This window comes from Lissotriton vulgaris, chromosome 11, assembly GCF_964263255.1.
Source record: "Lissotriton vulgaris chromosome 11, aLisVul1.2, whole genome shotgun sequence".
NCBI lineage: Eukaryota > Metazoa > Chordata > Amphibia > Caudata > Salamandridae > Lissotriton > Lissotriton vulgaris.
In genome coordinates, this window is record NC_141699.1 from 688,990,312 (window position 1) to 689,062,400 (window position 72,089).

A 72,089-nucleotide genomic window follows, 5' to 3' on the forward strand; every position below is an offset into this window, starting at 1 on the left:
TCCTTGTGGTATGCCGCAGATTACCTTCTTGGGTTCGAGCAAATGGTGGGAGAAAAATTCTTTGGCTTCTTCCGGTGGGGTATGAAGCAATCCATTTGAGGGTGTCTCCCTGGATTCTGGTTTGATGCAGTCTGTCGATCAAGATGTGGTGGGAGACAGTGTCAAAGGTGGCTGATAAGTCCAGGAGGATGAGGACTGCTGTTTCGCAGAAGTCCAGAAGGGCCCTGATGTCATCAGTGGCTGTGATCAAGGCTGTCTTGGTGTTGTGGTTGACACGAAGTCCAGATTTAGAGAGGTCCAGGAGGTTGTACTGTTTCAGGTGTTCAGGGAGTTGCTGGTTGATTGTCTTTCTGGGAATCTTTGCCAGAAAGGGAGCAGAGAAATTGGTCAATAGTTCTTTGGATATGCTGAGTCGGCCTCACTTCAGTGTATTTCCAGTCCTCTGGTAAGAAGGCTGTGGTGATGGAGGCGTTTAAGACTTTCTTGAGCTCGTCTCCAATCTCCAATCGTCTTGCTTGGGGTGACAAATGCAAAAAGCACTATTGATGGACAGAATGCAGAACAATGTCATACATTCACCCCAGTAGAGAGATCTGGGCCTAAATCCATCATTTTTTGCTCACCATGCCATTCCAGTTTGAACCCAGCCATATGGAAATCAGTCTTGACCTTGCGCCCAATGGGAACAGTCCAGCCTGAACTGCCAGGCCAGGTCCTCCCTTGGCTGGATTGTTCCCATGAGGCACAGGGTCTAGGCTGATTTGCATATGGCCATGTCTGAACTGGGGTGGTGTGGAGTGCAAAAAAACGATGGATTTAGGCCCAGATCCCTGTACTGGGGTGAATGAATGACATTGTTCTGCATTCTGTCCATCAACTGTTGTTATTGCATTTGTCACTCCGAGTGGGACGGGTATGCTCAGACGTGAGTTCTGTGCTCTCCACACCACTGGAGTCAAGCTACCCTGACTGATGATGGCTGCTAGCCAGAAATCAGTCCTAGGATGCTTGATTCCGGTCCAGGGAAGACATGGCTTGGCAGTTCGGGCTGGACTGTTCCCATGAGGCACAGTCTCAAGGCTGTTTTGCATATGGCCATGTCTGAACTGGGGTGGTGTGGAGTGCAAAATAAATGATGGATTTAGGCCCAGGTCTTTGTACTGGTGTGAATGTATGACATTGTTCTGCATTCTGTCCATCGACTGTTGTTTTTGCATTTGTCACCCCGAGTGGGACGGGTATGCTCAGACATGAGTCCCTTGCTCTCCACACCACTGGAGTCAAGCTTTCCTGGCTGATCACAGCTGATAGCCAGAAACAGGTCCTAGGATGCTTGATTCTGGTCCATGGACGACATGGCTTGGTAGTTTGGGCTGGACTGTTCCCATGAGGCACAGGGTCAAGGCTTATTTGCATATGGCCATGTCTGAACTGGGGTGGTGTGGAGTGCAAAAAAACGATGGATTTAGGCCAGATCCCTGCACTGGGGTGAATGTATGATATTGTTCTGCATTCTGTCCACCAACTGTTGTTTTTGCATTTGTCACCCAGAGTGGGACGGGTATGCCGGGCTCTCCACACCACTGGAGTCAAGCAATCCTGGCTGATGACGGCTGAGAGCCAGAAACCGGTCCTAGGATACTTGATTCCGGTGCAGGGAAGACATGGCTTTGTAGTTAGGGTTGGACTGTGCCCTTGAGGCACAGGGTCAAGGCTGATTTGCATATGGCCATGTCTGACCTGGGGTGGTGTGGAGTGCAGATAAACAATGAATTTAAGCCCCGATGTCTCTACTGGGGTGAATTTATGACATTGTTCTGCATTCTGTCCATCAACTGTTGTTTTTGCACAAGTCAACACAACCCCCTTCCAGCCTAAAGGCAGTGTAGACTAAAAAATACCATTATAAGCATTCCTGCTTGTGGCAATAGAACATGGACCCTGGCCCACAACTGCAGGGGCATATTCCAGTTCTATGTCAATCTGAACCTATTTGAGTCCCTCTGTCCATACTCTCAGGTCCCACTAAGCCAACCCATGGGGAACCCTTCTCCTCACCTGTGGACACCATCTGTGCAGCGCCTAACCTTAGCTTGTTCACAGGTGTTTCCCAACAGACAGACAGTACCCACATGGCCAACACAGTGGTGCGGCCCAGTCCACCCCCACGGTGTGACTCCTGTCTCCCTCCAGGAGCCACTCTGTCCACCAGGACAGCAAGCCACAGTGGCCACTGACAGTTGTCAGTGATGAGACCTAGGCCTTATGCCTCTCAGGGCTCCCAAACCTCTGAGGTGTCAGGGAGTGGGATCAGTAGATCCAGGTGCCGTTCATGCTTTTTCCACTCTCCCTCCTGTCAGGTCAGGTATGACATCCTGACACTGACCTACCAGTTCTAGGCCTGTACCCGATGGCTGGACAGGAGACTGGGGTGGACTTTCCCACACACAATAACCTTTCTCAGGGCTGTGCACCATTCCATCTGGAGCGGTACCCCCTTCCAGAATCGTCAGGGCACCTGTGGCAGGTGTCCTGCCTAATTCGCCCACCAGTTCAGGGGTTTTATCCTGAAACTGGGATCCCAGCCTAGTGAGGAAACGCATTTTTCAAGCAACAGCCATTTTTACAGGACTTCATTGATTTTTGCCTTGCCATCTCGTGGCAAAGACTTCCACGGGACCCACGGGGTCGTTTTCCCTTGATGCATGAAAGAAATTCCACCACCACGATAAAAACACATTTCTTGCAGGCCTGCATTTCTGCCCAGGAACTATCGCCCACCCAACCCCCGTTCTCTGCAGTCCATCAAAGAGCAATATGGCCCTCACCCCGAGTAAATGATCCATTTCCCTTCTCCTGCTCCCAGCCTGACAAACATCCCTGACACCATGATCAGGTTATCTGGACAATGGACTGATTGCCGCATTTTCATCCAGAACAATCAGAGAATGGCTCGTAAAGACGGGGCTTTTGATCAAGGTGACTGGACAAAGAAACATGAGGAAACCAGGCCCCGATCAAAGCAGAACCAACATTTGACTGTGCTTTACCTTGATCAGGTCACTTGCTACAAACACCACCTGGATCCGGCTAATCAACAACAGACACTGCCCTGATTGAACAATGGTTTGGCAGCCAGAAGGCTGGAGTATGAAATGTATAAAAGGCTTGTTAGCTATGGATTTAAGTAGCAGCCTCCTTTGCACTGTCGCTTGACTCGCTTTGGACTCTGTTGCTATTGCAATAAATCTGGGTTCCTCCTGCAGACGAAGGCTCCTGTGTCTCCTTTTTATTTGAGTATGCAAAGTATGGAAGACTAGGATGGTCCCCCGTCGCCGAGACTCAGTGAGTGGGTTAATCCGGTTCTTCAAATGGAGCCCGAATAGGGACTCCACGAGTTCGGTGGTCAGGCCCGGTGGATGTGAGAAGGAGCACGGAGAGACTCCGATGGAGGCGCCCTACCCGAAGGATTCTTGTATTCCGGTAGACTGAACGACTCACCCGCTGCTCCTCGTAACCTGGTCTGGGGCACTTGACCACTCTCTTGCTGGAGTCCCCTAGCAAATAATTTCTGGAGCAGGACACAGCCCTACGTCTGCAGAAGAGAACTACCCCTGTAAGGTAAGGGTGGACTGATCATCCACCAAGTCTGTCTGTTCTGGTATTGACTTTCGCAAAAGCCAAGCTAGCGAGGTAAAATTTAAACACCCGCTGGTGTCTGGTCTGTATGGTTCTGTATGTATATTGACTTTTGCCAAAAGCAAGCAAGCAAGATGATTTTTTTTTAAAAACCCGCTAGTGTCTGCTCTGTATGGTCTTGTATGAATATAGGAAAGAATCATCAAGCGAGGTGAGTTTTAAAGAAACCCGCTGGTGTCTGATATCTGTTCTTAAGCATGCCGGTCAGTAGTAAGTTCAAGAAATTATGTTGTTGCATGTGTACACAGGACTCCCAGCTGGAGGCGGCGTGTCCGCTCCCTCCAGAAGAGACCCCTAGCCATACGATGTATGTTAAACATAGCCCTTCTGCCATAATGTTTTCCTCTCTTTGGGTAAAATACACTAGACGTAGTTACTCCGAATTACAGTGGCCACTTTTTGGCTCCTTTAATTCCCAAGTTCTCACCAACTTAGAAGAACAATTAATGAAGAGAAAAACACGCCCATCTATGTTTGAATCGGTCCGATTTTGGAGAAAAGAGATAGAACAGAGACCTAGAAACGAGAAAGCTCAAGAAAGAAAACAGGAACGTATGTCTATGGCCGACCACGCCAGAGAGAATTTGCTAAATCAGATGATAAAATCAGCAGAAATAGCTGAAAGAGAGAATGGGGCACCGGTATAGAAATGTTATCCAGCCCGTGAGGAAAAAGAGAAAGGCCACATAGAAGAAGGAGAAGAAGGTGATTCTTTACTTGATACTATGCTAGAAAGTCCTCCTGCGTATGCCCCGATGTACCCTGCCCTGACGCCCAGCACCCCGCATGTTCCCCCGCCACCGCCCACTCCTGCTCCCACTGCCCTCCTCCTGGTTTTCCTGTAGCATCCACCATCGCAGCTTTTCCTATGGCCCCAACCACGCCCATCAACCCTGTCCTCATCGAGGGAATGACAGCCAGTTCCCATTCACCCAACCCATGCAACTTGACCCCTATCTGCCCCTCTTCTACTTACCCGTGGTCTACAGTTAAACAGGATTTGTATAAATCGCTGAATTCCCCACGTCTGGCCTCCCTATGCTCTGCAGTCAGCTTCTCGTCCCTTCGAGAAGATGACCTACAGAGGCAGCAATGCGAGTTTTGGATGAATAACGGAAAAATATATACCTTCAAAGAAATATGGTCCACCCTTTCCCAGTGGACGATTATGGAAGAGACCACATGGGCTGAATATATGTGCACTTTAGTCATGCAAAGATTTGAGAAAGCGCTTAAACCAGTACCCACTGGATTAATGAACCTTAGGTTACAAATAAAAAGAGGCGATGTTCAGGGAGAGGAGCTGTTTAGCGCCATGTCTGCTATAGTTACTTACCGTGATATGACAGCCTTCCTCAACACCCCTCTGGACATGGCTATGTCAGCGAGGGAAGCAGCCCCTGTCTTTGTAAATGCCCTTACTGATGCCCAAAATAATGGCCGAGGTGCTGTAGAAGCACATTGGAGCAGGCTCTGGATTCATGTTCCTAGGAGGAGATCAGAAGTCATGCAGTTAAAGAGACAGTTACCAGATCCCTGAAAAAACCCGGCTGCCTTTTACCGAGAATTAGTCATAGTCATAGTCATAGTCAAGTTTATTTCTTTGATTAATTAAAATCTTACAAAAATACATTAAAAAAATATATATATATATCAACGGCAATAAAAGCTTAAAACCCCATGCACATAATTATTCTAGTATTATATAATTTAAAAAAGAGAAACCTAAATAATGTTTTCCTTAATGTTTTTGCCAATCACAGATAAAAATTTAACAAATGCAGAATTCATTAGTACATCATTCGGGTTTAGACATGCCATTAACGCTTGTCTGCATGTTCTTACTCCACGAGCATTAAATAATCTCTTAAGGATAACTTTCCTTTCCTCCTCTATTGCAGGGCACAGATATAGCAGATGTAAAATGTCTTCTTGTCCACTTTTACACAACCTACATGTCGTATTGTCCTCAATAGACTTCCATAGTGGCCGATGACAGGAACCAGGCCAAACGCCAAAACGTACTCTTATAAAAGTTTGTTTGCTTTACTGTGACCAAGGAATTTCTAAGTAATTTTGGATTTGTTTTTTTTTATATCCATTTATAATGGGCCATGCTTGCCTTCTTTTCACCAATAATTCTTTGTCCTTTATCAATGAAAGACAGGTAGTCAATTTATTAATTGTTCTTTTAAAACTTTCCTAGGTAATTGTGTTTTCCCAAATTGGCATTATTCCAAATTCTTCTTTTGCTTCATTTAAATATGCCCAAGCTTGTAGTTTCCGGTTGTCTTTTACTTCTTGCCATAATGTTCGAGATAGTTGATTGTCAAGGTCATTTTTTATACGATACCAGACTTTCAAAATTTAACCTTTTCGGGCATATTGCTGATTGTTTATCCAAAACTCAAATCTCACCTGTGCTTGCGAAGCATTACCCGGTAGTTGGAATAATATCTTGTAGGTTTTTGCCACTGTGTTGTTACCGAGAATTAGGTCAGATTATATCTGCAGGCACGCTCGTTCTAGAAGATATAGATTTTCTTTTTGGAACGGTGGTCCCTACTGAGATTTGGGACAAAATGAGGCACACTGACCATGAAGTAGCATTGGGGGTAAATGGGCTGACTTAGAGGCCATGGAAGAAGCCAGGGTAGGAGGGAAAAACCAGGAACTGCTATCCTGACATTACCCGGCAAAATCATGACGTTTATGAAAACGCTTTTGCCGGAAACTGTCATTAACTGGGATAAGATAAACGCCTGTAGGCAGTGAAAAGATGAAAATGTAGCTGATTTTTTTACCCGCTTTGAGACAGAATACAAGGGAAATAGTGGTTTGGATCTCCGGACCCCAGGTTCTGGCCCTGTGTTTGTCGATAAATTCGTCCGCATCCTGCTTCCCGAGGTCTCAGCCTGGCTTAAGAAAGTTGAGAGCATGTGGTCTGCCCAAACTATGACTGGTATCTTGGCTATGGCACAATATCACGAGACTAGAGAAAACGAGGATAAAGACAAGGAAAATAAGAAGGTTAAGGATCTTAAGACTAAGGCCCTCCTGCAACAGGCTTACCCTCCCGAGGTCCCGATGCACGCAGAAATTTTGGTCCACAACCCCAACCCCCTCCAAGGGCCCGCCAGTCTACTCCGTTCAATCCTCCACATACGGGAGCCCTCCAAAATGATCAGTGTGCCTATTGTAGGGGATGTGGCCATTGGATAGATGAGTGTCCTATATTGGCTTAAAACATTCAAACAGGAAGGATTCGGCCTCGCGCTCCCAGGGAGGGGAGGCCGACTAGGGACAATGGATAGGCCCTTCGACAGGATAAAGAACGTAGGCCTAGGGACGACACTCCCGTCCGGCCACGCCCGGCCAACAGGTTTGATGGATGCGAAGCAACACGCACGTATTTTAATGAAGATTATGAAGAAATTGATGAGACAGGATCCTACCAAGCATAGGACAGCCAGGAAAGGGGGTATTACCAGAGTGCAAATTCCAGTGGATCAGAGGGGCCCATATGTTCAAATGTCAGTTGTAGGGAAAGATAAGAATTTTCTTTTGGATACTGGGGCCACCAGGTCTTCTATTGCACGTCTGTCAGTTCCGCAGGCACCCCTTTCTGGCAATATGAATGTCTCCGTGGGTTTTTCAGGAACACCGGTCTATGAACCCCTCCCTCTCGATATTGGCCCTGCACATGTTGATGCTCCCTTGGTCCTTACTCCAGTTTGCAGTGAAAACTTGTTTGACATGGACCTACTAAAAGCCCTGTATGCGACCATATCATGTAGTCCCCAAGATGTATCCCTAACAATCTCTCCTACTGGAGCTTCCAACATGTATCTGTCCGGTCCCCTCCCACTAGAGTTGCAGTCTTTACCTCCCTCCCTCTGGGCATCATCAGACACTGATGTAGGGTGTCTCAACATACCCTCATGTGGTACACATCCAGCCAGGTGCAATTCTCCCCCGCCTCTGACAGTATCGACTGCCCGCAGAAGGAGAAATGGCCCTTTTAACAATAATATCCGAGTTAATGAATAAGGGCGTGGTGGAAGAGACACGTGGCAATATCTGTAACAGTCCCATCATTCCTGTCCTTAAAAAGACCGATGGAGACACTTTTTCCCCTAAAATATACAGATTTGTGATTGACCTGAGAGCCCTTAACAAAATAACAATATCCCAATATCCTGTTGTCCCCGACGTCACTGCCCTCTTGACGATGGTTCCTTCTGATGCCACACACTTCTCTGTCATTGACCTGAAGAATGCCTTCTTCAGCATACCCATACATCCTGACAGCAGACAATTTATTGGTTTCTCCATTGGTGGGCGGAGTGTCAGATTCTGCAGCGCCCCTCAAGGATTTACCGAGAGCCCCAGTATCTACAGCCAAGCCCTAAAAAGCCAACTAGATTCCTTGGAACTTCCTGTAATTCAGCACTATTGCAGTATGTAGACGACCTCCTCATTGCTGCAAATTCTGCCCCAACATGTAAAGAAGCTACTCTGTGTCTGTTACGCCACCTTGCCCTCCACAACCACAAAGTCTCTTTAAAAAAGGTTCAGTTTTGTCAAGAGAAGGTGACCTATTTAGGTCATCTCCTCTCGAAGGAGGGAAGGCAGCTCACCGCTGATTGTGTAGCCATTATCAATGCTATGACGGCCCCACGAACACAAAAGCAGGTACGAGCTTTCATAGGCGTAACCTCATACTGCAGACAGTGGATTTCTAAATTTTCAGCCATGGTCAAACCCCTTCTTGCCCACACCACCAAGGATGTATCAGACAGTTCCTTTCCATGGACTACAGAGCATGGGCAGGCCTTCGAAGATTTGAAGAGGGCCTTGTGTACTGCTCCAGTACTGCTCCAGTCCTCGGTACCCCTGACTATAGCAAACATTTTTTTCTTTTTGTACATGAGACAGATGGCTGTGCATGTGCAGTCCTGACCCAGATGTTTGGAGGGCACCAACGGCCATGTGCCTATTTTTCAGCCACCTTGGATCCTGTTGTGAGGGCTCTCCCAGGATGCCTACGGGCGACAGCTGCAGCCGCCCTCATGGTCTGTCAGAGTGCGGGAATCGTCATGAACTCCCCTCTGACTCTGATGGTCCCCCATTCTGTAGACACCCTCCTTAACTACACCAAGACACAGTACCTCACTAGCGTACAACTTACAGGGTATGAACTAACACTCTTTGCCAGCCACATTAACATCAAAAGATGCACTGCACTAAACCCCACCACATTACTCCAACTGGACACTCCAGATGCCCGCTTAAACCCACAAGACTGCATATTAAGGACAGAGGACGAGACAAAGGGATGGGTTGACTTACAGAATACCCTGATAGAGGACCCAGAAGGTACACTATATGTGGACGGATCATGTCTCAGAAGGCCAGATGGTAACACCTCAGCTGCCTATGCACTCACAAAATTAGAAAAGGTAGTCGAAACAGCTCAGATTCCACAGTGCTCTGCCCAAGCAGCAGAACTTGCGGCCCTCACTAGAGCCTGTGAGTTAAGCAAGGGTATAACAGTAAATATCTACACCGACAGTCAGTATGCCTTCGGGGTGGTCCACAACTTCAGGAGGTTATGGAAAGAAAGGAATTTCCTTACTTCCCATGGAACCAAGATCCAACATGGCCCCCTAATACACCGACTGTAGACTCTCTGTCACTCCCTGTTCTGACCGACTTCTTCCGCCCTCCTTTGAGGGAGGATGATTGGATATGACTCTAGTCTATTATCATTCTAGTGTAGGGATTAGAACTACAGACAGGGCCTATTCATAAGGCACAGTAATGCACTTTCGTACCCTTTTCCTTAGATCAGGGCTTATAAACTTATGTTAGGGGATAGATTCATTAGTATTAGTGATAATCCGTCCTTTTGCAAGAGTGTTAGTATACCTTCTGTGGAGTTATGCTTATTTCGGGCCTTGTAGGCCTCAAACGGGAGAGACTCCATCTTGCTTTCTGCCCCGGCAGCTTGAGATGCTTCTAGGTCAAGTGTAATGTTTTAGTTTCGAAGTGTTGTTCGCTTGGAGAGAACCGGCTCAGGCTGGCCCTTATCGACAGACTGTATTTTTCTCCATTCCGAAGACACAACATCAGGCCGGCCGGCTGGGAACGTGTCCTTGGTACTGGGAGGTACAAGAATTTGGTGGGTGGCAGGTTACTGGCCGTAACTTTCCATGAAAGGACAAGCTTCCATATTAGCAAAAGCGTGAGGCTGTGAGTCAGTCAGTCTGTAGGCGGCAGCTAGCCATTAGCATCAATGCCATTAATTATTTCCAGGCAGACAGTCGCCATTTTGAAGTCCGAGAAAGATCATGAAGCTGATACTCTCTGAGAAAGATTGAGGAGGAAAGAGAAGTAGTGCAGAACGACCAGAGACAGAAAGAGACAGCAGCTAATAAAAGGAAGGTTCCAGTGACTTGGAGGAAAGCAGAGAAGACAGAGCATAGCGGTGCAGACGTGTACTCGTGACTGCTGAGGTGTGATTCTAAGACGAGCCAAGGCACAGACGAGAAGGGAACCTAGATGACTGCCGAACCCCGACTTCGAGTCCATAAGGTGACGTCTGTCCATAACCTATAGTGTGCACATTTTAACCTTTCACTTTTCTTTGCAGGATATATGTTATAGTATAGTATTGTGTTTTTATGATCATTGTAATAAAATACCCCAGTTCTTAGTGAACCAACATGTGCCTCGTATTCTTGTTCAATCAGGGTAACCTGGTCTTCTAGTCAGGCATTGTTTTCATGAACGGATGTAATTCCCGGTCAGGTAAGAGGTGACTGAGCAATGAGGGAGAGAGGGACCCCTTGATGTGGAGAATAGATGGTACATGCTTTAATTTGGCAAGTTATGGTAATTCCTGTTATTGTAGTATCATATCCCGAGTAGCCAATGAGAGATTCCTTCCAAAGGTATTCATAGGAGAGTGATCGTCGTTGGTAAGCGACGTTAATGAGAACACCAGGTGGGAGACTGGTGCATAGATCCGCCGGATTGCGGATCGGGCTGGGATTGAGAGAACACTAGGGGGGACACTTGTGCTTAGGTCTGCCGGATTGTGGACCGGACTGTGAGGAAGAGAGCACTAGGGCTGCAGACTAGTGTGTAGGCGTCAGGATTGCGACTTGCCGAGTGAGCACTGATTGTGGTCAGTGTGTAATGGTAACTAATCAGAACTGCCCTAGGGTAGACTAGTCTGGGCCTAAGTTGACGTGAGACTAACTGGTATGAGTGGGATATTGTAGAAAACCTATGCATGTATATTGCTAGTTCCCCATCGTTAGGTACAAGATATATATGTATATACCTATTGTAAATATGTTCTAAGGAGGGAGGTGGTTACGTTCCGACTGGGTTGGAGGTGCTCTGAGGAGCTGATCCCATCTGGTCCAAGAATCCGGTCGTTACATCTGGCGTCACGAACTGCTTACGAAGCCTGTGTGCGCTGTATTGTTTTAATCTTGTTGGTTTGCGCTCGGCTCGTACGTATTTTCTTTTGTATATTCTTTGTTGATAATTGTGTATATATTTTTTGTGTGTCAAAATGTTTTCGCGAAAATCGAAATCTACTTTTAAATTGCCTGTTGAAATTCCCGGCTGGGAATCAACGCCTTACGAGGCCTTGGCCCGTGAGTGGGCCGATTCTACTGGTTTGAGTGAGAATTGGACTTCTTATTTGGAGCAGGCGGAGCCGGCTGATGTGGTTTCGTGCTTGCAGAAGGCACCAGTAGTGAAGGGTGATGAGCTTCCTATTTTAGGACGCAGAGGTTGGATTGTTTTGACTGCATACAGAATTCTTCATGAGAAATTTGTGAAATTACAACAACGATTTGTGGATATGGAAGAGAAGTTTGTTGAGGTGCAAAATGCGCATACTCTTTTGCGATGTCAAAATAAATTGCTTGCCGACAAACTTGAGACTTATCAGACTATAGCCGAAAGAGCTGCTGTTCGCATTGCGAAATATAAGTATAGACACCGTCGTGGTCGTGTTTGTAAACGGAAAGTGCGTCTAGTCGTGGCGAAAGCCGGACTGGATTGGAACCCTGATGAATGGGATGGTAATATCTGGGATTCGAATGATTCTGGCTCCTCGGCTGAGGAGTCTGACAGGCGTGAGTCTTCTCGCTCCGGACGTGGTTGTAAATCTACTTCTTGTGATAAAAATGATGATTCTAGCGGCCGTGGTCGCTCTTCCCATTCTGATGACGTATCTCGTCCTAATTGTTCTGCTAAATCTATGGATCGGGCTTCTTCGGATGCTCGTCCGGAGGTTTCTGCGCATCCGGTTTTTCGACGCAAATTACAACAGGCTCCTGGTAACCCAAATGGTATTGCTTTGGATAGCTTGGAAGACTTTACTCAACAGGACGTTAGTGACATTTTGCAACGATTTCGACAACGACCTGGTGAGGCCTTATTTACTTGGATGGTGCGCCTTTATGAATTGGGCGCTGCAGGTATCATGTTAGATACAGGAGATGCCTTGAAATTTTGCTCTTTGAGTTCCGATTCTACTGTACAAGATCATTTTCGAAATTTTAATGGTGCTGGCCAGATTAGTCTGCTCCAGCTAGCGACTGATGGCTGTAACCATAAATATCCTACTGAATCTGACTGGCCTGTCAATGACAAGCCGTGGTACACTTTGCGCGATGCAGCGCAACGATTGAAAGAGGAGGTGATGAAAACTGCGATTTTTCTCAGTACTGCTGACAGGTTGTTGGATGGCTTATTGACATCTTCTGTGCGGAATCGCATTATCCGTTCTTCCCCTGTTGCTTATAAGCAGGTTATGATGACTTAGTTGATCAATCAAACTGGCAATGCTTTATCTATGGTGCTTGAATCTGTCCGTCACCTTGGTGAGTTGGGTGACTGGTTTAAACCTGAGAGACAGTCCAGACTGGAGGGTCGTACTGCTGGAGATTATAAGTTCTCTAGACGTGATATGTTTCTTGCGCTGTTGGATGATGGTGTGAAAAAGGAGGACATTGATGGTGAACCTAATAATCGCTTATGGGAGATGTTTCGCAAGCGTGGTTTGGATCGTAAGGAGGGTGCCCGTCGTGTGCGTAAGAATGATTGTGATCGTGGTTGTTCTGATGACAGTGGTTACGACAAGCGTCGTGTTGATTCTGATCGTCGTGGTGATCGGCGATATGAACGTGATGTGTCCCCTCGTCATGAGAAGGAGAGGGGGTGAAAGGGGGAAAGAGAAAGGGGGAGAGATGATCGTGGCTATAACAGATATAGAGATGAAAGCGATCAGTCCCCTGAGTTGAGGAGAAGGGAGGATCGACACAGGCTTTCCGATCGTAATTCACAGTACTATGCAGATGACAAGATTCCATTTCGTAATGGTGATGGATATGAACAAGATGTTTTGATACCCAAAAAACATGAGAGCATTTATCCTGATTTGTCTTGGTTGACAGAACGCAGTAAGAATGACTAGGAAATAGGTCAAGCTCCAGTACGCAGGTGGGCTCACAGAGACAATAGACCCTATGTAGATATTGAAATTTTTTGGAAACATCGTAATATCCAAAGGGCCCGAGCATTGGTAGATACAGGAGCGGAGGCCACTCTTATTCATGGTAAATCAAAGAAATTTAAAGGCCAATTTTTCACAATTACTGGTTTAGGTGGAAAGGAAACTCCCGCAGTGCAAACTACACTTGAAATGAGAATAGGTAGAATTCCCCGAAAAGAATATTCTGTATTAGTTGTACCGCTCTTGGAGTACACAATTGGAATTGAAATTTTAAAAGGAATGACTTTGCATTTAGATGACGGCTGTTATCAATTTGGAACTAAACATTACATATCGTCCAGACCCGTACGGGTTGGTCGTTTACGAATGGCCCCCATAAAAATCCCTCAAGCTACAAAAGTTGTTTCTCAGAAGCAATATCGTATTCCAGGTGGCCATGAAGAGATTAGTGCCACTATTCATGATTTGGTTGATGCAGAAGTTATAACTCCGGTTACTTCTGCTTGAAATAATCCCGTTTGGCCCGTGCGCAAGAGTGATAATTCTTGGCGCATGACTGTTGATTATCGAGAGCTGAACAAACATACACCCCCTTTGACTGTTGCGGTACCAGACATTATTACTTTAATTGAAAGAATCCAAAAGCATCCAGGTACATGGTATGCGTCCATTGATATTGCTAATGCTTTCTTTTCAATTCCGATTGCCCCCGAGTGTCAGGAACAATTCCGTTTTACATGGAATGGACGTCAAATGATGTTTAGAAGTCTTCCCCAAGGCTATGTACACAGTCCTACGATCTGTCACCGGCTGGTGGCGGAACATTTGTCCAAAGTATCTGTACACCCGCAAATCCAGGTATGTCATTATATTGACGACATTTTGATTCAAGGTGAGACACAAGATCAAGTTCAGACCCAATTAGATCAAATCCTTTAGTGCTTACGTGAAAAAGGTTGGGAAATTAATCCTGATAAGCTACAAGCTCCATCCCAAAATGTAAAGTTTTTAGGTATCAACTGGCATGAAGGTCACAGAGAGGTGATCCCGCAGCTTAAACAAAAAGTTTTAGATTTTGCAGTCCCAAGGAATCGGAAGGAAGCCCAGAGCTTCATTGGCTTGTTTGGCTTTTGGCGTCAGCATATTCCACATTTGAGTCAGATACTGGCTCCTTTATATCGAGTCACTCGCAAAAAGAATGTGTTTGAATGGGGTGAACCACAACAGAATGCGTTTAATTTGGCAAAAGAAGCAATTCAGTATGCTTTGGATCTGTGGCCTGTGTGCGAGGGTGATGTGGACTTGAATGTGTCCGTGCAAGGTCTTTATGCAAATTGGAGTCTGTGGCAGAAACAAGGCAGACAAAAAGTACCATTAGGTTTTTGGACTAAAAAGTTACCTGAGGCTGGTGAGCGTTATACACCTTTTGAGAAACAGTTGCTTGCATGCTATTGGGCTCTGGTGGATACCAAGCAATTGACTTTAGGTCATGATGTGATTTTGAGACCTGAAATTCCTATTATGCAGTGTGTTTTGAGTTCACCGAAAACTCATCAAATTGGACATGCTCAAGAGGCGAGTGTGATTAAGTGGAAATGGTACATTCAGGACAGGGCACGTGTGGGTCCGAAAGGTGTGGCAGCATTACATGAGCAAGTGGCGCTGGCGCCATCGAATGAGTCTGGGAGTGATTGCTCCGTACCTGTGGTACAGGAATCTCCTGTCAAGTGGGGTAAGCCATTTGATGATTTGTCCGCGGAGGACAGAAAACATGTGTGGTTTACGGATGGTTCAGCGAGGTTCATTGGAGAGAAACGGCATTGGAAGGCAGTGTCCTATAATCCGAGCACACAAAAGCTGCTGAGTACAACTGGTGAAGGAAAGAGTAGTCAATTTGCTGAATTATATGCAGTTTACCAAGTTTTGAAACAAGAATTACCTGGCACATGTCATATTTTCACTGATTCCTGGTCCACGGCTAATGGACTGGCGGTTTGGTTACCAACTTGGCATTCTCATAATTGGGAATTGCATTCAAAAGAACTGTGGGGAAAAGAATTATGGCAAGAAATTTGAGAAATGCTCCCACAGAGTACTGTGACAATCTTTCATGTGGATGCTCATACCCCGATAGACTCCCTTGACAAATTCTTTCATAACATTGCAGATGAGAAATCTAAAATTGCTGAGGCAGTGGTGGACATGCAAGATTCTGATTTGGCGGGATTGGCGAAATGGGCCCACCAGAAAGCAGGACATTTTGGAGAGAGAGCCACTAGCAGGTTGGCCGCCGATCGAGGAATTTATATTCCTTTAAATTACATTAAAGATACTATACCGTCTGTCAACATTCCAGACAACGAAAAGTACCACAAATTGTTAAAGGTCATTAACATCGAGGAAAATTGCCCGCTCAAATTTGGCAGATTGATTATATTGGTCCGCTCCCTATGAGCAAAAATTGTCAATATGTTTGTACAATTGTCAACACCTACAGTGGCCTTTTAGTGGCCTTTCCCTGCAAACAAGCTACCCAAGTGAATACCATTAAAACATTGGAATTAATTATATTGTATTATGGCGTTCCATTTCAAATTCAATCAGACAATGTATCCCACTTTCGTGGAAGATTGGTACAGGAATTTTGTGCAGAAAACAATATTGAATGGGTGTTTCATATTCCATATTATCCACAGGCATCAGGCCTTATTGAAAGAATGAATGGTTTGCTTAAAGAACAATTACGAAAATTATCTGACAATAAGTATAAAAATTGGAGAGATTATTTGTTTCAAGCATTATTAATTCTGAACAATCGTCCCTTTTTAAATGCTGAATCTCCTTTAATGCGTTTGCTTCCCCCAAATGTTGATGCGAAACCCAACACCATTGGTAATACTGTTATGTACTGGGAAATTTCCCCCGGAGCCCTGGCTCCATGCAGAGCAACCCCAGGTTCCGCAGGCTTGGACCTGCATGCCATAAATGATACTGTGCTTAAAAGTAAAGATCGAATCATTATTGAAACAGGCGTTGGTGTCTGTATACCAGCTGGAAATTTTGGACTGATTGCCCCTAGATCGGGCCTTGCCTTAAAAGGTGTTCAAGTACTCGGAGGAGTGATTGACAGTGATTATCAGGGAGAGATTAAGGTCCTCCTGCTGAACAGCAGTGAGGTTGATTTATCAATTCAAAAGACTGACCGAGTTGCCCAATTGCTAATTATGCCTGTTTTCAGTGGTGAGATTCAGAAAGGCACTGCCCCAATGTTGCTAACTGTGCGAGGTCAGAAAGGCTTTGGCTCTACGGAAAATCCTGGAGCGAGAATATGGGTGCAATCGCCTAAAAATCCCCCTGAACAAGCTGAAGTCATTGCAACCGGTCATGACAATACCATAACATATTGGTAATGAGACCAGGGAAAGATAGCTGGGAAGCTGTCCCGGCTGACAAATGTTACCTATGATAATGAATAATGCCTGTATTTGATTTTCTTTCAGATCATTCTCTGGACTGCTGCTGCAGGATGTGCCGGCATTGGACTCCTTTTGGTCTGCTACGTCGGGAGAGGAGGAAACCCACAGACTTTGGTTGATTCGAGAACCCAAGTACCGCGTTCCTTCGCTGCGTGGGATTCATCATCGAACTTTTGGACTACTCTGGCCAAACGAGTTACTAATTCTCTGCATTTTTGCCTGACACCTATGCGTTCAGTAACTGATATTCTAGCGACCTGTTTGGTTGCTGTCCCTGCCTCAACAGAGACTCTGAAGCATATTTTTCATATATCAAATGCTCGACCCAATGTAATTCTTGGCGATTTTGCCACTCACAAGTATTGCCCTTTATGTACTATTCTTTCAGATTCCATTCCCCCAATTAATTCTCAGATCACTACCTATAATATCACGCAGGGCGACTTGTGCTTTTTCTTGACTTGTGATCCTAATGCAATTACTGAATGTGTAAAACTGAAACTTAAAGCAGCCACCTCTTTTTCGACTCATGAACGAACTTTGTGTTCACGAAGACCCCCAAAATCATGTGCTTCTGTTAAAAATAATATGACCTGTAAGAGTATAGTAGTTGCCCCTAGCCATTACCGTACAATGTTGTTACCTTCTGGTTGGTTATTTTCTTGTGGCAATACCTCTTGGCCCTATATTCCCGCAAATATTTCCGGAGGCCCGTGTGACATCACTAGACTGAGTTTATTAATGTTTTCCTCACATCCCAATACCTATTCCCGTATAGTTCGTGATGCTATGATGTTACATGAGGACTGTGATTCTTCCCTACATCTTTATTCTAAATCGGAATACCTTAGTTTAGCTATTTCCATTATTGGTGTCCCAGCATTGGCTGTTTATAACGCCAAATCAATTGGGAAAATGGCCTGTTGGATGGTCAAATCAATTAATCAAACGTCAACAATTCTATCGGATATGTTATTAGATGCCCAGGGTGAACGCCGTGCTATTTTACAAAATCGTGCGGCCATTGATTACCTTTTGCTGAAACATGGACATGATTGCTATGATTTTGAAGGTCTTTGTTGATTTAATCTCTCTGACCATACTAAGTCTATTCAAGCTCATATTGACAAACTTCATGACTTGACTGAGGAGGTTATAAAACACATTGATCAGGGTTGGTTTGACTGGCTCTTCAATTGGTTACCTGACTTACATTCCCTACGACACATATTAGGGGGTATTATGATTTCTATTAGTGTTTTAGTAGCTATTTGCTGCTTTATTCAGTGCATTCCTTCCCTACTCCAATACTGTAGATTCGGCAAGAGGAATAGATCAGTTAGTTTTGTTTCCTATTATTCTTCCACAGATGTTAGTTCCATATAGCGAATGATTAATAGACTAAAGTCAAGGGTGAAGTGTTCTGACCGACTTTTTCGGCCCTCCTTTGAGGGAGGATGATTGGATATGACTCTAGTCTATTATCATTCTAGTGTAGGGATTAGAACTACAGACAGGGTCTATTCATAAGGCACAGTAATGCACTTTCGTACCCTTTTCCTTAGATCAGGGCTTATAAACTTATGTTAGGGTATAGATTCATTAGTATTAGTGACAATCCGTCCTTTTGCAAGAGTGTTAGTATACCTTCTATGGAGTTATGCTTATTTCGGGCCTTGTAGGCCTCAAACGGGAGAGACTCCATCTTGCTTTCTGCCCCAGCTGCTTGAGATGCTTCTAGATCAAGTGTAATGTTTTAGTTTCGAAGTGTTGTTCGCTTGGAGAGAACCGGCTCAGGCTGGCCCTTATCGAAAGACTGTATTTTTCTCCACTCCAAAGACACAACATCAGGCCGGCCAGCTGGGAACGTGTCCTTGGTACGGGGAGGTACAAGAATTTGGTGGGCGGCAGGTTACTGGCCGTAACTTTCCATGAAAGGACAAGCTTCCATATTAGCGAAAGCGTGAGGCTGTGAGTCAGTCAGTCTGTAGGCGGCAGCTAGCCGTTAGCATCAATGCCATTAATTATTTCCAGGCAGACAGTCGCCATTTTGAAGTCCGAGAAAGATCATGAAGCTGATACTCTCTGAGAAAGATTGAGGAGGAAAGAGAAGTAGTGCAGAACGACCAGAGAGAGACCGCAGCTAATAAAAGGAAGGTTCCAGTGACTTGGAGGAAAGCAGACAAGACAGAGCATAGCGGTGCAGACATGTACTCGTGACTGCTGAGGTGTGATTCTAAGACGAGCCAAGGCACAGACGAGAAGGGAACCTAGATGACTGCCGAACCCTGACTTCGTGTCCATAAGGTGACGTCTGTCCATAACCTATAGTGTGCACATTTTAACCTTTCACTTTTCTTTGCAGGATATATGTTATAGTATAGTATTGTGTTTTTATGATCATTGTAATAAAATACCCCAGTTCTTAGTGAACCAACATGTGCCTCGTATTCTTGTTCAATCAGGGTAACCTGGTCTTCTAGTCAGGCATTGTTTTCATGAACGGATGTCATTCCCGGTCAGGTAAGAGGTGACTGAGCAATGAGGGAGAGAGGGACCCCTTGATGTGGAGAATAGATGGTACATGCTTTAATTTGGCAAGTTATGGTAATTCCTGTTATTTTAGTATAATATCCTGAGTAGCCAATGAGATATTCCTTCCAAAGGTATTCATAGGAGAGTGATCATCGTTGGTAAGCGGCGTTAAATGAGAACACCAGGTGGGAGACTGGTGCATAGATCCGCCGGATTGCGGATCGGGCTGTGAGTGAGAGAACACTAGAGGGGACACTAGTGCTTAGGTCTGCCGGATTGTGGACCGGACTGTGAGGAAGAGAGCACTAGGGCTGCAGACTAGTGTGTAGGCACGCAGGATTGTGACTTGCCAAGTGAGCGCTGATTGTGGTCAGTGTGTAATTGTAACTAATCAGAACTGCCCTAGGGTAGACTAGTCTGGGCCTAAGTTGCCGTGAGACTAACTGGTATGAGTGGGATATTGTAGAAAACCTATGCATGTATATTGCTAGTTCCCCATCCTTAGGTACAAGATATATATGTATATACCTATTGCAAATACGTTCTAAGGAGGGAGGTGGTTACGTTCCGACTGGGTTGGAGGTGCTCTGAGGAGCTGATCCCATCTGGTCCAAGAATCCGGTCGTTACACTCCCCAAAAAGGTGGCCATTATGAAATGTCTAGACCATAAAAAGGTGACAGACGATATCGGGAAAGACAATGCTCTAGCTGATCAGACGGCCAGACAAACAGCGCTAAGGAAGAGGGAAGGAATGTATGTAGGAGGTCCCGCTAGGTGGGTGACAGAAGGGGGCATGGTCGAAAATGTAGCACAAAGTGTGCTTGACATTCAGTCCCATACTACTCCTGAAGAACTAAGAGTGTGGGAAGATCACTTAGCAAAGGAGGGAAGTGATGGTTGCTGGGTCCGTACAACCACGGAGAGACAATGAATGTTGCCTCACAGTCACGTGCTAGCAGTAGTTACAATGGCACATGGTCCCGCCCACATTAGCGCGAAGGGAATTTGCAAACTGTTTGAACCTACATGGTACAACTCCAAAATAGCAGCATATGCTGAAAAGCTGGTTAAAACATGTATGGTCTGCCTAATGTACAACACCGGAAAAGGCACTGTTACTCCTAAGGGAGGATTCTCTCCTCCTACCTTCCCGTTTGAAGTCCTTCAATGGACTACATCCAGATGGACAGGTGCATTAACTTAAAATATGTCCTGGTGGTGGTCTGTGCATTCAGTCGATGGGTGGAAGCCTACCCCGTCAAAGACTGCACTGCTATCACTACTGCCAAAGTACTACTCATGGAGTATTTCTCACGCTTTGGTTTGCCCCGCTTGGTCTGGAGCGACAACGGGACACACTTTACTGCTTAAATCATGGACCATGTCTGTACTTCATTAGGCATAAAACAAAAATTTCACGCCACCTACCACCCCCAGTCAGCAGGCCTAGTGGAGGTCTACTATGGCATCCTAAAAACTAAAATGCCCAAAATAGTAGCTGAGACCGGTATCACTTGGGTTGATGCTCTGCCCTTGGCCCTACTGTCCACTAGTACAACGGCCCACACCAGGATAGGATTATCACCACATGAGATTGTGTTTGGGAGGCCTGCCAATGTCTGGGGTGTCCCTCGACCTAAGAAACTGTCAGATGTAGAATACCCTGTATTGACTGATTACCTGTACAATCTAACCAACAACTTTCGTACTCTTTATCACCACGTGCACAAGGCCATACCGGACAAAAGCGAGGGCCCAGGACACATCATCCAACCTTGCGACTGGGTCCTGGTGAGGAACTTCCAGCGGACCAAGAGCCTCAAACCCCGCTGGACACAACCCCGCCAAGTCCTATTGGCCACCCACACCGCTGTGAAAGTGGATGCTCGAAAGAACTGGGTCCACTCTACCCACTGCCGGTGTGTCCCTCTGCCTCTCCCCTATGATCAGTGGGTGAGGGAAGGATTGGGAGACACAGAGACAGAGACAGTTCCAACCTTTGTCCCATTTAGCAACGCCAGGCTGCATTCCACATCCACTGAAGCGGAGAGTGACAACGTCCTAAGAGGAAGGGTGGAGCCCTCCCTTAACACTGTTCAGCATTAAGAGCAACTGTTTCCTGATCATACCGTCCCTGCTTCCAACAGGTATAACCTACGTTCCAGAGGGAAGGCTTGCCCTTGACTTTGCCACGTACCAAAGGCTGTAGGGCTGTGATCCTCCCCGGCTGAGAGTAGTACCATTTGTAAGACTGAGCTAAACCACAAGGGCCCTCGGCCCTCTGCATTCTGGTGAAGCAACCACCAATTACAGACAGCCACTAGGGGTCCCTGGCTTAGCACAATGGCCGCCTTCCCAAACACCCATATCCAGAAACGAGATGCCAGTCTCCGACATAGCAGATGCTTCGTAATCTCCATAATGACACTTTTCATCTCCCTCCTTCTGTCTATTCTTGGTTGGCTGCTCCTGATCTATCACCCTGCTATCTTGCCAACCCCTTCACCAACACCTGCTGAACACCAATATTTCTTCTTGATAGCACAGGAGTTACCCCGCCGTGCAGAATTCTTTAATAACACCTTCATCCAAATGCTACACCATCACCAGCTGATCATGAACACTTCCAACTGCTGGGTGTGCAGACTGATGCCACACTCCATGCTACATCCTGTCCCGTTCTTTCCTTATCCATTTTCCATCTCTGGGTCTTGTCTTGCATGGTGGATGTTGATGCAGGAGGCCTACACGGTCGATAGTATCGCCCACCCTATCCTTGGTACATTCCGTGATGACTTCTGGCAAAACAGATCTGGCAATGCCAATGTTCCCTTTTGCCCGACCAACTCTTCCACATTGCTACTACCACCAGATGAACTAGGTGAGATGGTAGTGTTCAACTCCACCACTCTACAAATATTTGCCAGGTTCCGCACCAGAAAGGTACCGCCTAATGAAAGAGATACCCTGAATGTCATAAATGTGCAAGGCTGTGTCTGCATCCAAGGCCTAGGGACTAAGAAAGTCGGCACCAGTATATGTGGCATCACGAAAACACTGAATTCCACATCTCCTCCAAAACTGGTGGCATCCCCTAACACCTATTTTATCTGTGGAACTGCTGCCTACACCTGGCTCCCCGTAACTGGTCTGGCACCTGTTATCTGGCCTTCCTCCTCCCACCAACATATTCCACTCATGGGGATTACCATATGTCAATAAAGGGCGCCCTGCGCCGCTCACATAGAGGCGTCATATTAGCCGAAGACACCGTGGGCCAGGAAGCTGGGGACTTCTTTAAAGGTATGCTTCCATTCTGGGGCCCCATGGCAAACAGTTGAGCTATTCGAGGACTGACCAGGGTCCTTGAGGCCACTATCACAGTAACAGCTGGTGCCCTCTCCAACATCACTGCAGATCTCCAGGCGGACCGTCTCATAACCCTCCAGAACCGAATGGTCCTAGACATCATCCTTGCAGACCGGAGTGGTGTGTGTAAACTGATCGGTTCGAGTTGCTGCATTTTTATCCCCAACACCGCCCGTACTGTGTATGATGCTATCCAACGCCTGCATCACCTTTCCTCTGAAAACCATCTGGATGAATGCAGCTGGTCCTTCACAGGCTGGATCTGGAGCCTTCTTTCTCAGTGGGGGTGGAAGATCCTCATCTTCCTTGCCTTGGGAGTAGCTGACCTGGTCTCCTGCTGCTTGTGTTTTCAATGCCTGCCAGCGCTCTGTACCATGTGTATGCAGATCATCAAGCCTCCGCCATCAAACACTCACAACACCAACATGATGGTGATGATCCAGCAAGAGTCAGATGGCCTTATGAACATTGACATTTCCTAAAGTATTTGCCACTCTATGGCAAAAGGAGGGTCTGAGGAAACGCATTTTTCAAGCAACAGCCATTTTTACAGGACTTCATTGATTTTTGCCTTGCCATCTCGTGGCAAACACTTCCACGGGACCAACTGGGTCGTTTTCCCTTGATGCACTAAAGAAATTCCACCACCACGATAAAAACACATTTCTTGCAGGCCTGCATTTCTGCCCAGGAACTGTCGCCCACCCAACCCCCGTTTTCTGCAGTCCATCAAAGAGCAATATGGCCCTCACCCCGAGTAAATAATCCATTTCCCTTCTTCTGCTCCCAGCCTGACAAACACCCCCGACACCATGATCAGGTTATCTGGACAATGGTCTGATTGCCGCATTTTCATCCAGAACAATCAGAGAATGGCTCGTAAAGCCAGGGCTTTTGATCAAGGTGACTGGACAAAGAAACATGAGGAAACCAAGCCCCGATCAAACCAGAACCAACATTTGACTGTGTGCTTTACCTTGATCAGGTCACTTGCTACAAACATCACCTGGATCCGGCTAATCAACAACAGACACTGCCCTGATTGAACAATAGTTTGGCAGCCAGAAGGCTGGAGTATCAAATGTATATAAGGCTTGTTAGCTACGGATTTAAGTAGCAGCCTCCTTTGCACTGTCGCTTGACTCGCTTGGGACTCTGTTTCATAGCCCGGGCTATTGCAATAAATCTAGGTTCCTTCTGCAGACGAAGGCTCCTGTGTCTCCTTTTTATTTATGTATGCAAATTATGGAAGACTAGGACGGTCCCCCGTCGCCGAGACTCAGTGAGTGGGTTAATCCAGTTCTTCACTAGGGTCTGTACCTTTAGACTTGGCAGAGGTCAGGGGTGAGGCTGCCCTCTTCCCGCCCCCTTACTTGGGCCCTGCACTCACCCACCAGGAGTGGTACCCCCAGAAGACACAACGGTAGGGACACTGCTTACATATGTCCTTCCCTCCAGGTCAGGCATAAGTTCCTGAACATGGCCTCCCAACCCAGGGACTACCCCCTGCGGCAGAACACCTGCCTGGCACACCAGAACTTCCTGAAGAGCACGCATGCCCCCCCCCAAGGGTAACACATATCTCATGTGTTGTGTGACAGTCTGCCTGGCACTGATCTCCCAATACCTGCCCATCTGACAGTGCGTGAAGGCCCTTCAAAACAGAAGTGGTGTTACCATAGTCACTCCTAGAAGGTTCAACCCTTAAGGCTGGCTCCAGACCCACTTCCCCCTCTCATCCCCTCCAACTGCACTTCTGCACCCTCCACTCAGAAGCGGCACTGCCAGACACCAGAACCGGTGGAGCTCTGCTTACAGATGCTCCAAGTTTTCTTGACACTAGGAGCTCCCCCCTCAATGGATACAGCATAGGCTCCCCACCTGTTCTTTCCTTAGGGAACTCTCCAGGCCCTGAGACTGGATTTCGGGTACCTTGGGATGCATCCCATTCTCAATCCTTCTCAGCGGAAATAGGACTTGAGTCCCTGCACCTCTCCCACTATATCAGGACCTATCAGGGCTACTAAGAACCTTTCCCACCACTCTTGGTTGGGAAGTACCTGAGCTTTCTCCATCAGGATCACCCTCAGAGGCCTCTTCAAACCCTCTGGAATCCACCAAAAGGTCGGCCTTCAGTGTGAGCTCCCTGGGGTCAGCGAACTCGCACTCTTCTGTATGTTGGCATAGCTCTGGAAAACATAGACTTAAAATATGCTATCCTTTGCCTTACCATCCAGTGCCTCGCACACATACCCTAAACTACTCTCCTGAGATTGGTAAGACAGTGTCTGACTGTCTCTGTCATTCAACCCACACTCTTCTGGGTGGTCTCCACACTCACACACCAGGACTTCTACCAAGGGGTAACCCCTCTCCCTGCACCTCTTTTCTAGAGTCAGTAGAGTGTCCCTCTGATCACTAGAACTATGAACCCCTGTGCCGGTTCCCCAATCCACATCATTGACACTGCGCAGCACTGGAGCTACCGCATATCCTTGAATCCCCTTGTTTATGTCAACCCCCTCCTTCAAGTCAGGTGCCAAATCTCTGGCTGTGTGTACTGCTCCCTCAGCACTAGATAACACCTTTCTGCTGCTGCCACCATCTGAGCTGGACTCTACCTCCTGCCCAGCCAAGCTAATTTCTTGAGCTACACAAATTCTCTTTTCTTGGGTTAAGGGCCTCTTGGCCTCAGCCCTCTAGAGCTCCTCATCAAGCTCTCTCTGCCTCTGCTTACAGGTTAGAAGCTAGACATCTGTTTTCAGTTTCTCCCTCACTTTCAGGGAGGTCCTCATCCTCAGAGTCCGCTGGTAGTGTTGGCCCCCAGCGGGGTAACTCATAATGAAACAGGGATGCCTCTAGATACTCACTGGATCTTCTCTTCACAGGAAGCCCCCTTTCTTTGTAGAACACAAGTAGCTCCCTCATTGTATAGATGAACATGTGCCAGAAGTCAAATTCCATTTTGCAACAACTAACCAGAGGCTCAGCATCAAAAATAATACCAGGAGACCAGAAAACAGAAAAAAACAGTATGTGGTCACGTAATAGTCTGCACTCTACTACTAGTGTACACCAATCACTGTATGTAAATCACAAATGCAAGTTCAGGATCCTCACCGCTGACCATCATTGTCAGAAATGGGGGTCTCTAGTTGGCAGAGGTAGGTACCTTTGTCCAAATGGGGGCCCTTGATTTTAGTCAGGGTAAGGCCTATACAGTCGTAAAATAACCCCTGCTCACCCCCTTGGTAGCTTGGCATGAGCAGACAGGCTTATCTCAGAGGCAGTGTGTAAAGCATTAGTGAACACAAACCGTAATATAGTGAACACACTACAAATGGACACCACACCAGTTTAGAAAAATTAGAAATCTTTATCTAAACCAAAACAAGACCAAACAACAAAAATCCACAATACAGTGTTAAAAATAAGGCTTTCAAATGGTAGAAATAGTTAAGTTCAATGCAAGTTGTAAATGTGACCCTTTTCTCAAAAGTACCTTAGATGCGTCACACAAAATAAACAAAATGGTTGCAGGGAAGGTGATGCGTCGGTACCTTAGACTTAGGGGAGGTGATGCGTTGGTATCTTACTGCAGCGCAGGGGAGGTGATGCATCGATTCCTTATTGCCTGGGGAGTTGATGCGTCTGGTTCTTACTACGGTCCCCAACAATGCAACAGTCTTAGCACCTCGATGTGATGCATCGATCTGGTAAAATGTGACACGCTTCTTCGGTGTTGCCTCGATTTTTCATCTCCCAGCGACAAACAGTCCCTAGACATCCTGAACATCAGCAGGCACATTCTATGCAGGTTGGAATTCCCAGCAAGGAAATTCGGGGGAGTAGATGGTGAAGTCTTTGTGTCCCTGAGACTTCTGAACAGGAGGCAAGCTCAGCTTCAAGCCCTTGAGGATCTTCCTCAAGATGATAAAGAAAGGAGCAAAGTCCTCTTCTCCTTCCCTTGGCAGCAAGCAGCCACTGCAAGCCAACCCCAGACAGCAAACAGCACAGGGGCAGTATTCCTCCTCAGCTCTTCTCCTTGGCAAAGGTTCCTCTTGATTTCCCAGAAGTGATCTAAAAGTCTGGGCCCCTCTTTTTATACACATAAATCCTTTGTTCTCTGGAGGGAGTGTGTGTTTGTACCCAATCCAAACTAGTTCTGTGGGGCACTTTGCAAGGACAATACAACCTCCATTGTTATTGTGAGCCCTGGCTCCAGACACACCATTGTGGGGCGGAGCCATCATTGTGAAAGGCAGGCACAGCCCTATTCAGGTGCAGGTGCTACTTGTCCAACCACTCCAAATGCAGACCAGGCCTATTCAGCCCAGCCAACTCATTAGGTTTCTCTGGAGCCACTGCCTATCTCCAGCCCCTGTCATCCAAATGCCAGACAGGCAATTCACAAACCTAGCAGAGGCCCACTGGATGCTTAGGCAAGAAATTACCTACTTTCTAAAAGTGGTATTTTCAAACACAGAATGTAAAAATCACCCTCACTAAAAGATGCACTTTAACATGCTGAGTTCAGGCATACTAAACGTTATTTTCCTACCTTGTTCCCAGGGCCAGTTCTGTTTATAAGATGTTATAAACAAACTCCCTATTCTGTCCTATGGGAACTGGTAGCCTTGCAATAGTGAAACACGAATTTGGCAGTAATCAGAACATGCCACGCACATCAGGGCATGTCCTACCTTTCACATACATTGCACCCTGCCCACAGGGGTACATTGGGCCTACCTTTGGGGTGACTAATATGTAGAAAAGTTAAATTTTCAGTATGCTTCTGTGGGTGGCACAATTGGTGCTGCAGCCAACTAGGAGCATGTGATTTACAGTCCCTGGGCACACATAGTGCACTGTACTAGGTTCTGACTAGTAAATCAAATATGTCAATCATGGAATCTTTCATTCATAATAACAATTTACACTGAGAGCATATGCACGTTAGCACTGATCAGCAGTGGCAAAGTGCCCAGAGTCATAAAACGGACAAAAACAAGTCAGAAACAATACAGGAGGAAGGCAAACAGTACTAAGATGACTCTGCAAAAAAGGGCCAAGTCCAACATTAATCTTCTAGGCCTCACAATGGCTGGCGAAAATAACATCTTTAAGTGTGACAAACTAATATCCACTTCCTCCGAGGCTCAAGAGGAAGCTCAACTAAAGGCCCTAGAACCACTTTCAAACCCATGCCGAAAACTGCTTAGGTGTGATAGGGAGGGAGTTACTATTTTTTTTATCAGGAAAAAGGATTGAGTCAACAATCATAACAAGCAAAAACTCCTTTTCCTGAACTTTACAACCAATTTCTATTACTTTGTCCCATAAAGAGACATTCCACAGGTAGGAGAAGGGATCTCGTCTACGCGCAGGTTACCAAATTTAAAAACTTTTTGAGTGTCAGACTGGGTTCAACATGAATGTATTTACAAACACAAATATTAAAAAGTTCTCAGCTCCATCACGTATAACTTCTGCAAAAACCTGGGAATTGATGCTTTATCCAAATCCTTCCATTTAGACAAACCTACAGGCCTATTTTAATATTGGTAGAGAGGGGAGTTACTTTCTCACCAATATAGTGGTGTGCCCGCTGCATTTACATACGGGTGAACCTTAGGGTTAATCACAGTGGAGACCACTCTGTCTCTTCCATGATTAATTCCCTTCGCTTCCCATGGAGAGGCAAGAATTATTTCTTTCTTTTCATAAAGAAAATCCTGTTTGAGGGTTTTCTTTTGAAAAGAATACTATTTGCTACAGAGCTGCCTCCTTCCATCACAACCATGTAGCAATTGATAAAAAGAATTGACAGGAACTGTGGTGACCGTGGTTCTTGCCAATGCCTTTATAAATGACTGCCAGGCAGGGGGTCATTTATCAATTATACGGGCTGAGTATGCTTGGCCTGGCAAAAGTAAAGTCTACTAACAAGCCAAGGGCGACTAATCATCCACCTGCAAATAAATCTGCCCTACGTCCTTTATCCTGCCACAGAAGGGCGTTGCAATGAAAGATGGTTTAGCAAACTGTGGTAACAAACCATCTTCATTTGTTTCCGCTTCAAAATGAGGAAAGCCCAAATTCCCTCCTACATGAGATAAAAGATCCATAATCTCCTCTCTTCTCAAATACTTTTCCAAAGACATATCTTCATTAGACTGGGAATAGGAGATAGGGGAAGGAAATTTCGCTCTTTGTGGTCTCTACTTCAGCTTGACATTAGACTTAGGGCCTGTTTTACAGTTTGGCGGACCAGGTTACTCTGCCACAATTTTGACGGATATCCCATCTGCTGTGTTACGAGTCCATTATATCCTATGGCACTTGTTATACACCGGATGGGATATCTGTCAAATTTGTGACAAAATAACCCATCAATCCAGCTCTAAATCAAGCCTTCAATGCCTTAGTGACCACCATGTCAATAACTTTCTGCAATTTTACAGGTGTCATGGAGGCTGTAGGTTCATTAGATGTAGAACCTGAGCCTCGAGACCTGATTTTCCTTGCTGAAATTTGCCCCAATTGTTTGAAGATGAAGAAAATATGTTTCTCACTTTGAAAGGTCTTTTCCCTTCCCTTGCTAGTCAAAAAAAGACATCCAAAATGGCAAAACACCTAATTGAAAACCTGTAAAGTACCTTAAATCCAGCCAATACCAGTCACAATGTGTCCATTTTCTGACCAATGCAGAATGTTATCCTAATTTACCGATTGGTCAGAGTAATCCAATACCCATTGAACTAATACAAATGCAAAGGGTTTGCCCTTTCAGTCTCTTACCTTCCATGAACTCAGATGCCAACAGCGCTGATCTATGTGGCTTGAAAATCAAGGATGAGCCGCAGGCCACCTTTCATCTGAAAGTGCTGCCCCAGCCATTTGTGAGGTCCCTGAACTCAGCCCCTGAGAAGGAAGCAAAGAGCTTCCCATATATAGAGTCTTCTCCAGTCCAGGAGTATGCAGATAAATTACTACACACAGGAGCTGCTATCAAGGATTACTTTATTCTTCAGCATACACACACATTAACCACACCCTAACACCTCCCTGCATATTAAGTATTTTCTCTTCAGAGTCTGCCTAGAAGCACAAAGGTCCTAGTGCACATGACATCAATATGCTAAATTTCCCCTTTGTAGAATAAACACATCACTAAAATCACATTTCCTGGATTATTCTGCACAGCGCTCACACTTGTCCACCCTTAGCTTGCAACAGTGACATAGGCCCGGGAGCTTGAGCCGAACCTGCTAGTGGTATCGCATTATAAGTGGTTTCAGGGCTTGACGGGTGTTGCTGTAGGTGCTTAAAGTTGATTTGTCCCGAGTAATGGATTGTGCAGAATGATGTGCTGTCAATATATGTCCCTTGCACACCACAACGAATAAAAGGGTAATCTTCATCTTTGCTTAACCAGTATCCAGACTCCTTTGTCAAAGACTCTCTCCTTGCATGGCGGCACTGATCTTCAAACATTGTCTTTTTTCTTTTCTAAGTCAGTGGAGAAGTGTGTCTCACCGGTTAGAGGAGGCAGACCTGGACGCAGTGGTCAGACCCGGGACCAGGGTTCAATTCCTGACGCAGCAGGGTCTTGAGCTCAAAATGTCCACGGACTTGATCATTCTTGCCTCGGTGCCTACTCGAATCATGGGTTCACACACTGCAACTCTGGGCAATAGCTTGCTTAATCTCCACTACGGGCCCCACCGCGATGGGATACCTGGCTTTCACTTTGGGGATGCCCAGTAGGGGTTATCTTGCAGGGTAAAGCCAGGACGGGTTCCCAAAGCAAGCGCCTTGAGACCTTACGGTGAAGGGCGCTATATAAGAACGTATGATTTACGATGTATTTTTCATCAGTGTCTTAAACCATGTCACTATTCACTGATCAATCAAGGATCCATTCAGGTCATTTTATTCTGACAGCTGTCCCAAATAGCAAGGTGGCTGGACTCTCAGCAGTTGTGGAGTGAGAAGTTGATCAATAGGCCAGGAGGGTCAGGCACATGGCTTGGTTCAGATCGATTCCCTCAATGGATGCTCTTTGAATGAGCCTCTTGAGGGTGGCCGTGAATTTTTCAACTGCACCATTGGCTTAGGTCAGTGGGGTCTATTCTGTTGGTGTTGGACAAGAAGTTCTTTGAATCCTTTGCTGTTAATGGGCAGGCCATGATCAGATTTGAGGATTTTGAGGATATCCCACATTGCAAAGATGCTATCAAGTTATTCTATGACTGTCATGGGTTGTCAAATGTAGGTCTTCCATCAAAGGAAAATGTGAACATTCATCTATGATTACCATGAGATGTTTTCCATTTCCCAAAGGCCCAAAAAAGTAAAGTACAACCCTCTCCAAGCATGGGCAGGAAGGTCAGACATTGTCACTGAGTGCTGCATTTCCTTGGGGGACAAGCAGATGCAAATGTGGCACGCCTTCAGCTCCTTCTTGCCTCGCTCATCTATCTGAGGGAACCGCACTTGATCTCTTATGGCTTTTTTGGTAGCTATGATACCATGGTGTCCTTCATGGGCTAGCTCGATGACCCACTGTCGTAAGATTGCAAGTATGATGATCTTTTAGCCTCACACTTGAAGTTTTGGAATTCAACATCATTATCAAGGGTCCAGGTACTTCTCCTCCAAGAGTGCTTGCTAATACGTTCTTTGATTATTATCATGTACTTATCTGCATTGGTGGCAGCAATTATTTGTTCCACATACATGGCCATTGGTGTGCTGGATCTCACAATAAAATTGAGATATGTTTCAGCTGTCCTTTGGGTCAAATTGTGATGAGATAGAGGCACTCGTGAAATGTAATCTGCCAGGTTTTGTTCCTTCAACAGTGTGAACATCATCACATGGTCACACTCTTGCAGTCTTAACCCATACCTCTAGATAGAAGGGGGAATCTTAGCCTTCGGTTTTCCAAATATTGTAAGCAATGCCCGGTGATCTGTGATGATGGTGAATTGTTTTCCATAGAGGAATACATGAAAATGTTTGCAGGCCCACACCACAGCCATAGTCTCCTTCTTCGGCTGAGAGTAGTCACGTTCTGTGTCAGCCATGCTTTGATTGGCATAGGCCAGAATGTGTCTCTGAGCATTTGGAAGGCCATTGTGTTGAACAAGGATTGCCCCTAGCCCTACTAGGCTTGCATCAACCGTTATCATGATATGTAACTTAAAGTCATAGTAGGCCATTTCAGTTGTATTCTTATCACAAGTGCAATGTCTTTGGAGATCTGGTCGCATTCTGAGGACCACTGAAATGTTACATTTCAGTTTGTCAAGTCTCTTATTGTGGCACTGTTGTAAAATGGCCCTCTCTGAAGGGTCACCTCAAAATGTTTGCCTGTATCCTATCGTATCTACGTCTGGCCTTATTTTTACTGGCTTTAGGGCTCTGGGCACTTTACCACTGCTGACCAGTGCAACAGTGTGTGTGCTCTTTCCTCTAAACATGGTATATTTGGTTTACACCTGTTTGGCCTATTTGATTTACTTGTAAGTCCCTTGTAAAGTGGTATACCATATACCAAGGGTCTGTAAATTAAATGTTACTAGTGCGTCTGCAACACTAATTGTGCCATCCAATGAAATAGCCTTTCAAACCTGTATCAGACCTACCACTGCATGGTCTTTGTGTGCAATTTACTACCACTTCAACTTTGCATTTAAAAATACTTGCCAAGCTTGAAACTCCCCTTTGATTAAACATAAGTCACTTCTGTGGTACGTCCTAGATAGCCTTAGGGTGCTGTGTACATTAAAGGTAGGATATGTACTAGTATGATTTGCATGTCCCAGTATTGACAACCAGCCTATTTTGTTTTTCACTGCTATGAGGCCTACTCCTCTCATAGGTTAGCGTTGGTAATCCTTAATAGACTGTTAAACTGTAATTCCTGATCAGAGAAGAGTAGCTTTTCCATGTTTCATATCTCTGGACTGGTAATGATAAATCCTCTTTAGTGGTAAACTTGGATTTAACATTACTATTTTGTAAATGCCACTTACAGAAAGTGGGCATTTATCTGGTCTTAACATAGCTCTGTGTGTCTTCAGCCTGTCTTCAATACACATCTGGGGTGGGTGAAAGCTATACTTTGTGCATTCCCTCTAGACAGTCTCAAAACACAAGAAGGGTGGATGTGACAGAGGACTCATCTGCATTCTGATACCCTTCCTGGGCAGGAGGGAGGAGAGGGAGCTGACACTTACATCTGAATAGACTGTGCCCTGTCCCCATGCAAAGGGCTGATTATCCCCCAGAGATATCCTGGCGGACAGGTCTGAGATGAAAGCTGACCAGTTCACTTTAAGGAGCTGCTTTCAAGTCAACTCCCACTTCAAAGGCACATTTGGGTATAAGTACTTGGTCTCTGACCCTACGGAGACACTACACTGGACCTGTGAAGAACTCTGCCTGGAGTAAGGACTGCTGTGCTACAAGGATGCCACTCTGCTTGACTGACTGTTCTAAAGAACTGCTTCACTGCTGTGCTGAGCCGCCCTACTGCCTACTAATCTCTTTCCTGCTGAGGACAAGGACTGGACCCATCTTAATTCAATCAATCAGGGGTTTGTAAAGCACACTACTCACCCGTGAGGGTCTCAAGGAGCTAGGGGAGGGGGGAGCTCCGGAGCAGTCGCAGTGTCGGGTCAGTCAAATAGCCAGGTCTTGAGGTCCTTCCTGAAGGTTCACAGGGTTGGAGAGCATCTGATGTGCACAGGGAGTTTGTTCCAGGTCTTGGCTGCGATGAAGGAGAAGGCTCTCCTGCCTGTTCTTGTTCTGCGGATGCGGGGGACTTCTGCCATGGCGAGGTCAGCGGAGCGGAGGTTCCTTTTTGGGATCGGAAAGGAAATTCTCTTGTTGAGCTATTTGGGTCCAATGTCGTTGAGGGATTTGTAGGTGTGGAGTTTGAAGGTGAACCTCTTTTTGACAGGGAGCCAGTGGAGCTCTCGCAGGTGTTGGGTCATGTGCTCGTGGACCGGAGTCCCGAGGATGAGTCTGGTAGCGGCGTTCCGGATCAACTGGAGTCTGTGCAGTTGAGCTCTGTTGATTCTGGTGTATAAGGCATTGCTGTAGTCCAGTCTGCTGATTATGAGTGCATGGGTAACGGTCTTTCTGTAGTTGGGGGGATCCATTTGAGGGTCTTGTGGAGGATGCGCAGGCAGTTGAAGCTGGTGGATGCAACAGCCTTGATCTAGCAATCCATGGAGAGGGAGGAGTCGAGGATGATGCCAAGGTTTCGTGCATGGTCCGTAGGGATGGGTGGATTTCCGAGGGCAGAGGGCCACCAGGTGGAGTCCCAGGCAGACGTGCACGGTCTGAGGATGAGGACCTTGGTCTTCTCTAAGTTGAGTTTCAGACAGCTGTCCTTCATCCATCCTGCCACATTCTTCGTTCCTTCGTGGAAGCAGAGTCTGGTGTCTTCAGGTTATTCATGAGTTACAGGATGAGCTGGGTGTCTTATCGGAGTAGGATACAATGCTGAGCCCATGCTGTCTTACGGTGGCTGTGAGGGGGGCCATGTAGATGTTGAAGAGCGTGGGGCTGAGCGGGGAACCCTGGAGTACTCAGCAGTCGATATCGGTGGGTTTGGAGATAAAGGGAGGGAGTCTGATCCATCCTCTGGGTTCTGCCTGCGAGAAAAGATTGGATCTAGTTGAGGGCGGCTCCTTGTATCCCTGCTTCATGAAGCCTGGCAGTGAGTGTGAGTGTGTGGAAACTGTCTTGAATGCTGCGGAGAGGTCTAGAAGGGTGAGGACCGTGGTGTGACCCTGGTCGAGTAGCATGTGTATGTCGTCGGTGGCGGCAAGAAGGGCAGTCTTGGTGCTGTGGTTGCTGCAGAATCCATACTGGGAGGCATCAACGACGGAGTGCTCTTCGATGAAGGTGGTCATCTGGGCATTCATGAGTCTCTTGGTGACCTTTGCCGTGAATGGGAGGAGCGAGATGGGCCGGTAGTTTATCAGGTCTGTAGGGTCTGCCGTGCTTTTCTTGAGGAGTGGTTTCACCTCTGCCCGATTCCAGTCTTCTGGTAAGATGCCGGGAATGAAGGATGCTTTGATGGTCCATCTAAGCTCTGGTGCGATGGTGGCGGCGACCCTGGGGAATATGTGCAGTGGGCAAAGGTCTGTTGGGGCACCTGAGTTGGTTTTTTGTTCATGGTTGCGGTAGTGTGTTTGACAGTGGCGGGATTACAGGTCATGATTGTTGGCTAATCGGTGGTGTAAGGCAGGGAGGTGGTGTCCTGCGTCTGTTCACTGAATTTGTCATAGAGGGCCTTGATCTTCAAATGGAAGTATGAGCTGAGTTTGTCGAATTGGGCCCGATTCACAGAATGAATTTAAGACTCAATCCTAAACTTACTACTGTTTTGGTATTCACAGATTGCACTTACTACTTTTGGTATTCACAGAATGAACTTACTACTTTTGGCATTCACAGAATGCACTTACTACTTTTGGTATTCACAGAATGAACTTACTCATTTCGGTATTCACAGAAGTTAGGACTCCTAACTTTAGGACTCCTAAATGCCTTCTGTGAATACCGAAAGTCTTAAAATTAGGATTTTTCTAAATTTAGTAGTAGTAAAGTTAGGACTCCAAACTTTAGGACTCCTAAATGCCTTCTGTGAATAACGAAACTCCTAAAATTACGATTTTTCTCAATTTAGTAGTAGTAAAGTTAGGACTACTAACTTTAGGACTCCTAAATGCCTTCTGTGAATACCGAAAGTCCTAAAATTAGGATTTTTCTCAATTTAGTAGTAGTAAAGTTAGGACTCCTAACTTTACTACTACTAAATTGAGAAAAATCCTAATTTTAAGACTTTCGGTATTCACAGAAGGCATTTAGGAGTCCTAAAGTTAGGAGTCCTAACTTCTGTGAATACCGAAATGAGTAAGTTCATTCTGTGAATACCAAAAGTAGTAAGCGCATTCTGTGAATGCCAAAAGTAGTAAGTTCATTCTGTGAATACCAAAAGTAGTAAGTGCAATCTGTGAATACCAAAACAGTAGTAAGTTTAGGATTGAGTCTTAAATTCATTCTGTGAATCGGGCCCAATTCGACAAACTCAGCTCATACTTCCATTTGAAGATCAAGGCCCTCTATGACAACTTCAGTCCGGTCCTCGGATGCTTGATTCCGTTCTGGGAAGGACATGGCTTTTGTAGTTCGGACTGGACTGTTCCCATGGGGCACAGGGTCAGAGCTGATTTGCATATCGCCATTGTCTAACCCAGGGTGGTGTGGAGTGCAAAAAAACAATGGATTTGGGCCCAGATCTTTGGACTGGGGTGAATGTGTGACATTGATCCACATTCGGTCCATCACCTGTTTTGTTTGCAAATTCCGCCCTAAGTGCGCTGGGGATGCTCAGACGTGGGTCCCAGGCACTCCACACCACTGGAGTCAAGCTAGCCGGGCTGATGAGAGGTGTTACCTCAAAACCGGTCCGGTCCTCGGATGCTTGATTCCGTTCTGGGAAGGACATGGCTTTTGTAGTTCGGACTGGACTGCACAGGGTCAGAGCTGATTTGCATATCGCCATTGTCTAACCCAGGGTGGTGTGGAGTGCAAAAAAATGATGGATTTGGGCCCAGATCTTTGGACTGGGGTGAATGTGTGACATTGATCCACATTCGGTCCATCACCTGTTTTGTTTGCAAATTCCGCCCTAAGTGCGCTGGGGATGCTCAGACGTGGGTCCCAGGCACTCCACACCACTGGAGTCAAGCTAGCCGGGCTGATGAGAGGTGTTACCTCGAAACCGGTCCGGTCCTCGGATGCTTGATTCCGTTCTGGGAAGGACATGGCTTTTGTAGTTCGGACTGGACTGTTCCCATGGGGCACAGGGTCAGAGCTGATTTGCATATCGCCATTGTCTAACCCAGGGTGGTGTGGAGTGCAAAAAAACGATGGATTTGGGCCCAGATCTTTGGACTGGGGTGAATGTGTGACATTGATCCACATTCGGTCCATCACCTGTTTTGTTTGCAAATTCCGCCCTAAGTGCGCTGGGGATGCTCAGACGTGGGTCCCAGGCACTCCACACCACTGGAGTCAAGCTAGCCGGGCTGATGAGAGGTGTTACCTCGAAACCGGTCCGGTCCTCGGATGCTTGATTCCGTTCTGGGAAGGACATGGCTTTTGTAGTTCGGACTGGACTGTTCCCATGAGGCACAGTGTCAGAGCTGATTTGCATATCGCCATTGTCTAACCCAGGGTGGTGTGGAGTGCAAAAAAACGATGGATTTGGGCCCAGATCTTTGGACTGGGGTGAATGTGTGACATTGATCCACATTCGGTCCATTACCTATTTTGTTTGCAAATTCCGCCCTAAGTGCGCTGGGGATGCTCAGACGTGGGTCCCAGGCACTCCACACCACTGGAGTCAAGCTAGCTGGGCTGATGAGAGGTGTTACCTCGAAACCGGTCTGGTCCTCGGATGCTTGATTCCGTTCTGGGAAGGACATGGCTTTTGTAGTTCGGACTGGACTGTTCCCATGGGGCACAGGGTCAGAGCTGATTTGCATATCGCCATTGTCTAACCAAGGGTGGTGTGGAGTGCAAAAAAACGATGGATTTGGGCCCAGATCTTTGGACTGGGGTGAATGAGTGACATTGATCCACATTCGGTCCATCACCTGTTTTGTTTGCAAATTCCACCCTAAGTGCGCTGGGGAAGCTCAGACATGGGTCCCAGGCACTCCAAACCACTGGAGTCAAGCTAGCCGGGCTGATGAGAGGTGTTACCTCGAAACCGGTCCGGTCCTCGGATGCTTGATTCCGTTCTGGGAAGGACATGGCTTTTGTAGTTCGGACTGGACTGTTCCCATGGGGCACAGGGTCAGAGCTGATTTGCATATCGCCATTGTCTAACCAAGGGTGGTGTGGAGTGCAAAAAAACGATGGATTTGGGCCCAGATCTTTGGACTGGGGTGAATGTGTGACATTGATCCACATTCGGTCCATCACCTATTTTGTTTGCAAATTCCGCCCTAAGTGCGCTGGGGATGCTCAGACGTGGGTCCCAGGCACTCCACACCACTGGAGTCAAGCTAGCTGGGCTGATGAGAGGTGTTACCTCGAAACCGGTCTGGTCCTCGGATGCTTGATTCCGTTCTGGGAAGGACATGGCTTTTGTAGTTCGGACTGGACTGTTCCCATGGGGCACAGGGTCAGAGCTGATTTGCATATCGCCATTGTCTAACCCAGGGTGGTGTGAAGTGCAAAAAAATGATGGATTTGGGCCCAGATCTTTGGACTGGGGTGAATGTGTGACATTAATCCACATTCGGTCCATCACCTGTTTTGTTTGCAAATTCCGCCCTAAGTGCGCTGGGGATGCTCAGACATGGGTCCCAGGCACTCCACACCACTGGAGTCAAGCTAGCCGGGCTGATGAGAGGTGTTACCTCGAAACCGGTCCGGTCCTCGGATGCTTGATTCCGTTCTGGGAAGGACATGGCTTTTGTAGTTCGGACTGGACTGTTCCCATGGGGCACAGGGTCAGAGCTGATTTGCATATCGCCATTGTCTAACCCAGGGTGGTGTGGAGTGCAAAAAAACGATGGATTTGGGCCCAGATCTTTGGACTGGGGTGAATGTGTGACATTGATCCACATTCGGTCCATCACCTGTTTTGTTTGCAAATTCCGCCCTAAGTGCGCTGGGGATGCTCAGACGTGGGTCCCAGGCACTCCACACCACTGGAGTCAAGCTAGCCGTGCTGATGAGAGGTGTTACCTCGAAACTGGTCCGGTCCTCGGATGCTTGATTCTGTTCTGGGAAGGACATGGCTTTTGTAGTTCGGACTGGACTGTTCCCATGGGGCACAGGGTCAGAGCTGATTTGCACATCGCCATTGTCTAACCCAGGGTGGTGTGGAGTGCAAAAAAACGATGGATTTGGGCCCAGATCTTTGGACTGGGGTGAATGTGTGACATTGATCCACATTCAGTCCATCACCTGTTTTGTTTGCAAATTCCGCCCTAAGTGCGCTGGGGATGCTCAGACGTGGGTCCCAGGCACTCCACACCACTGGAGTCAAGCTAGCCGGGCTGATGAGAGGTGTTACCTCGAAACCGGTCCGGTCCTCGGATGCTTGATTCCGTTCTGGGAAGGACATGGCTTTTGTAGTTCGGACTGGACTGTTCCCATGGGGCACAGGGTCAGAGCTGATTTGCATATCGCCATTGTCTAACCCAGGGTGGTGTGGAATGCAAAAAAATGATGGATTTGGGCCCAGATCTTTGGACTGGGGTGAATGTGTGACATTGATCCACATTCGGTCCATCACCTGTTTTGTTTGCAAATTCCGCCCTAAGTGCGCTGGGGATGCTCAGACGTGGGTCCCAGGCACTCCACACCACTGGAGTCAAGCTAGCCGGGCTGATGAGAGGTGTTACTTCGAAACCGATCTGGTCCTCGGATGCTTGATTGCATTCTGGGAAGGACATGGCTTTTGTAGTTCGGACTGGACTGTTCCCATGGGGCACAGGGTCAGAGCTGATTTGCATATCGCCATTGTCTAACCCAGGGTGGTGTGAAGTGCAAAAAAATGATGGATTTGGGCCCAGATCTTTGGACTGGGGTGAATGTGTGACATTAATCCACATTCGGTCCATCACCTGTTTTGTTTGCAAATTCCGCCCTAAGTGCGCTGGGGATGCTCAGACATGGGTCCCAGGCACTCCACACCACTGGAGTCAAGCTAGCCGGGCTGATGAGAGGTGTTACCTCGAAACCGGTCCGGTCCTCGGATGCTTGATTCCGTTCTGGGAAGGACATGGCTTTTGTAGTTCGGACTGGACTGTTCCCATGGGGCACAGGGTCAGAGCTGATTTGCATATCGCCATTGTCTAACCCAGGGTGGTGTGGAGTGCAAAAAAACGATGGATTTGGGCCCAGATCTTTGGACTGGGGTGAATGTGTGACATTGATCCACATTCGGTCCATCACCTGTTTTGTTTGCAAATTCCGCCCTAAGTGCGCTGGGGATGCTCAGACGTGGGTCCCAGGCACTCCACACCACTGGAGTCAAGCTAGCCGTGCTGATGAGAGGTGTTACCTCGAAACTGGTCCGGTCCTCGGATGCTTGATTCTGTTCTGGGAAGGACATGGCTTTTGTAGTTCGGACTGGACTGTTCCCATGGGGCACAGGGTCAGAGCTGATTTGCACATCGCCATTGTCTAACCCAGGGTGGTGTGGAGTGCAAAAAAACGATGGATTTGGGCCCAGATCTTTGGACTGGGGTGAATGTGTGACATTGATCCACATTCAGTCCATCACCTGTTTTGTTTGCAAATTCCGCCCTAAGTGCGCTGGGGATGCTCAGACGTGGGTCCCAGGCACTCCACACCACTGGAGTCAAGCTAGCCGGGCTGATGAGAGGTGTTACCTCGAAACCGGTCCGGTCCTCGGATGCTTGATTCCGTTCTGGGAAGGACATGGCTTTTGTAGTTCGGACTGGACTGTTCCCATGGGGCACAGGGTCAGAGCTGATTTGCATATCGCCATTGTCTAACCCAGGGTGGTGTGGAATGCAAAAAAATGATGGATTTGGGCCCAGATCTTTGGACTGGGGTGAATGTGTGACATTGATCCACATTCGGTCCATCACCTGTTTTGTTTGCAAATTCCGCCCTAAGTGCGCTGGGGATGCTCAGACGTGGGTCCCAGGCACTCCACACCACTGGAGTCAAGCTAGCCGGGCTGATGAGAGGTGTTACTTCGAAACCGATCTGGTCCTCGGATGCTTGATTGCATTCTGGGAAGGACATGGCTTTTGTAGTTCGGACTGGACTGTTCCCATGGGGCACAGGGTCAGAGCTGATTTGCATATCGCCATTGTCTAACCCAGGGTGGTGTGGAGTGCAAAAAAACGATGGATTTGGGCCCAGATCTTTGGACTGGGGTGAATGTGTGACATTGATCCACATTCGGTCCATCACCTGTTTTGTTTGCAAATTCCGCCCTAAGTGCGCTGGGGATGCTCAGACGTGGGTCCCAGGCACTCCACACCACTGGAGTCAAGCTAGCCGGGCTGATGAGAGGTGTTACCTCAAAACCGGTCCGGTCCTCGGATGCTTGATTCCGTTCTGGGAAGGACATGGCTTTTGTAGTTCGGACTGGACTGTTCCCATGGGGCACAGGGTCAGAGCTGATTTGCATATCGCCATTGTCTAACCCAGGGTGGTGTGGAGTGCAAAAAAACGATGGATTTGGGCCCAGATCTTTGGACTGGGGTGTATGTGTGACATTGATCCACATTCGGTCCATCACCTGTTTTGTTTGCAAATTCCGCCCTAAGTACGCTGGGGATGCTCAGACGTGGGTCCCAGGCACTCCACACCACTGGAGTCAAGCTAGCCGGGCTGATTAGAGGTGTTACCTCGAAACCGGTCCGGTCCTCGGATGCTTGATTCCGCTCTGGGAAGGACATGGCTTTTGTAGTTCGGACTGGACTGTTCCCATGGGGCACAGGGTCAGAGCTGATTTGCATATCGCCATTGTCTAACCCAGGGTGGTGTGGAGTGCAAAAAAACGATGGATTTGGGCCCAGATCTTTGGACTGGGGTGAATGTGTGACATTGATCCACATTCGGTCCATCACCTGTTTTGTTTGCAAATTCCGCCCTAAGTGCGCTGGGGATGCTCAGACGTGGGTCCCAAGCACTCCACACCACTGGAGTCAAGCTAGCCGGGCTGATGAGAGGTGTTACCTCGAAACCGGTCCGGTCCTCGGATGCTTGATTCCGTTCTGGAAAGGACATGGCTTTTGTAGTTCGGACTGGACTGTTCCCATGGGGCACAGGGTCAGAGCTGATTTGCATATCGCCATTGTCTAACCCAGGGTGGTGTGGAGTGCAAAAAAACGATGGATTTGGGCCCAGATCTTTGGACTGGGGTGAATGTGTGACATTGATCCACATTCGGTCCATCACCTGTTTTGTTTGCATTATTGAGGTCAAGACAGGAAAACACTTTGGCTCAGTTCAATTGCATGGTCATGTCCACCATGTACAAAACAAAGTGTCTCTCCCTCTCAATGGCTTTTTTTTCCTGGTGCATATCAATGCAAATGCACTCCACTCTGCTACTGTCCTATTATATTACTACTGTGGACACAGCCTATCACACGTGGCCTGTGAAATATTCAATGACATCATGTTTTGAAATGCTTTTAACTCCCTCTACAGATTCTTGTAGGTGAAAAGCAACTCTACGGTGTCACTAAGCAACACTTGACTAATTAGAAAGCACAGCCAATAGCACTGATGTATAGCTTAGAAGACCTGAAAACACTGCCCATGAAGACGTGGGATTAAGGTGACAATGCTATTTCCCAAACAATCCTAAGCTTACCTCCTTAACTAGACACACTAAAACATTACTTTTATGAAAAATGCTTCAGTCCTTTGTGGAAACAATGATCAGAAAGGAGGATATGGGGTCTTGGTGGCAAAACCACGTAGGAGGCATTTGTGTACACTGTAGTCAGTGACATTGCAAGTCAGAGAAACCAGAACTTAAGAGACCTACAGGGGACTGTAATGGACAGAGTTGTCTTAAAGTGGCATCATTCAGGTCTTTGTGCTAAGTTAGACATCTGCTCAACTGGAACCTGGTTGGCATGTCTCTGTGTTCCAGGCTTGTCTTGTGCTCTATTGCCCATCACTGGCTCTGCTTGTGACATCAGGGGCAGGGAACGCAGAATGACGGTAGTAGGTACCTTGTGCCTTCCGGACAGGCACTGCCTGTGGCTGTCCTCTTTCAGTCATGCTTCAGACGGGTGGTACACACTGACACCCAGAGAACCTTCTTCCGACTCCCTACACATACAGCTGGATCACACATCTGTTGATGAACATCATGTTCTGCATCTCTTTTAATTACCTGGATAGATCACCACTTCAGAGAGACAGCGCTATAAGCAAACTATCAATGAATAAATAATCTGGGGTCAGCCATGGCGTGCACATATTTTCTGTAAATCAGCAGCAGCTCACATACAAGTGATCAGCAATGCATGGTGGGGGCTCCGACTGAGATCCAGTATAGGCTAGGGCTGGTCCGGCAATGCTCCTCCTACACGTGGAACTCTGTAGAATTTGGCTGAGTTTTTCAGCAACGTCGCAGAATTCCATGAAGTGAAACTCTGCGAGCTCCGCCCAATCCTTGTTTCTACATGCCGTAGCTGATGATGCTTTTTGGTTTTAGGGGCATAGCAAGAATGCTTATGGAACTTTTTGCATCCAACTTTTCTTGCCGTCGAGACATTCATGATTTTTCTTTAGCTCGGCAAACATTTAAGAAATGATTCTCTTTCCCACAACCATTGCAGACTTGTCCTCTTGCTTGACATTAATATTCTTGGGGAACAAAAAATCCACATCAGAAGCACACAGTTTACAATTTCTGAAGCACACACAAAGTATAATAACATAATAGTACAGTGACTTCGAAAACGAAAGAAAAGTTGTATATCCTTTGGGCTTGTTCAGTCTTAATTTTTCAAGCTCCTCCACTCCCTTACACCAACACGTTTCGTCATATGTGGGTGTAAACCCTACGACTTCCTCAGGGCTGGAGGTAATACAAATAATGTTCGTTGTAATATTCAGTGCACTTAACATAAAGTCATTTAACATGATATGAGCCCAATGATAATCCTTGTGCAACATGCAACTAATTAAAACAACGATTGTGTAACTATTTCATGCTAAAATGCCATTTCAAACCAAATGCATCCAACATTTTCATGTTTTCAAATTACCAACATCATATTAACAGTTTTTTAAATTTTTAGACTTCGTGTACACAAAAACAATGACATCCAGCTCTATATTATCCCTTTAGTGTGGGTAATTGCAGATATTGTGCTAAAGTTAACCAAAGCGTAGTTAATACTACTGAACCTCATGTGAATTGCATGCCCCACTACAATATCAAAAGGTAGGGGATGGTACCTTATATTGAATAAGTCAGAAGCACTTCTGCAAAACCAAATAAATCATAAAGGCTTAAATTAGCTTTAACAGATCAAAGGCATGAGGTACAGCTATTCATTACGTCCTATTAGAATCACGAGTCACCACACTCTCTACGGTAAATCTTACCTCACTCTTTAAATGTAGATTTCAAGAAGAGGAAACGCCAATGAGTAAATTGAAGTTTAAAGCGCACACAAATTATGAACAGCAAATCACGATCCTAGAAAGGGACACAAAATTATCCTTAATCCCATAATTCCATATCAAGTACGATATCACACTACCAGTGCTAGTGCTTACCCGTAGGTACCGTTAAATATCTGACTATCAAGCCGCCAAAGTTCTGATATCCATATAATAATTCTCCACCATGTCTGTTATGTAAAGCTTTGGTAATCCTAATAGGGCGAGTACTCCCTATGGTATAAAACATAGAACAATGGGGCATATTATCAAGGGGGTTTATCTCCGCTTTTTTGGCTTTAAAAGCCAAGAAAGCGGAGATAAAATTATCTCCCTATTACCTAGCTGCTGCTAACACCAGTTAGCGACAGCTAGTAGGAGATAGCGACCATCTTGGGCCCCACTTTGCATGTCAGTGATATTTATTACTAATGAGATGCAAAGTGGGCGTGCCAAGATGTTAGAGACTGAAAACAGTCGCTAACATCGCTATCTCCTATTACCAACTTTTGGAGATATTCGCGCAAAGCGGGAATATCTCCAAAAGCTAACACCTGCCCTGAGCAGTTCTTAGCCATGTTATCCAATGGGAGGTGGATAACATGGCTAAGAGCATTAGCTCGCTAATGCATGAATATCGCTGACTTTTCAGCGATATTCATGCTTTGCGGCGATTTTTACCACATTTGCGTTAAACCTTGGTAATACCAAGGTTTATTTGCGGTAAAAATCGCCGCAGCGCTGCGGTAAATGTTTGTCTCTAACCAAGCAATAGCGATAATTATCGCTATTGCTTGGTAATATGCCCCAATGTCTTTATTTATCCAACATTGTGAACAGCATGATATAATAAGCCCCCAAAATAACAAAACATTCTCCACTTACCGCTTGTACTATAGACAAGCCAGTCCAAGTAAAAAGATATTTAAACTGCGGTCGGAAACCTAAATCTCACTCAATACAATAGGCCCCCCTGCAGTACCGGGTAACCTGTAGACAAGCAAAGAATTCGCAGAGTATCAATATCTGCACCCATATGGCCCAGTTAGCCCAAATGTAATACAAATGAAGAGCCACAATCTATCTCTTACCAATTCCACTTAATCCTCCTGTCGCACCCAGATCTGGTGTAGACAAGCTCACACTCCCCGTTAGAGATTCAAATAACAAATATAGAAAGCAAATAGGTGACTACGATATTTATTCCATCAGCAACATCTTGAAATGGTAAACTTTTCACCAAATAATTGCTTTTCAGGTATGCCTATATGCATCGTACCATATTTATTAATACCTTCCCTATGAAATTAGTAGGGGTGCTGCGTGTGCTAAAAAAAAAAACAATATAATAAGCATAATGATATTAAATCTGTTTCCATAAAAAACGATCTCAAGATTAAGAGGGTAAATACCATAACACTTGTATTAGTGCCAAACTGGAATTATGTATTTCTCATGAAACAACAGTAGTATTTGCTGTGTTAAAGCCTCATATTCTTAATAAAATATTGAACATAATGACTGCGATACCAATTACGTCCATGTCAAATTAAGAAATAAGATTGTCATAGATCAACCCGGCATTGAATTATATCCAACTTTCTATCTAAGTTTCGATGGTCGTTCCTATTTAAACAATGTGTCAATTAAATAAATGCTACTATTCCTAAAATGAAATTATATCCATATTGTACTGGTGTCAATAGTAAAGTTAGGAAGGTGACTACCATACCTAACTTATCAGTGCCATATTGAAATAATGTATTTATCATAAAGCCACTATTGTCTTTGAAATATCAGGTAGCCTCCTGTTCTCTATAAAATGTCTAAACAAAGCGATACGGTACCTGCTACGTCGGTGTTTTAATTGTGTACCAATTCTTAGCCACAGGCGTACATGTGTTGTTGTCAACCACTATAAATCACATGTCCGACTAAATATTATTCAGACTTACTGCTCATCGTACCCCATGCTTCACATTATAGAATCGTTATCCAAAATCTCTACTCACTTAGTCACATCTATCCTTAGTGAGTCTATATCTATCACCAAAAGCAAAGTGAATATATACATATCATGAATCCTACAGCCATTATTCACTGAGAAAATATTGCAATTTCCGATCATAATTGAGACCCGGCCCGTAGATGCGTGATCCACCGCGCCTCATGCCTTCATAGTTTAAGCTCCCTGTTGCCATCTCATGGGTCCATGTTAACATGCTCTATACCATAAAACATGAATGTTTTGTTTGGACCCTGCGCCGCTTAATTATGCATATGTTCCGCAATCGGATATCTTAAGTCATTCTGTTTCACCGCTCTCATGTGCTCACCAACACGATCCTTTAGTGCCCTTATGTGCTTCCAACATCAACTTTGGCACTTACATGTGATGATATATACAACATATTTAGTTCCACAGGTAATATTAGTCAGTATAGTATAGACCTTGCCAGCACTGTCTTTGAATAGCTTTGTCTTGTGTTCAGCAAACCTACAGATTCCGCAATGACCACATTTAAAAAAAACCTTTAGAAAAATGTGTCAACAATGGTTCTACCTCAGTTTTAGGGGGATAGCTGGGATGCAGTAGAGTACCCAATGTTCATCCCCTTCTAAATGTGATCTGTGGTTTGTCAGTTAAAAATTCTTGCAATGTTTTATCAGCCTGCAGGATGTGCCAGTGTTTATTAAGGCTTTTGCGTAATACAGTACTGATCTGAGTATAGTCTGTAATTAATCGTACCTGCGCAGTGGACTGTTTCACAGTTTGTCTTGATTGTAAAGTAGTAGTTCTTTTAATTTTCATTGCTCTTTTCTTTGCTAATGCAATGTCACAGTTGAGGTATCCTCTCTGAATAAAGCGCTTTTCTATATCTGTTATACATGTAAGAAAATGTGTATCATCACTACAATGTCGTCTGGCTCGCACCATCTCCCCCTAGGGGATGGTTTTCATCTGATGGCGAGGGTGCGCACTATTTGCATGCAATAGTGAATTGGAAGCAGTAGCAGTGATATATGTACAATCGCTGAAGGCAAACTTTTGCCCCTCTCCTAATATGGAATGTGAGGCATTAGATTTCATCTTTTCGTTGTCTCACCACTCCATGTTTAAAGGCACACTGATATATAGACCGCCTTGACCCAGGAACCGGTTTATAACACAAGCAGGCAGATGGCTAGAAAAAGCGATAAGCACTACTTCATACACTTCTTTAGAGGATATTAACTTCCATCTGGAAATAGATAATGAGGGAGATACATCTAATCTGATAGATTTAATGAGTTCATTAGATCTAAGTCAACGGGTCACCGAAGCCACACACATAGCTGGACACACACTTGATGGCATTTTTTCCAATAATAAGAATCTGAGATTCACAAACACGCTCCCAGTGATCTGGTCAGACCACAGGATAGTGTTTTTCAAGGTGATGTCATCAGTTCAAGACCTTTTGAAACCAGTGCTGAAACAAACGACCACTAGAGCATGTAGTCGAATAAATGCTAATGAACTGCAAAACCAGATAGTCTCCACTTCCCCTTTGCTACCAGGAGGCTTAGGTGAGGCCACTTCAGCTTATACTACCTGGTTAGAAGCAATGACAAACAAGCTAGCTCCAGTGAAGACCATCTATAATAATAGGGAACGGCCAAGCTCTCCTTGGTACTCCCAGGACCTGAGAGAAAGTAAACTCCTTTGTAAACATCAAGAAAGGGTATGAAGGAGGGAGTATAATGCCAAGGAAAAAAGCAAATATAAATTATGCTCATCAGACTATAAGAAACTACTGCATAAAACAAAACAAGATCATTTTGCCGCGAAAATAGGGTCTGCAAAAAACTCCACCAAAGAACTATTTAAACATTTACAGCCTTAGTCCACCCCCCTCAAATCCCATTGTAGCCAGTCAAGAACTGTGCGATAAGATAGCCAACTTCTTCTCTAAGAAAGCTGAGGATATCTATGCCACATTTACAGGAGATACAAATCATACCCCTCCAATAAAGGAGGCCAATTGGGAAGGGGATGGGAACACAATGCCTCAGTTCTGTAACTTTACACCTACTACAGCAGCAGAAGTCCACACCATCCTGATGAAAGCTAAATCAGGATCTCCAATGGACCCCTGTCCTCCTTCCATATTAAAGCTGGCATCCGAACCAATCACATCAATCCTGACAGTGATTATCAATAATATGTTTTTAGAGGGCTATTTTCCGAAAGCATGGAATACAACATTGATTCTTCCGTTGCTAAAAAAGCCCAAGTTGGATCCAAGAGACTCGAATAATTCTAGACCGATTTCCAGACTACCGCTCCCTGCAAAAATCACTGAAAAATTAATGAATACCCAACTCAGTCGATTTCTAGAGGATGGACATGTACTTGACCCTACTCAGCATGGTTTCAGAGCGAGCCATAGCACAGAGTTGGCTCTCATCAAGTCTACTGAAGAAATTAGGGCCACTCTGGATCAAGGAGGGAACGGAGCCCTGATCATGCTGGACCTCTCTGCGGCGTTTGACACAATCCATCATGTATTATTGATGGACCTGCTGCATTAGATTGGTGTCAAAGGCAGGGCTTGGAAACTGATCAAATCATTTTTAGCAGATAGAGTGCAGACAGTTATGCTTGGCAACTTCGCTGCAAAGTCCTTTTCCCTCCCCTCTGGAGTCCCGCAGGGGTCGTCTATGAGCCCCACTCTTTTTAATGTTTATGTCTCGCAACTTGCCCCCCTTATTGAATCCTTTGGGTTCAAGTTGACTTCATACGTCGATGACACACAAATTGTTGTCTCTTTGCTACCAAATGAAACTCAGGAGCCAGCACTCTGTTTCCATGACTGCATGACAGCTATGGGTGGCTGGATGGCCCGGAACTGTTTCAAGCTCAACTCTACCAAAACAGAGGTGATACCGTTTGGAAACAACCCCCAATTTTGGACCCCAGCATGGTGGCCAGACTCTCTTGGCCCTCTTCCAACACCGGTCAGGAAAGTGAAAAACTTATCGTTCATAATTTATAATAATAATAATAATAATAATAATGAGGGAGCTTGTAAAGCGCCTGGTTACACCAGATGGCGTGTCCCCGCGCTATAGTGAGTAGCTGAGCAAAACCCCCATCACTGCAGATTGCAGCATGCTCCCCTATTGTCGGAACAGGTACGTTTTGAGCTCTGATATAAAACTGCTCTCCGATGGCTCCAGCCGGCGCTCAATGGGAAGTTCATTCCACTTTCTGGCCGCCAGGAGCCTAAAGGACCTTCCCCCCATCCGATCCCTCTTCACTCTTGGGACGAGTACCAGACCCGTTCCACTAGATCTAAGGGACCGCATGGGCTTGTATGGGGTAATGAGACTTAGGAGATCTCTCGGGCCCCTACCTAGGACAATGCGGTGCCACATACAGAGCGCTATGAACATAATTCTCTTCTTAACCGGAAGCCAGTGAAGAGTATTCAATGCTCTTTTAGAAACAGCCCGCCTCGGTCGTCTCAGCACAAAACGTGCAGCAGCATTTTGCATAACCTGGAGCCGGTTCAGACTTTTAACCGTGGCTTCCAGATATAAAATGTTACCATAGTCCAGGCATGACGTAACAAGTGTGTGCACTAGCGTCTTCCTGACCTCAATTGGGAGGAGATCCATGGTTTTCGCAGGCTTTTCAGGACACCAAAACACGTCCCCTCCACGCGTCTGATCTGGGATTCAAAAGTTAGGCCGGAGTCTACCCATACACCCAAGTTCTTTGCCAGGAGGCTTGGTGTTGGAGCAGGACCCAAATTCTATTGCCACCATTCTGATGACCAAATAGAAGGGCTCCAATCCACCACAATCACCTCCGTCTGGCTACCATTCAACTTCAGGCAGATGTCTGCCATCCAAGTGGCAAGCTCCTGAATGCATGCTCTAATGTTGGATGCATCAACACCTGGCGTCCGTGACAGCGAGGTGACCAAATGGGTGTCATATGCATATGGCACAATCCGGACTACAAAACCATCCACTAACCCAGCCACCGGGGATACATATAAATTAAATAGGGTAGGGCTAAGGGCAGATCCCTGTGGCACTCCCTGGTCCAGATTAACAGAATCAGAGTAATATGGACCTTGCCTGACCTGGAAGCTGCGTCCCATCAAAAATGATTGTTTCCACTTGAGAGCAGAACCTGAGACACCATCCCTGTTAAGACACTATAGCAAGGTGTAATGTGCCACAGTGTCAAAGGCTGCGCTCAAATCTAAGAGAATGAGCGCCATTGTCTGACCCTCATCTGCTCCCTGCCTAATAGTCTCAATGGCCATAAGCAAGGTTGACTCTGTGGAATGTAATGACCGAAAGCCAAATTGAGTGTGATGCAGGAGGTTGGCTTCTTCCATAAAAGCCATAAGCTGGGAATTGGCAACCTTTTTTTGCCACCTTCGCCATATATGGTAGCAGTGAGATAGGACGGAGATTGTCCAATTTCTCAGAGCTGATGTTGGGCTTCTTCCGGAGTGGCAAAACCAGCACTGTGCGAGTGTTAAATGAGACATTTAGGAAAGTGCCTAATGTATGGCTCAAGAGTTAGAGGGCTTTTCCCAAGCATTTTGGCTGAGGCTGGATCTCTAGGAGAGCCTGATTTTACGGCCCTGCAAATACTACACAGAGCCTCGGGGGGGGGAGGGGGGGGTCATAAAGCATTCTAGCTCCAGATTGTTCCATGAATTCTGCCGCCGTTTTCTCGAGGCCCGGAAAGGAGGAGTATAACTTTTCCACTTTATCAGAAAAAAAAACTGCAATACGATTGCAAGAATCTACTGAGCCTTCAGCGTCAACAGTATGAGCTGCTAATGAGGAGATCTCTTTATAGATCTTGAATAGTTCATTAGAGGAGCTACCCGCTGCTCCAATTCTAACTGAATAATGGGTGGCCGTAGCCTGTCTGATAAGCCTTTGATATTTTCTTCACTGTATTAAATATCTCATTTTGGCCTGATTGAGAAAGCTTTTCCTCCATTGTCTCTCCAAGTGTTTACATTCAGTCTTGGCTAGACAAAGGTCATCATTATACCAAGCTGCCGATTTCTGTGTTCTATTTTGAGTTTTAATCTGCCTCAGCGGGGAAACACTGTCCAATGCTTCAGTTATGCGTCTGTCTAAGTTAATGGAAGCAGTCTCACTATCGGAACCCCCTGGTGCCCTACCTGAAGCCAGAGCTGCATTCAATGTGGACGGTGAGAGACCTACCCACTTGCGACACAGATGGTTGAGCGCTGATTGTTCCTGGATTTTGGATTCGGGGGTTCTTAACCACAAAGGGGAAAAAAAAGTGGTCAGACCAGGGTATAGGTAAAGGGATGTTAACATCAATTCCCTGCTAGTTAGCAAATACAGGATCCAACAAATGACCATGTTGGTGTGTGGGAACCTTACATTTCAGATCTAATTGGAGTGATTTGAGTTTCTGGCATAGGTCTGCTGCCCCACCATTAAGGAAGTCCTCAAAGTGAATGTTAAGGTCACCCAGCAGAACAAACTTATCGTTCTGCATGGCCACGTTTATAATCCCTTCCAAAAGGCTAGGCACAAACCGCGCCTGTGAGCCAGGAGGTCTATACACTAAGAACCCTTTCATCATATCATAGGCACTGCCTCTGATCGTAAATAGGCCTGCCTCACTATCCGCTATTTTTGCAGGTTCCAGTGTGCAGCCCAGAGGGTGTTTAAACACAATGGCTTACCCACCGCCTCTGCCCGCCAGCCTATCAATCCTGGCTATCATATAGTCTGGCGGGAGGGCCTCAATAATATCTGGGTCTGAGTCGGCATCCAGCCACATTTCTGTAAGAAATAAGAGATCAATTCCTTATCAGCTAGGAGATCAAAGATATCCATCTTATGTTTCACCATGGATCTGCAATTAAGCAGGCCACAGACCAACCCTGTAGCCCCAAGCTTTGTATGCCTGAGGTATTGTAGCTGAACAGGCAGTGGTTACAACTATTGCTCCGATCGGCTTGCATACTTTGGCTACAAGAACTACATTCTTTGGGGCGGAGATCATATCATTGTGCCGGACTCCATTGCACATGGGACGCACAGGGCCCAGAGTCTCTGGCCCTGGTCCCCGAACGGCCTTGGACGGGCGCAGACGGGCTTGCCTTTGGCACGCTGGGGGCGCGCCCGCTGAGCGCGTCCACTGTGCGGCCGCTCTCCCATGTGCTCTCTCTCCCTGTGCAGGGCTGCAGCCACTAGACCGCTGACCGTGGAATCGGAAGTGCCTTTGCTCTTCCTTCCACGCCCTCCGCGCAACAGCGCTTGTCGCCGCATCAGACCGGGGCGGGAAGGAGGGACAGACAAGCAAGGCCTCCGGTAAGTTCCTCTATCACCCCCCAATGACTAGTGATAACAAGCTGTCCCACAAATACCAAGTAAACTCAGTTGTTTCAGCTACCTCTTACATTTTAAAATCATGCAAAAAAATATTGGCCTATCTTCCTATAGAAAGTCAGAAGACAGTTGTCACAGCTTTAGCCGTGTCCAGGTTGGATTACTGCAATGGTCTATATGTTAACGCTCAGGAAGCCTTTTAAGGAAACTTCAACTTGTACAGAATGCAGCAGCCAGACTGCTGTCAGGCACTCCAAAATATGAATCTATTTTGGCAGAAATCAGAAAGCTACATTGGCTGCCTGTTAAGAAGCGAGTTTTTTTTAAAGCCTTATGCTTAACCCATAAATCACTCCATGCCACTGGTCCAAATCATCTGATCCAAAATTTCAACTGGTATGTTCCTACAAGATCCTTGCGCTCCTCTGAAGCCAAACTCTTCTGTATTCCATTGGTAAAAAAAGACAATTGGGGTGGCAGGAGTTTTTTTGTAACCGCCGCCAAAGCATGGAATTCCCTTCCACTCTTTCTCAGGGGCATAACAGAGCTTATTGCTTTTAGGAAGGCTCTGAAAACCTGGTTGTTCAATGCCTAATGCCCAAAGTAACCCCCGTGACCAAGTCTTAGGCGGACATCTTTCATAGCGCCAGGACACCTTCGGGTAGCAGCGCGATTTATAAATGTCAATAGCATTAACATAACTGTAGATTTCCGGAACAATTTACTCTGAATATGTCCATCTTTCATATATAGTTCCAAACCCAAAAATACCACACTAGTGGTACTAAAGTGGGTGGTGAATCCGATGTTCATGTCATTTACATATAAATATTCAAAAAAGTCTTAATAATTGCTATGTGCTAGTCCAAATCATGATGCAGTCATAAATGAACCGCCACCAGTAGAGGATATGTTCATTCCAATGACTACCTGCTGTTTCACAAATCATTACTTCCTCCAGCCAGCCCATAAAAATATTCGCATAGACCGGTGAGAATTTGGAACCCATAGCGACGCCTTGAGTTTGTCTAAACCATTGGTCTTAAAAAGAAAAAAGGTATTTGTCAGTATGAGTTCCATCATGGTTAATATCATTTGTGTGTGCCCCCAGTAACATGCCGGTCTTTTGGATAAAAAAATTATACAATGCCTTGAGTCCCAGTTCATTGTGTATACTTGTGTAAAATGACACAACATCAAGGGTTACTAGGATCATTCCAGGGTCCCATGTGATATCCCCCAACAGATTTGATATTCATAATTTGTGTGTGCTTTAAACTGCAAATTACTCATTGGAGTTTGCTCTTCTTGAAATCTACATTTGAAGAGTGAGGTAAGCTTTACCATAGAGAGTGTAAAGACTTGTGATCATAATAGGACGTAATGAATAGCTGTACCTCATGCCTTTGGTCTTTCAAAGCTAATTTAAGTCTTTATGATTCAATTTGGTTTTGCAGTAATGCTTCTGGCTTATTCGATATAAGGTACCATCCCCTACCTTTTGATATTGTAATGAGGCATGCAATTCACTTGAGGTTCAGTAGTATTTACTACACTTTGGTTAACTTTAGGACAATATCTGGAATCACCCACACTAAGGGGAAAATATAGAGCCGGATGTGAATATTTTTGTGAACACTAATGGCCAGATGCATCAAGCAAAGAAATAGCGATTCCTTATTAGCGATTATTAAGGAATCGCTAATAAGGACTCGCTGTGAGCAATGCATGATAAGGATAGCGAAAAATTAAAGAATCGCAAAAAAATCGCTAAACACAATAGCGATTAAATGTTAAGGAATCGCTATTGTGAAAAACCTCCATTCTCGTATTTTGCGATCCCGCAAATTGCGATATCGCAAATTGCGATTTCATGAAAACTACAGAGTCGCATTGGGAGCAGGCTGATGATATCACAATCAGGAAGTCAATCAGCCCATGCTCACACCTGTGCAAAGAGGAACAGAGAGGCAGAAGCAGAGTGCTGGGGGAGAGAGCAGAAAAAACAAACTGTTGTTTGCTGACAGGTGGAGGCAGCCAAAATGTCCCAAGCAGCTACAGAGGAGGGTGCAGTGGCCAGGAAGAGAAAAATCAAGTTCAGTGAGAGTGAACTTGAGAACCTCATCAACCATGAGAAGCTGGTTGGAAAGCTCTCCCCTAAAGTACCAGAGGCAAAAAAACGAAGGATCTGGAACCGGATTAAAACAAAAGTGAATGCTGTGGGGGTCACCCACCGCAGCATAGATGACTTAAAGAAATGGTGGTACAACCTGCGTAGCCGTGCCAAGGAGCGGATAGCCGAAAGGCTGAAGGAGGCGAAGGGGACCGGAGGAGGAAGCGCAACAGTCCCTGACAACACAGCCCTGGAGGACATGGTTAAGGGCACAATCCAGCCTGAAGCAGTGGTGGGAGTAACGCAGCTGAATACATCTCGGGCGGCCAGTAGCACACAAGGTAAGATGCATGATAATCAACATATCAATGTACATACTGATTGTGGCAAAACTGTAATCAACCAGCAAAATCACATTAGAAATAGTCCAATCCACATATTACATAGGGACACTAATGCATTATGGGACCTGTAGGCTGTAGAACCCAATTGGCTGTCACAATCCAACATAGTAAGCCCAAATGCTACCAATATGCAGTACAGTCGTTGATGAGAGACAGTGAACGCATAAATGTAACGAATTACAATGTTGCTCAACTTTTGCAACAACATAAAATAACATTACACTGTTTGACATCACAGATGCAGCAGAAGTACACACTGATGACAGTGAATGTGGAGACAGCACACAGGTCATTGAAGAGGCTGCCGTGTCAAAACCTGTGACACCACCACCCAAATCCAAGGCACCAGCAAAACGCAGGCCCACAGTTACACCACTGCAGCCAATGGAGACAGAACAGGAACCAGAAACTGCTCCTGGGACAAGCCGTCCGAGTGGGAGCCACACAACTACCCCCCTGGCACATGTCCGTCCAGGAACAAGATTTAGGGCAAGGACCCATATCTGGGCACAAGAGGCAGGAACTCACAATGATGTGGGGTGGCATGGAGTCACAGATGTTGCGGGTGCAGCACCTGCAAGCGAGGCACATGGGAGCCATCAACCTACAGATGACGAAAATGTGAGGGAACTAACTTCTGCACTTGTGGAAGCAAACAGACAATCAAACAACACACTGTAGGAGGTGGCGTGTGTGATGCAGGATGGACACACCACACAGAGGAGGAGGCATCACCAGTTTGTGACCTGCATGGCTGGCTATAACAGGTCCAACAACAAGATTTGCAACAGCATAGCTCAGCTGTCACGTCAGTCGTGGAAATGCAGATTGATATGGGCCATTGTTGTGGGGATGTGTCCAAAGCACTTGGCCAAATTACCACTGCCGTTGAACTGATGCAGTCTAGCACTGGTGAGGACGGCCAAGTTACAGGGGAAGAGGGTAGTGAGGCATCCAGCCTAAGCAGCATCACTGCGCCACTCACCACTGTCAGGAGGAGCAGTAGCCATAGACAAACACCTCCCGCTGCATCCGGGAATGTAGATGCAGATGCAGGTGAAAAACGTTTGGGTGTGAGAGGGAGGAAACGCTGAACATAATCAGAAGGGTGGAATTCTTCATGGTGACGTAACCATGTCCAAGACATTCTTAGTGACTGCAGTTCAAGTTCTTTGTGTGTCTCATTTGTCCTTCAGTGCATGCAGTTAATGTGCTAATGGACACCAGCTATATTCAATTATACACCCCTACCACTTCACGTTGTAATAAATACTTTTCTCCAAATGCAAATAAGTGTTGTGTGTCTTCATTACATACCTTAGAAATAATGCTGGGTGATGTCTGTACGTTTCCTTTGCCCCTCCGGTGAACTGGCAAGATGGGCCCGGTGTGGGTGTGCTGGGGGCTGGTTGTCCTCAGTGTCGGATTCCTCTATGGGGATACCTCTCCTTGTTGCTATATTGTGCAACATTGCACATGCCGCCACTATTCTGAAGCATGTTTCCGGTTGGTACAGCATTGCTCCTCCAGTTTTATGCAGGATGCGGAAGCGACTCTTGAGCATTCTATATGTCCGTTCGATTACATTACGTGTCCTGATGTGGGCTGCATTGTACCTCTGTTGTTGTGGGCTGGCTGGGTTCAAGTATGGAGTCATGATGTAATGCCTCACCGCATATGCACTGTCACCTGCAGGATTACAAGCAATGTGCTAGTGTCAGGTATGCATAGCTATTACATACTTCAGTGATGAGTAATGTATTGAATTTACCTAGCAGGTGTCCGTCGCCAAAATCGCCCCTGACCAAATGTGAGTGTACGCCGCTATGGCGGAAGATGTAGGATTCGTGGGTGCTCCCAGGGTATTGTGCTACGAGGTCGGTAATGATGTTTTTGCATTGCACAATGCTTGGACATTTATTGAGTGATATGCTTTCTGGTTGCGGAATATATACTCATTTACGGCAGGGGGACGTATGGCTACGTGGGTGCAATCGATGCATCCGATCATGTGTGGGAACTGGGCAACTTGGTAGATGTCCTGTTTTGTTTGGGTCAATTCCTGTAGGGTTGTGGGGAAGGTGATGTGGTTGTTGATCAAAGACATCATGGCGGCCAGGAAGGATTTAAAGAACCGCGAAAGGGAGCTCTGTGATACCCCTCCAGCTTCTGCCACTACGTCCTGGAAGCTACCTGACGCAAGCAGGTGCAGGCAACATAGCACCTGGACATGAGTTGGGATGGCCTGGATCCTAAGTGTTTGGCTCTGCAATAGTGGGTCCAATTCATCTATTACGTACTGAATCATTGCAGCATTCAGCCTGATACTTGTCATATATTTGCTCAGGAGTCTGTCCCAACAAAGTGATGCGCAGGCGGAAGATTCTCTCCTGGATTTTCCTTCTGGGCTGGCCTGCTACAAGTATCCTCCTCCTCCTCGCAAAAATGAAGAGTGCTGCCATTGTGGAAGGCCACTATGGCCTCATGGGTCTGTTTAAATAGGCCTCAGATGGAAAGCAGGTGAGTAAAGTTTTTTTTTTACCACCTGATTGTGATTCCCTTTAAATTGCTATCGCAAAATTGCGATTTTTGATGTAATCGCTATTGGCGATTTTTCATGAATTGTGTTTGCGATTATTTAGCAATTTTGCAATTTCGATTTTGTGAATTCGCTAAATATTTCGCAGTATGCTTGGATTCTTGCAATTTCCAATTCGCTAAGGGGGTTCCACCGAGTTTCTGCGATTTATTTAGTGAATTTGCATTTTCTATTTTGCGAATTCACAATTTGGGTGTTTTTCACATCATGCATAGCTTTTCTTTTATTTGTTATGTTATGTTAAGTTAGACAGAGATTTATATAGCGCGCGGCTACTCGGGCAGAGTGTCCCGGCGCTGTACAGATCTGTAAAGAGAAGCAAAGCAGAGAATAAGGGCACTAGAGGCTAAAAAGCCAGGTCTTAAGGTTTTTCCTGAAAGACAGGAGATTATCAGCTTTTCTCAGGGAAAGGGGAAGCTTATTCCAGAGCTACGGGGCACAGGCTCTGTAAGAGCGACCTCCGATGCGTGAGTGCTTTACAGATGGAACGACAGCAAGAGCTTGTGTGGCTGAACGTAACGATCTGGTAGGATGGTAAAACTGAACGTGTTTCCTGAGGTAGACAGCACCGGTGCCGTGTAAGGACTTGAAGGTCAAGGTCAAAGTCTTGAAGATGATACGTTTCCTTACCGAGAGCCAGTGAAGTGCCTCTAGGTGAGACGAGGTGTGAGATCTGCGGCTTAAGCCAAAAATGGCCCTTGCCACGGAGTTTTGGACAGTCTGCGGACGAGATAGGAGGTATTCTGGGAGACCTAAATAGAGCACATTGGCGTAGTCAAGCCTGGAGCCAATCATTGCTTGTACAGTGTTTCTCCTGTGAGCCCGAGACAATAGAGGTAGGAATTTCCCGAGTGTACGTAGCAGGCCAAACATTGGCCGACTAGGGCAAGGATCTGGGGTTTAAAGGTAAGACCATTGTCGAATTTGACACCCAGATTCTTAGCGATCGCAGTGGGGGAGGAAGGGGGATGCATATCTGCCTGCCACCAGGATTTCCATTGAATGTCAGGAGAGCAGCCAAAAAATATAATTTCAGACTTATCTGATTTACATTTAAGCTGATTCAGCTGAAACCAGGAGAATACCGCCTCTAAGCAGCTTTTAATAGAGTCACCCGCGTAATCAGAGTTCTTATCGCAGGTAAAAAGCAGCTGCGTATCGTCCGCATAGGAGACGATACGCGCGCCAAAGGTCTCCACTAGTTCAGCCAAGGGGGAGAGATAGACGTTAAATAAAGTGGGACTAAGAACTGATCCCTGTGGCACTCCCACATCAAGAGATGGAACTGTTGCTGAAAAAGGTGGTGACCAGATCATTTGTTGGCGTTCGGAGAGAAAGGATTTGAGCCAATTGAACACCGTCCCTCTAATTCCGATCTCCTGAAGTCTAAAAAGAAGCCGGTTGTGAGGGACGGTGTCAAAGGCCGCTGAGAGATCTAGTAATAACAGCATTGCCTTCCCTCCGCGATCAGTCACTTCCTTTATGGGCTTAGTTACCTCCAGTAGTGCTGTTTCTGTACTGAGGTTGGAGCGGAAACCTGACTGCGTCTGATGTAGAATGTCATGGGCTTCTAAGAATTTTGACAAGGTGGAATGTACATGCTTTTCGGCGAGTTTGGCAAGGGCAGGAAGCAGAGATATTGGCCTATAGTTAGAGTGTTCTGAAGGGGTTAAATTAGATTTTTTTATAAGAGGGATGACATGAGCCTTTTTCCAGGCCTTTGGAACCTCGCCCAAGGTAAAGGAGGCATTGAGGAGAGGATTAATCAGAGGGTTGAGAACGGGGGCCATTTTTGAAAGGATTTTGGCGGGGCAAGGGTCAGAGGGGGAGCCAGATTTCAGTTTTTGCAACAGATCAAGCAAGGCCTCCAGCGTCATAGGAGGAAAATCTGACAGAATGTGGGTGTCCTGTGAAATGTTCGTAATAATGAAAGGGGGTCAGGAACAATGGCAGGGGCAGTAGGCGTAAAAGATGCCTGGATGTTGGGAAGTTTATTGTAGAAGAAACTAGCCAGCTGATTGACCCAGAGTTCAGATGGAGAGAATTTGAGGTTTGAAGCAAGGGGGGAAGTGAATTCCCTAACAATATTAAATATTTCCTACTGATGTTACACGCTGAGTCAATTCTTTTAGCAAAGAAAGCCTTTTTGGCTAGTGTGATTTCTTTGTGATAGGCCTTGGTAAGATTTTAAAACCTTATTTTTAACAGGGCGTCATACTTTTTACGCCATAACCGTTCGGCTTTCTTGCAATGTTTCCTTATCTCATGAAGTTCAGTGGTGAACCAGGGGGCTGAGATACGTTGAGATGTTGAGGATCTGGCTGACATGGGTGCCAATTCATCAAAACGTTGAGCGAGCCAGGACTGAAAGCTAGAAAGGTCCTGCTCAAAATTGCCAGTCCGTGGGCACGGATGAAGTGCTAAGGACTGCTCCTGCATGTCAGTGGTGACACGATGGAAGGATCGGAATGTTGTAGGTTGAGTGCCATTTTCCGTGCAGGGAACTTTAGAGGGACCCACAATATCAAAATTTATTAGAAAGTGGTCTGACCACAACAGCGGAAGTTGAGGATAGGATTGGATGGACAGAGACGAAAAAACTTGGTCTAACAAATGACCTTTAGTATGAGTAGCTACAAAACAATAGGGTAAAAGATTGAACATGCTAGTAGTATCATTTAATTTGACAGAGTCACTGGCCTCAGGATCGTCCATGTGGATGTTAAAATCTCCAAGAAGAAGAAGATGCTTGTATTTTATTGCAAGAGGGGGTAAAGTTTGGTGAAGTTTATCACAAAATGGGCCCAGGTGGCCTGGTGGTCGGTAGACTAAAAGGCCAGCACAGGAATGATGCGGGGAGAAAGATAGGCAGAAGCCAAGTGAATCAACGCCCGGAATATTATCAGTTTCAAGTGCAGAGCAGGTGTAACGTTTGTCTTCTACCATTGCCACTCCACCTCCTCTACCCATCTCTCGGTCTTTCCTGACTATATAATAGTTAGGGGGAAGGGCAGTAGAGATGTCAGGACTGGAGGAGTCGCCTAGCCATGTCTCCGTTAAAAAGAGACATGACGGCTTCTGTTCTGAAAGTAGGTTGAAAAGGTCAAGAGCATGCTTACCAAGAGATCGAGTGTTTAGAAGCATGCATGGATACACGGGGACCTTTGCAGAAGTCTCTCCGGTAGTATTGGTTAAGCCGGGAGTAACTGGTGAAGAAAGCAAGGTTGAAGCGGACCATGCGCAGGTCTCACAGTCCTGCCTAACATTAGCAGGGTCACATAGATGTTTAGCACAACCCGAGCTAGTAGTATTCCCCAGCCTAAGTAGAGTGTCACGATCAAAGGAAATTACCCCCTCAGCAGTGCAACCTACATGAGCTAGGTCAACTGCCATGCCGGGCGCATCCGGGATGCGGATGGGCGCAGACGGGCTTACCTCAAGCGAACCTCCGGCACACATAGGGCGCACATAGGGCGATCGCAGTAGCTAATTCGCACCTATTGCAATCGCAATTTTGGTTGATGCATCTTGCTGCAAGTATAAAAATTGAAAAACTGTTAATATGATGTTGGTAATTTGAAAACATGAAAATGTTGGATGTATTTGGTTTGAAATGGCATTTTAGCATGAAATAGTTACACAATCTTTGCTTTAATTAGTCGCATGTTGCACAAGGATTTCATATCTTGAGTACCCTAGATATGAAATCCATGTCCTGAGGATGGTCTCCTACACGAAAGAATTGAGACCGAAACGTCGACTGTGGCTTTATCTACCATTGAATATTTAATTAATTTTGTGTTAGGTAGAGAAGCTTTTTTTTTTTTTTTTTTTCCCCTCATTTGCCACCTCGCCACCCATAACTTCTATCTTAGTCCACCACTGGGCTTTTTATCTCATAGGCTGGTTTAGAGCAGTGGGGCGTAGACATCACCTATTCTTGAATCTGGCCTTTCTCTGGACTGCCCATCTTGGCCACCTGACTCAACAAGTGTGTCTTCCTCCAACTCTATTTTTCGTCCTGGAGTACCATATACCAGCGAGATAGGCACGGGTTTAATCATCGGAATTCAAAACAAAATTGTTCAACCAAAACATAAAAGGAAGGGCATCCAAAATCCTCGATTTCTCTTAGAGTGGTCTAAAATATCAAGCTTAGCCATATACCTCATAGCTAAAATGCAATCCATTAAACTAGGACTAAGTGGTGAGACCCATAACTTGCATACCTCTCTGCGCGCTAGCAACATAGCATAAAAAATAAGTCTAACATTGTTATTCATAAATCTGTTTTCTAAATCATATCTCCCCGTAATAATTAATTCAGGGCTTACCTCAATGTGTTGGTTCAGAGATTTGGAGAGAGAATTACTTACATCTATCCAGAATTGCATTATTTTTGGACAGGACACAAACATATGCAAATCATCCACATTTGGGGCTTTACATTTTGGACACCCAACAATTCCCCCGGCTTTGAATTTGGAAAGTCTATAAGGAGACCAATATGCCCTGTGGATGGTAAACAAAAGATTTCGCCTTAGGTTTGCAGGTTTAACAATACTATAGAGCATATACATTGTTACTTGCCATTGGTTTTCTGTCGCGATCCTTGGCAAGCTATCCATCCACAGGGTCTCTGGCGAGACAAATGGTCCATCTTCCATTTCTAATATCGCCCAATACCAAAAGGCCACTTCCTTCTTAAAGATCCCTGTCTCCAGCTTCAGCTCAAAGTCATTTTCAATTCCAATCTCTGTTTCCAGGTCATTAGCCCAACTTTGGATCTGTAAATATTTATATTTTGAAAAAAACGGTCCCCACATTTGTTGGCAAAAGCCCCATGGTATAAGTTTGCCATCTTGAAACAAATCTTTCCACCTTTGCAAAGCAGGTTCCTTTTTCAGGTGTAGTGCTAACGCATCATTTGTCCAGGATGGAGCGCCAGGAGGCTCCCATATTGGAGCCATATAACTAAAATAAGGCAATTTTAATACCTTTCTAATTTTATGCCATATCTCAGCCAAGTCCCGCAAAATCGTAAGTCTCACCTTTTAAAAAAAATTAGGATCTGCAAACCTATATAAAAAACCAAAATCATGATATCCAGACCTTTTCAACAAAATTCCAAACATTTCTCCAATCGGAGATTTGAGTAGGGTACCCAACAACATCCTACAGTTTTTTAAGCAGAAAGCCCATGCATAAAATTTGAATATCCAGGGCCGCCAACCCTCCTTTATTAATTCTCCTCCTTAGTTTCTTCCATGAAATCCGAGAGCCCTTTGAAGCCCGAATAAAGGATGTTATCACGCTCTGTAATTTGACCAGCCATTCCTTTTTGAAACCAAGTGGGATAATTTCAAACAAAAATGTAATTTTCGGTACTATCACCATTTTTACAAGATTAGATCGTCCATATATAGAAAGTGGTAGATTCATCCATCCTTTTAATGTAGCAACGACTTCTTTTTTAACCCTATCAAAGTTAGTTTTTGCTAAATCTTCGATCTTTTGTGTAATCCTGACACCCAGATATCTCATTTCTGCTGTAGCTTTTACCCCCCCGTATTGAGATTCCAGGCCATTATTTCGGTCTTATCTTGATTTATCTGATAACCAGAGATCTTTCCAAATTCCTTCGTTATTTTAACTAGATTCTCCAAAGAAAGCAACAAATTAGAAGAATAAATAATAATATTGTCTGCATATAATCCAAGTTTCTTTGACCAATCCATAACCGCAAAAGGGGGTATCTCTTCTGTGGCTCTAATTTTGCAGGCAAGAGGCTCTATGTACAAATTGAAAAGCAAGGGTGATAGAGGACACCCTTGTCTGGTGCCCCGCATTACTTTAATAGGATGTGTGAGAGTTCCATTAACCAGAATGCGCGATGTTGGTGAACAGTACAAAGCAAAGAGAGATTGTGTGAATTTATCTCCTAAGTTAAGGTATTGCAACAGCGTTTTTAAATATGTAAAGTTGACTCGATCAAAAGCCTTGGCAGCGTCTAACGCGATCACTGCCAAGGGGTACTCAAAATTAGATGCCATATCTATCATACCTATCAACGAATATGTTAATTCTTTTAGATGCCTCCCCTTGATGAAACCCCTTTGATCTTCGTGAATCAATTTATGAATAACTTTACCGAGTCTGTCAGCTGAAATTTTTGAGAAGAATTTATAGTCACAATTTAAAAGTGAGATAGGTCTGTAGGCATCTAAACTCCTAGGTGATTTCCCTGGTTAAAGTATTAGGGTGATAGTTGCCTCATTCCATGAACTTGGTATTGTTACCTCCCCTCTGAAGATTTTACTATATAGTCGACACAACGTGGGAGCAATTATATCTCCTAACACCTTATATACCTCCCCTGGGAGGCCATCCGGTCCAGGAGCTTTCCCTCTTTTACTCTCCTTGATCACTTTCAACACTTCATCTTGGGTAATTTCCTTATTTAACTCCCCCATATAATCATCTGAAAGTGGTTTCACCAAGGGTAGCCATCTTTCTATCTCTACTTTACTCGGGCAGAGGTCCTCTGTATAAACATTCACGACATGATCATAAAATGCTTCTACAATTTGTTTCCTCTCTGTTATGACTTCTCCTGAATCTGCCTTCTTAATCTCTTTTATTTGGTTACGTATGAAGTCTTTCTTGGCTTTCCAGGCTAGTAACTTGCCACATCCCTCTCCATATGAAAAATGTGCCAACTGACTAGCTTCCCATCTTTCTTTAACTCTTCGGGTGAGTACTACCGTAAGTTCTATTTTTAGATCTAAAAGTTTATTTTTAACTCCCTCTTCCGAGATATTTCTTCCCTGTGCGGTTTGACTGCTTTCCCATTCTCAAATTTCTTTCTCCAAATTAGTGATCAAGCTATGATACAGCCTCCGCTTCTTAGCCCCCTGAGCTCCCAGTCTCCCTCTCATAAAAGCTTTGCAAGTTTCCCAAACTGTGTCCTCCTCAGCTGATCCAACATTCACATCTAGGAAGACTTGTAACTCATCTTTTAAAGCTTCTAGATATTCTTCACCCGCTAAAATAGTTCGGTCTAATCTCCAGACATAGCTCATTTCATCTGGTACTAATCCTAAATTTAAACTCACAGCTGAGTGATCTGATAGATGTGCCCCTATATGTTCCACTTTCGTGACCCGTTCTTTCAACCTAATATCTACCAAGAAAAAATCTATCCGTGAACTATGCTTATATTTTTTATTGTGGAAGGTAAATCCTGTCTGTTGTGCAGCTTTCAGTCTCCATATATCGCACAGACCTTGCTGTGCCATAATCATCCTTAACTTAGCTGTCATTTTGCTGTTTACTATTGCCCTGTCATTCCCAGTTCTATCCAACTTACAGTCTAAAACTGTGTTGAAGTCTCCAGCCATAATTATTTTGCCTGAAAATTCCATTAATTCCACCTCAATTTTCTCTAATATTGTTGGATCATCCACGTTCGGGCCATAATATCCAACTATTACGAAAGCTTCCCCTGCCAATCTTATCTTGACGATCGCCCATCTTCCTCTTCTATATACTGATTTATTTTCGACTACAATATCAACCCCTTTCCTAATCAAAATAGCCACCCCTTTTGTTACTAAATCTTGAGATGTAAAAATGGCATTAGCAATCCACTTTTGAGTACTGAAAATTTCCTTACTTTCATTCTCAGTTAGGTGCGTCTCTTGTATATTATTCACATGAGCAGGAGAGTCTTCTAAGTATTTCAATATTGATAATCTCCTCATTTTAACCCGAAGACCGTTCACATTCCATGTGAGGAACCTTAGCTCCTTATTAGTAACCCCATTCATAATAGTTTGACCATGTTTCCCTTCTACTTGTTTGACAGCGAGATAGCTCCTAAGGAATATTTTTCTTATTTTCTCCCTTTACCCACCCCCTCCCTTCCCCCCCCTACCCCTAACCCCCCCCCCTTCCCCCACAGCCTACTTTCCCTATCCCCCCCCTCTTCCCTCCCTGGAAAACCCAACCAAAACTCCCATGGCCTAGGCCGGTGGATGTCGCAGTGGCGGTGCCTCTTTTTTTTTTTTTCTGTTTATCTATATATAGTCAGTAATCTACTCTTAACCATCCTGAGAACTATCCAGAAAGGCGTCTACCTCTTCCACTGTGCGGAAGGTATACATCTTATTTTGCCACATAACTTTCAGGAAAGCAGGGAATTTCAACTGGGCTGTAGCCCCTATTTCTCTTAAAGGTATCAATTGTTTTCCTAATTCCCACTGTCTATTGGCTGTAGCAGGGGACAAATCTGACCTGATATCGACTGCAATTCCGTCCACCAATATACCCTTTTTCTTAAGAGCTGCTGTCAGAATCTTTTCTTTTAGAGAATATGTCAAGAAGTTAATCAGGATTTTCCTTGGTTTAGAGCGATTTGGATTCAACCTGAAGGGGTCACGATGTACTCTCTGAATGTCCCGTAGCAACATTTCTTCTGTCTCTACTATCGGCAATTCCTTCTTCAATAGTTGCACTACAAAACTTTTTATATCTGACCCCTCCTTCCCTTGGGGCACTTTTAGAATTTTTAAATTGTTACGTCTTTGCATATTCTCCAACCTCTCTATTCTCTCATCAGATTCTCTAACTCTGAAAATTAAGTTCTCAATTTCCTTGCGGTTATCCAGTATTCTTCCTTGCATTACTTTCATCTCTGATTCAATCTCTCCTGTACGAGTACTTAATTTGTAAATTTTATCTTCTAGTAGTGTACATGTAGCACTTATACGATCCTGGTTTCTTCTGGAGGCTTCAAACCCTAGATGAATATCTTTTTCCAGTTTCCTTAGCAATGCCAAAACTGACAAATCTGGCGTGTCTAGATTATCTTGCTGCGCCAAAAACGGACCTATTCCGGGTCCTTCCAATGGAATCAGCATTTTTCCACTATTTATTGTGTCACTTGGTGTTGGTGTTGTGGATATATCCTCTCTCATATCTCTCTCATCATTTACTATAACCATCTGTTCATCTGAAACTACTAATGAACCTTCTCCTGAACCTTCTCCTGTTATATCTAGTAGCTGTGGTTGGGACCCCTCCTCAGTAACAGCATCTGCGACCGTGCTAAGGTTTCCCCCTTTATCTGAATCCATCTCGACTGCGAGTACCTGAAAGGGGTTTGGAGTCGAGAGAGTAGACCAATCCTGCTCTTCTTCTATGGATTCAGGCAGGGGGTGCACCGACTCACAAGTAAGGTTTTGGGCTTGAGATGTGGGATATGGTTTCAAAACCAAAACTTTTGGAACCAGTTTAAAATATGAGTTAAGCGAAGGGGTTGTTGAAAGTTTATATCCAGCCCCTTTTTGCCTCTTTTTTTTTCCTTTTCTTGAAGGGGACTCTTTAGTTTTAATAGAATTAATTTCTTTTTCAGCACCCTTTTTAATGCCTTTTTGCAATTGCAATGTTTTAGGTTTTCCCAGAGCAAATTCACTGTTATCTGATTTATTGAAATCCTCGAGTTTGTTGCTCCTTAGTAAATATCTTGGTTGCCCCTTCACTCCTGCCCCTCTGCTTACTTGTTTTGATTCAGCCTCCTTGTCCTGTGTAGACGCCAGTAATCCAACAGTGTTTCTCACCAGCGGGGGGGCAGGGGGAGAGTTAGTTAGATTTTCCTCTCCTCGCCCTCGACCTCCACACGTCGGTGTCCCGATTTTCGCTAGTATTCGGCGTCCTCTGCCGATGCCTTGAGCCGCTCTCCCCCAGCTCCCGGCCGGCGAAGTACGCGACTCCGCCTCCTCACTCTCTGCAGCCTGCACAGCCGAGGTCTCCGCCATACGCTGCGAGATACCAGCGAGCGGCCGACAAACGGCCTCCAAAATCGCCCGGTAAATCGTCTTGAAATCGGGTACAGGCGAAACCCGTCTCCCGGGTAGGTAGACACTCTCCTGGAACCTCAGAACTGACCGCTAGCTCACATCGACACCGCCGCTGCTCAGGACATCTGCGACCCGCTAACTAGCCGGCCGCCATGTTTTCCCCTTAACAGCGTTAGGTAGAGAAGCTTGAGCAATTGATGTAACAAGGTCTGAGTGGATTAATGGTTTTACCCTTTTACATCTTTGCTGTTTATCTTGTACCCAACTTTTTAACTTGATTTGAAAAAAAGATTAAATACTCTTTGTTTATATACACCCGTTTTTCAATCTCTTTTTGCTCTCTCGCCTGACTGATTACTCACAAGTAACAGCTTTGAATATATGTCATTTTTGTTGTTGCATAACCAGCATTAGTGGGTCCAAATCACTAAGCCCACACGATCTCATCCTTTAAGTGATTTCAAAATTCCTGTGTCTATTAAAATCCCTTGAAGGTATCTTCACCCCATCATACTCTTTGCCCAAACCCTCAAGGGTATACTATCAATTCTCAAATCCATAAGGGCCTCCCATTTCCACCTGGAAGGCCCATTGTATCAGGAATTGGGGGATCGACAGAATGTATATCACAATTTGTAGATACATTTTTGCAACCAATAGTAGTGAACTTACCTTCATACATAAAGGATACCACACATATTCTGAATATATTGAGGGATATCACATGGGACCCTGGAATGATCCTAGAAACGCTTGATGTTGTGTCATTATACACAAGTATGCACAATGAACTGGGACTCAAGGCATTGTATCATTTTTTATCCAAAAGACCTGCATGTCACTGAGAGCACACAAATGATATTAGCATTGATGGCACTCATACCGACAAATAACTTTTTTCTTTTTAAAGACCAATAATTTAGACAAACTCGAGGCGCTGCCACGGGTTCCAAATTCTCACCGGCCTATGCGAATATGTTTATGGGCTGGCTGGAGGAAGTAATAATTTGGGGAACAGCGGGTAGTCATTGTAATTAACATATCCTCTACTGGGGGCGGTTCATTGACATCATGATCTGGACTGGCACAGAGCAATTACTGACAGACTTTGTTGAATATTTAAATGTAAATGACATGAACATCAGATTCACCACCCACTTTAGTACCACTAATCTGGTATTTTTGGATGTAGAACTATATATTTAAGATGGACATATTCAGAGTAAGATGTACCGGAAATCTACTACTTGCAATGCACTATTGCATGCAAATAGTGCGCACACTCTTGTCATCAGCTCAAAGATAACCCCTATGGGGAGATGGTGCAAAATTGTAGTGATGATACACATTTTCTTACATGTGTAACAGATATGGAAAAGCGCTTTATTGAGAGAGGATACCTCAGCCGTGACATTGACATAGCAAAGAAAAGAGCAATGAAGATTAAATAAACTACTAATTTACAATGAAGACAAACTGTGAAACAGTCCACTGCGCAGGTACGATTAATTACAGACTATACTCAGATCAGTACTGTATTACGCAAAAGCCTTAATAAACACTGGCACATCCTGCAGGCTGATAAAACATTTCAAAAATGTTTTAACTGACAAACCACAGATCACATTTAGAAGAGGAAGAACATTGGGTACTCTACTGAGTCCCAGTTATCCCACTAAGGCTGAGGTAGAACCATGGTTGAGGCATTTTTCTAAAGGTTTGTTTTAAATAAGGTCATTGTGCAATGTGTAGGTTTGCTGAACACAAGACAATGCTATTCAAAGACAGTGCGGGCAAGGTCTATACTATACTGAATTATATTACCTGTGGAACTAAATATGTTATGTATATCATCACATGTATGTGTGCCAACATTTATGTGGTACAAAAGGGGGTAGTGATGGACGGAGCATCTGAACCAATCAAACACTCACACCCAGTCAAAAGGTCTGGGTTTGATCCATCACCGTTCTTTAGCCCACTCTGCTACGCCAGTTTAGACATGGCTATATGCAAATCAGTCTGACCCTGTGCCTCATGGGAACAGTCCAGCCCGAACTGCCAAGCCATGCCTTCCCTGGACCGGAAACAAGCTTCCGAGGACCGTTTTCTGGCATTCCAGCCGTCTTCAGCCCGGCTTGCTTGAATCCAGTGGCAAAGTGAGCAAGGGACTCACGTCTGAGCATACCCTTCCACACTTATGGCGGCCAAAAAGCGGTACAAAAGGGGGTAGTGATGGACGGAGCACCTGAACCAATCAAACACTCACACCCAGTCAAAAGGCCTGGGTTTGATCCATCACCGTTCTTTAGCCCACTCTGCCACCCCAGTTCAGACATGGCTATATGCAAATCAGTCTGACCCTGTGCCTCATGGGAACAGTCCAGCCCGAACTGCCAAGCCATGCCTTCCCTGGACCGGAAACAAGCTTCGAGGACCGGTTTCTGGCATTCCAGCCGTCTTCAGCCCGTTTATGTGGGAAGCAATATAAGTAAGCATGGGCGGAAAATCCGTTACGCTCGCGGATTTTGCGGATTTTCGGGAAATCCGCAATCCGCGAGATTTGCGAATTTCCCGCAAAATCCGCAAATTCGCACGCAGCGGATTTTTTTTGCGGCGCGCGGCGTTGGTGATACAATTTTTGCGGCGCGCGGCGTTTATCATCGTTTGCCGGGTTGTTTTTCTCGATAGTTTGCGAGTGCTGCGCCATTTTGGATCTTGCTGTGTGATCCCGCGGGAATTGGCGAGCGCGATTACGTCATCGCGGCTTGCGAGCGATAGTTTGTCAACGCGAGTACGGCGAGATCACGTCTCGCGGTACTTCGCAATTGCGAGATTTGAGATGCGGCGAGCAGCAAGAATCTCGCACAAGCGAAAATAGAAAATTTGCAATTCTGCACAAGAAATCCACCAGCAAGCAGCATAAACCTTCTTGAAATGATGATTTTTATCTGAATAACTCCTTAGGTTGACATTTGCCTGCACTTTTTTAGCGAGGAGTCCATTTTGGGGAGGGGGGAGGGGGGTGGGAGGAAGGAAGTGCCCCACAGTCTTCAACTTCCTGTTCCTGTTCAGCAGGCTCCTCCCAGTGCTTTGTCCATCTCCTGGTCACTTTTCATTTGTATCTGGAGCTGGAAGGATTACTTTTTGTGGATGCTGCTGGATATTTGGATTTGAGGCCTTTTGGACTTTCTTTGGATCACTGTTGGATTAGAAATTTTACAAGTAAGTTTGTTTGGGGCATTACAGTTGCTGCAACTAAAATTTTGGAATTTTCGATTTTTCGGCTGTTTTGGGGCCTTTTGCCCAGGGGTACTCAGTGGTGGGTGGACTGAGTCTTTCTGTGGGTTGTCTTGAACTTAAACATCATGGAGGCCATGGATGGATTGGGATTGTGCTGATTTTTCAGTGATTTTCGTTTTTTGGGGCTGTACTTGTGGCCTTTTCACCAGGGGTATTTGAGTCTAGCATGGGCCTAGTCTTTCTGTGGGCTAGTTTGAACTTAAACATCATGGAGGGCATGGATGGAATGGGATTGTGCTGATTTTGCAGTGTTTTTCGATTTTTGGGGGTGTTCATGGGGAGGGACAGGCCATGTGGCTGGTGGCCATTTTGAGTGCAGCTACAGGCACTGGCCATGTGCTGGCAGGCAAGTGGCCATTTTGAATGCAGGCTTTGTTGTTAGGCCTGCAACCATTTTGCCTACTTTTCAACCTTTATTTATTTTATGCCCAGGGGTAGTGAGTCTTGCATGGGCCTAGTCTTTCTGTGGGTTGTCTTGAATGTAAACATCATGGAGGGCATGGATGGATTGGGATTGTGCTGATTTTTCAGTGATTTTCGTTTTTTGGGCCTGTACTTGTGGCCTTTTCACCAGGGGTATTTGAGTCTAGCATGGGCCTAGTCTTTCTGTGGGCTGTCTTGAACTTAAACATCATGGAGGGCATGGATGGATTGGGATTGTGCTGATTTTTCAGTGATTTTCGTTTTTTGGGCCTGTACTTGTGGCCTTTTCACCAGGGGTATTTGAGTCTAGCATGGGCCTAGTCTTTCTGTGGGCTAGTTTGAACTTAAACATCATGGAGGGCATGGATGGAATGGGATTGTGCTGATTTTGCAGTGTTTTTCGATTTTTGGGAGTGTTCATGGGGAGGGACAGGCCATGTGGCTGGTGGCCATTTTGAGTGCAGCTACAGGCACTGGCCATGTGCTGGCAGGCAAGTGGCCATTTTGAATGCAGGCTTTGTTGTTAGGCCTGCAACCATTTTGCCTACTTTTCAACCTTTATTTATTTTATGCCCAGGGGTAGTGAGTCTTGCATGGGCCTAGTCTTTCTGTGGGTTGTCTTGAATGTAAACATCATGGAGGGCATGGATGTATTGGGATTGTGCTGATTTTTCAGTGATTTTCGTTTTTTGGGCCTGTACTTGTGGCCTTTTCACCAGGGGTATTTGAGTTTAGCATGGGCCTAGTCTTTCTGTGGGCTGTCTTGAACTTAAACATCATGGAGGGCATGGATGGATTGGGATTGTGCTGATTTTTCAGTGATTTTCGTTTTTTGGGCCTGTACTTGTGGCCTTTTCACCAGGGGTATTTGAGTCTAGCATGGGCCTAGTCTTTCTGTGGACTGTCTTGAACTTAAAACATCATGGAGGGCATGGATGGAATGGGATTGTGCTGATTTTGCAGTGTTTTTCAATTTTTGGGGGTGTTCATGGGGAGGGACAGGGCATGTGGCTGGTGGCCATTTTGAGTGCAGCTACAGGCACTGGCCATGTGCTGGCAGGCAAGTGGCCATTGTGAATGCAGGCTTTGTTGTTAGGCCTGCAACCATTTTGCCTACTTTTCAACCTTTATTTATTTTATGCCCAGGGGTAG